This window comes from Gracilinanus agilis, chromosome 4 (genome assembly GCF_016433145.1).
Source record: "Gracilinanus agilis isolate LMUSP501 chromosome 4, AgileGrace, whole genome shotgun sequence".
In the NCBI taxonomy this organism is placed as follows: domain Eukaryota; kingdom Metazoa; phylum Chordata; class Mammalia; order Didelphimorphia; family Didelphidae; genus Gracilinanus; species Gracilinanus agilis.
The window spans coordinates 22906821-22978909 of record NC_058133.1 but is presented as its reverse complement, the minus strand read 5'-3'; the positions used below and the strand labels follow the sequence as shown (position 1 = coordinate 22978909).

General features: G+C 40.2%; 2 protein-coding genes across 2 annotated transcripts; both read left to right on the top strand.

Annotated features, from left to right (window-relative positions):
- The first annotated feature begins 17051 nt into the window (after window positions 1-17051).
- LOC123245786 (RNA helicase aquarius-like) lies at window positions 17052-31564 on the top strand. The gene is given in 6 exon segments (XM_044674786.1): window positions 17052-17348; window positions 17350-17439; window positions 17442-19181; window positions 19183-20299; window positions 20302-21233; window positions 31217-31564. Coding segments are annotated over 6 exon segments (4524 nt in total).
- Window positions 31565-34515: 2951 nt separating this feature from the next.
- On the top strand, window positions 34516-43761 carry LOC123245785 (spliceosome-associated protein CWC15 homolog). Its single transcript, XM_044674785.1, has 2 exons — window positions 34516-34975; window positions 43115-43761. Exons 1-2 carry the CDS (start codon window positions 34516-34518, stop codon window positions 43759-43761), a joined length of 1107 nt encoding a protein of 368 aa, XP_044530720.1.
- Window positions 43762-72089: the final 28328 nt, after the last annotated feature.

Genomic DNA, 72089 nt, shown 5'->3' with positions numbered 1-72089 from the left:
GGCCAAAGCTGTCACTGGCTCATGCCATTGCTGTGCCACTTGAGGATTAGTAGTTTAGATGGTCAGAAGAGGTCCAGTCCAGGTTGAGCCCTCGAATTGCCTCTGTAACCATCATAGAACATTCTCTGTATCACTCTTAGATCCCAGAAGCCTTCTCCTTCCTTAAAAGACAAGTCTTATCCATTACAGCTAAGAAAAATTCTGCTAAACAGCAGTCTAGAAACAATTTTCCATACCCTCAAACAAGCCTTTCACATCCCTACAAGGCTGATCAGTTATTCTTACATATTTTGGTAATAATTACTTTGCTTTAAGAGGAAGAAGCAGGGAAAGGATTAAACACTGTTTGACTTTAGGTAAGAGTCAAGGTTATTAATCAGTCATGTCTTTATACAGTTCAGCAGGTTCTCAGACAACTATACCTGAATTCAAAACTCAAAATTTATATTAGTTGCAATTCCAACGGCTTTTACCTTAAACAGTAATTTTTAAGATTTACATATCCAATTATACAGAAAAGGGTTAACAACTTTACTGGGAGTTAAGTTTCCATTAATGTTATCTTGATTGATGATGGCTGAGGCAGGGGTTGGTCAGTAACTTTAGCCAGTTGCCATAGCTAACTTTAAACTTTTACTTCACAATACAAATTATATAACATTGCAAGTAAACATGATCTATTTCTAACAAATAGCTTTTACACATATTTTCAGTTTTTGTAAAGTAAGGTATATGTTTTGGTAGCATTCAATATCTAACAATTTTGTCATAAATTCAATATTTACAGCTGTTTAGTTGCAGTATTATTTTCCATACCATATAAAAATTCAATGAGGCTCTTAATTAATCCTTAGGAAGGGGTTAATAACTTTGTAGAAAGTTTTACGTTATTCAAATTAAGGAAACGTCTTTTATTACCAGCAACCTTGTCTTTCTGGTCCTCTTTTGCTATTTAGATTATTGTACTTATAAAAATTGCATGTTTTGATCTTGATATCAAATTACTCTCTATGGATATAAATTTAAAATTTCAGAACTTTCAAATGGATATCTCAAAATATTGCTACACTTGCAATAAATAGTCTTATTCCAAGTCCTATATGATTCCTGAGATGGTCAATTCCTTTTTTCTAGTCAAATGCATAATTCATTTTCATACATAATTACTCATTAACAAGAAGTGTTTTAATGCATGCTAATTTTAGTGGCATTTCACAATAATAATGTAACGATATTTGAACTTTTTTTCCTTAATAGCTTTAATTTTTACATTTTGATCTCAATTCCAATAAAGGTTAATCCAATTAACCTTTAAGGGATAGTCAGACAGTCAATAAGCAGACATAGTTTGACTAAGATCTAGTGTCGTAAGGCTTAGTTTTAAGTTTTCACAATAGTCATTTGCTTTTTATAAATGTCCAAACCATATTTTCTTATTAACTGTTTTATTCACTCTCTCTATATATATTTTGTTTTATAACCTGCTTAATTTAAATCAATTTTTTTCATACACTCCAATAGTGGTGAGTTAGGGAAACCTGAATTTTTGCACAATCATTATAGATGTTTATAAAGTTGATACTAGCTTCCTGTTCAATTTTTTTCTTTACATTGCGTAGTTACACTTTGGTGTTCACTGTTTCTTCCCTGTCTGTTATACAGGAGCTGTTCTCATACATTGTTCTTACATGCTTTTAAAATAATTCTTGTATCCTAGGTAAATACAATGCTGTCCACATTTCTATATTCATCATATACTAGATTCTTAATGCATATATTATTTTTGAATTACAAAATTTTGAAACCCTAATGTTAACTATATTTTAACCTATTTAATATAATAGTACATGTTTTAGAGTAACAATTTTACACGCTCATGTGTTTGCCAAAAATTTTTGATCATATAAAATCTTTATATCATATCCTTTAATAAATTGATATTAAATTCTTATATGCTTTATACTTATAATTAGCAATCCTCAAATTCAGTTTGGTAATTATGTTTGGTAAGTCTGATCATTCAAATCTGTAGTTCACACACTGTAAGTCCTAATAGATAGCTTTTTTTTTCCAATACATGCTTTGTGCATTCTTAAATTTAATTGAAATTCCATTTTTTAACTGGTAGTCAATGAATTTACACTATACCATTAGAACCTATTCAAATCCTTAGCAAATATGCATTCTAATGGGTAGAGAAAGGGCCATGAGTTTTGGGGAAAGTGGGCAATGTTTGGCTTCTCAAAACTACTTCCTGCTGAACTGGGGCAGTGTGGATGGTTTGCTCTCAGCATATGATTTTCTCATGGACCAGTCTCTGTCTAAAGAGATCTAATTTTGAATCTTAAGCCAATTATATTGTTCTAATAATCTTTAAGTTAAATTTTTCCTAATATCAGTGTGATTAATGATAGGTTGAAGTCATGGTTGTTCAAGGAAGTTTTTTTTTTCTTTTTTTTTCCCCACTCTTGGTTAAGCACTGAGCAAGACTGATGGTTTTTGGTAGCTAGGAAAGTTAAGCTGTACTTCTGTATACGACTCAGAATCTTTGTCTTCTGTCTGAATAAGATTTTCTTAGATTGCAATTTAGAATCCTTTGTAATTTTTATTAGATATATATCTCAGCATTTAACTTTTTGATAGAATTTGGTGATGTGATCAAATTTGTCCCTTTTTCTGCCTTTTGAGTTCTATGTTCCCTTTCTCAATGCCAGTGAGAAATGAAAAGAGAAATATTTGACAGATTAGTTTGTTTGACTCACGCTGTAATAAGAGCAGAGAATAAGATTTCTTTTAACCAATTAAATTATCTGAGTTTAAGAGGTTCAGAAACTAGGATGTTATTTTCTGAATTTCTCAAACTTCAACAACCATGGAGAACCTCCTTGTCCCATCATAACCTGCAAGAGGAAGGGTAACAGAAGACACTGAACACTTAGAGCAATGAGATAAGCACAGACATAAACACACTTGGGGGAAGACAAAGAGGACAGACATAAATTGATCGTATGGCCACTCACTTGCACGCTCACACTCAAGGGAATAAATCCTGGACTCTGCCCAAAGGGCGTTCAAATTTTAGGTCCACTGCCAGCATGTCCACTGGGCGGGAGAGACCTCTAACCCCTCAAGTTCCTGCTGAGATTCCTTCAAAAGAAATGCTCGGTCTACTGCCAGTATGCTGCTTGGCCAGAGGGACTCTAATCCCTCAATTTTCCTGCTTAGACTCCTACGAAAGGAATGTTCAGTCTGCCAGCTTCTGGGTCCAGGAAAACCCACCCCGTGAGTCCTGATGGTGCACCCAACACCAGAACTGGGTCCCAGACCGTATGTAGTCTGGCACTGAATCCTGGTCTAGCAATAGGTTTCCTCATAAAAACCCTGAGGCCAGAGGGACAGAGCACAGCCAATGAGCTGTATACCAAGAATTCACAGACTTTTCCCCTCTGGTATGCCGATTCCCATAGCAGGACCATGCCACTCGCAATATGGATTTTTCCTGAGGGAATTCCCAACCTAAGTTCTCCAAGTCTGGGGAGATCCTGGATGAGTCCCCGTATGTTGTGCCCAGTTCAGATCCCTTTTGCAAGGATGAGTCTACATCAACAATGTAATGGCAAAAGGAACTTTTATTGCCAGCTCAAGCTAGGGTCCAGGCCACCAGAATCTGATGTTTTAACCTGGACCTGGTTGTGAGGGAATCATGGGCTTTTAAGCTAGATGCAGGGTGTATACAAATGTCCCAGAACCTAGTTACACTGAGCTACAATGAACGTCCTGTTGTTAGTAACCATGGGTTCTCTAAAGAGTCCTGGCTAGAAAGTCCCTAGCTTGTGGTTGCCTAGTTCCTGTGTCAACTTCGGGGTCCTTCAACATCTTTTAAAACACAGCATTTAAAATGCCCATTTGAACAGACTAAATCTGAAAGCTAGTGCTGAGGAACTAGAAATGACCTATGATGGTGATGAGTTCCAAGCACATCAAGAAGAAACTTGTTAGTCTTCTGAAACCACTATCCTCTCCCCAATCTCCAGATAAATGGAGTTAAAGTAAATTTGTCATACAAGTGTCATGGTTGCTAAGCCAGAGGTCCATCAAGATCAAAGAATACAACCAGCATCTAGGCAGGCATGTCTACTTTGACTGAGAAGAGCCTCCAGCCTTCTGGTGGTCCCTTTTGAGTAACCTGCTATAGTTACTAGGTCTAAGCACTATAGAAGAAATCAAAGAAGTCAACTACCATGTAGAAGATATATCTGATTTCTATCTGGAAAAGATACTCCCACCATATCAAATGATCACTTCTCACTCCTCTTCACATTAACACTGAATCCATTAGACCCCAGAAACCCGTCCATTAAGGGAGAAACCTCACTCACATTGGTTGAGACACTGTTGCACTCATTAGATAGAGTCTGCTTCTTTGGAGAATATTAAAGTTTGGGCATAGTTCAAGCTTAGATCATCAACTCCACTACTGGTTTACTTTACAAGAGCCCCATCTAAACTACACTCTAATCCCACTAATTCTGCTTTTATATCCTGAAAAATCTTATTGTTTTCTACAGCAACCCAACCTGAAGTACCCTACCTCCAAGGTAATTTCAAGATACCTGAAAGAATTTCAGGGCTTTTCTGGAGAAAAATTACGTTTATTTAAAAAAAATACCCTTTTGGTATAAGTGATGTAACTATCCTTAATTTCACTTTTTTAAAGATGACACTGATGCTCAAATTTTTATTCCCAAGGTCATAATGTGAAGAAGATAAAGTCCTATCTCCCCTTACACTTGATTGGATTTTAGTGATAGTGATAGGTTTCCAATAATCAATATTGTGATTCTTAAGTGATTAGTATAATCCCATCATAATCTTAATCACAATCAGTAGAATTCATGATTTTTATAAGGATTTCTAACTAAAGCCTAAAACTGCTTGCAAGGGGATTTTCAACCCCTCCCTTGTTAGCTACAAAGTTTGCACTTCTCTTTATCATAAAATGCTGACCATTTGAGTTTTATGTCCAGATATGGTGCAAACATCTACACCCTTCCATTTTTTTGGGAATTAATCGTAAGTAATATCTTTCCCCTCCAAAATCAGATGAGTCAGGTAATGATCATTATTTTCCTAAATAAAGGTATTGGGGGGGGGCAGCTGGGTAGCTCAGTGGTTTGAGAGCCAGGTCTAGAGACGGGAGGTCCTAGGTTCAAATCCGGTCTCAGACACTTCCCAGCTGTGTGGCCCTGGGCAAGTCACTTGACCCCCATTGCCTACCATTTCCACTCTTCTGCCTTGGAACCAATACACAGTATTGACTCCAAGACAGAAGGTAAGAGTTTTAAATATGTAAATAAACTAATAAACAAACAAATAAAGGTATTGCCTTGTGATTTAATCTTTAGACCAGTGATTCCCAAAGTGGGCGCCACCGCCCCCTGGTGGGTGCTGCAGCAATCCAGGGAGCATGATGGCCACAGGTGCATTTATCTTTCCTATTAATTGCTATTAAAATTAAAAAAAATAATTTACAGGGGTAATATTTTTTTCTGGAAAAGGGGGGTGGTAGGCCAAAAATGTTTGGGGACCACTGTTTTAGACTGACTAATAAGATTTTTCCTAAATGAACTAACCAATCAGCTTTGTTGTTGGGTAACTATTTCCTAAGACGGTCTATATGATGCTATGTCTTGTGATACAAGTCCTGTACCTTGTATGGAAATGTCAGGCACCTTGTAAGGAAATATTTAGTTCATCATTGTATCAGTATAGAAATTGGGTCTCTGCCGCATTGAAGCATCTCTTGCAGTCATTTAACTATGTAATACATGCGAGAGACTGGTTTTGTTGGGAGATTTGGCCCTCTTCCAATAAAATCTAACTTTCTCCTTTGACTTGGAGATTTTTTACTTTATTCATCTAAATTGTCTCTATTGGTAAGGTGGATTTATTTTTTCCCCTGACAATACAGAAAGTTAATGTGGAAAATTAATATTGAAGTGTAAGAATTTGTATATAAAACCTTTCTTAAACCTCTGACTGGAAAGATTAGCTAGCTTAAACTGACTTCCAGACCTCAAGAAATCTCCCTGGGCTACCTTTTTTTACAGGCAGGGTAATATAAACCTACTCTCTATAAATAAGAACTTTCTTGGGTGGGAAAGTCAGCAAGCTCTATCCACCATGCTCTAGGCAACTATGTGGTAGTGTGTTGGCATCCTTAAGATTGACTTCTTCCTGTGATGAAGTGATAAGAGAGGATTGGGGTTCTAAGTCTACCTTCTTGTAGGCTGTTTACCAATCAGGGAGGGACTGAGTGATGAGGTCACAAGGACTATATATTGTTCTTTTTGGCCAACTCTCTCTTCTGGATGCTTGGGCTCTTTCCCAGCTCTGTTATCTTGAACCCTGTTCCTTTGCCCTGCTTCCTCTTCCTCAGGTTTCTAATTGTGTACTGGCCAGTTGAGATTTTGAGTGGTCCATTAGTAAATTAGTTTAAAATGAAGAAATACAACCTCCAGAGAATTTCAATCATTACAGAATTATATAAGGGTTAAACTTAAAGAAATATTCCCTTCTTCCTCTACCTCAATTCAGGGAAAGTTACTCCCCAAACTCCCATTGTCTCCTATGATATGGCAACATTATTACAAATTGATTATGACTCTACCCACCCAGATGGGTTGAAATATTGGTAAAGGGAAGAAATATTAGACATAACGTAGTGTGCATTTCCCTAGTCTTATCTGATGGCAGAAACAAAAATGATGAAAAATGGCCCTGGCAAAAATGGCCCTAGAATAGAGAGATCTAAAGTAACTTCCAGATCAGCATTATATTCATGATTTACATCAGTCCTGCTTGCTCCTTTGCTGGTACTCCAAGACATCTAAACAAGATCTCTCATTTCACACAAAAGAACCCCTCCGAAACTTTGCAGATGCATAGAATTTATAAATTATGTCATATCAAAACACAAAAGGTCTCATCAGCTTCAGAACAGACCAAGGCCAAGGCTGAATTTTGACTGGGTTCTTATCAGAAAGCCAAGGCGAGGAATATTTTTCTCAGGGTTGAATTGCCCCTGCTAATGTTTTGGCCTTGGCTATACCAAGCAGCTGCATTCCTGGCCAAAGGTGGAGAGTGTTAACCTTTTAAATTCAGGTTAGCTAGGAACTTAAAGTTCTTCAGTAAGGCCACAATACTTTTCAACAAGAAATCACAAGGATCACAAAAGGGGTCAAAAGAGGAGTCTCAGATTTTTATTTATTCTCTTATTGGCTTATTTCCCCCTTTTCTTTAAATTAAAAATTATTTATTACACAGGAAAACTTTTAATAACGAAAGGAGTCATCAATTAGTTATAATCATCAGCTATAGCTGGATCTGATAGGATTTGCAGATTAAACTGTTTATTTCTCTCTCTACAAACAAGGTCTCCCTTGATCTTGTGTTTGTATTGGTTTCATGATACCCATAAAGATGACAAATAGTATAGGAACCTGCTCTACCTTGGAGGGAAAAGCATTTTCTGCAATAGATGAAGATTGTCCAGCAATATTAGAGAATTATCCAGAATTCCAAGAGATGTAATTGTCCCTCTCAAAATTTGGAAATTAATATAATGAAAATCCAGAATAGGTGACGGGAGGAAGCCGGAAATCCAATTCATCTTAGCTTGGAATCCCACAAGAAAATAAACTAAAAGAATTAAAAAAAATATATTTAGTAAGTATCCACTTGTCTTAAAAAGTCAGTTTCTTAAAGTCTAAGTCTAATTTTTTGTCAGTTATTTTTTCCAGTGAGCTTTTGAAACTTTTTTACCCAATTTATTGACCTGTCATAATTTTCTTCATTTTCTTGAATTGCTTTTATTTTTTCCCATTTTTTCCTCCCTCAATCTTTCTCATTGGGTTTTAAAAGTCATTTTATAGCTCTTTCAAGAACTGTTTTTGGGCCTATATCCAATTTATGTTTTCTTTGAAGTCTTGGAGATAGATGTTTTTATTTCATTGTCTTCTAAATTTCTGATCTTTCTAAAGTAGTTATCAATAGTTGGATTCTCTTCTGCATATTTAAGAAAAATTTAGTGGTCTATTTTTAAATGGTTAACTATTATGCTACTGTTGGGTTCTTCTCCCTCTCTGTGTGGGATAATGTCTCAGGTTTAGTTTGTTATTTCCTGGGCTCTCTAGGAGTCTTTGACCTCTTAGTTCTTATAATTTCTATATTTCAGTCTCCAGAAACATTATTTGAAAATCTACAAGAATGAGAAGTAACATAAGATAAACAAGAGTATAAAGGATTTAATAAGGTCAAACTGCTTATTTCTCACATGGGAAAAGGGTATATGTAAAACTTAAGAACAATATCATTAATTCAGTAGTTTGAAAGAGCATATGTAGGTAGAAGCCTGGTGATCAAATTGAAAGGAATATCAAAAAATAATAAGGAATTAGCATTATCAACCTCCATCACTGTAACATTTCTTTTATTCATGCCTATTTCATATAATAATTACTCTATTTTATCCTTTCCCATGCATTTTCTTTTCATCAGATCTGGGTAAAAAGAAGAAATAATGCATATGTAAGAGTAAACATTTTCTTTAATAAGACTTGCTTTTATGTTGACTTCTTGTGTCCTCCACTCTTCACAGGAGCCGATTACAGTTTCCAAATTGTCTAGCACTGGCAGTGTCTGTGAGATCAACTTCTCACCTTCTGAAGGTCAATTTTCCATCAAAAAGTTCATAGTTTCCTGATTGAACAGTTTCTGAGCCTGTGAACTTTTTTTTTTTAAAGAACCCTTACCTCCCATCTTGGAGTCAATACTGTGTATTGGCTCCAAGGCAGAAGAGTGGTAAGGGTAGGCAATGGGGGTCAAGTGACTTGCCCAGGGTCACACAACAGGGAAGTGTCTGACTTCAGATTTGAATTTAGGACCTCCCATCTCTGGGCCCCGAGAGTGTGTGAACTCTTAAAAGAATTCACAAGTTTCTGACTGATAGAGTTAAAAAAAGGGTGGAGCTCTCCAAGTATCTTGCTGACTTCTCACCTAGCACTAAGTAGGGTGTTTAATTTTTTTTTTTGATTCAATTTAAGTAGAACAAGGTAGACAAAGGAGAGTTAATCCTGTCTTCAGTCTAGTGAGGTATTAAGTAGGGGTACTTAAGTTAATGTTAACCAATATCAACTCCAACTAGGCAAAGAGAATAAAGGATTCCCTTTTCACAAGAACTCAGAATAGACAAAGAGAACAAACAATTCCCTTTCACACATTAATAAACTGTTGTTGGAACTGTGAACTAATCCAACCACATTATTGAGAGTAATCTGGAATTATGCCCAAAGAGTTTCAAACTGTGTATACTTTTTGACCCTACAACACCATTACTAGATTTATTTCCTAGGATGGTCAAGAAAATGGATAAAGAATTTACCCATACTAAAATATTATAGCAGCTCTCTTTGTGGTAGCAAAGAAATGGAAGTTGAAGGATGTCCAATTGGGGAAAGACTGAACACTTTGTGGCATTCAATTGTGATGGAACACTACTGCCACATAAGAAATAGTTACCAGATTAATTTAAAAACACACAGAAAGGGGGCAGCTGGGTAGCTCAGTGGATTGAGAGTCAGGCCTAGAGGTGGGAGGTCCTAGGTTCAAATCTGGCCTCAGTCACTTCCCAGCAGTGTGACCCTGGGCAAGTCACTTGACCCCCATTGCCCACCCTTACCACTCTTCCACCTAGGAGCCAATACACAGAAGTTAAGGGTTTAAAAATACACACACACACACAGAAAGATCTACAGGAAAGTGAAAAGAGCAGAACCAAGAGAATGTTATATACAACAGAAATATTGCTTGCAAAATAGCTTATGTAATCCACCTCCAGAGAAAGAATTGCTGTAATAAAACATAGCAAGCATATATGTACCAAATGGTTAAAGACATGTACCATTGTAATTATAAACATTACCAACTTCCATTAAGGATATCTCAAAGAGGAAGAGTCAATGAAATGGGTCATGCCCCGAGAATTCATCTCTTCATGATACATTGACACATGACATCACTACTAATGCACATTTCTGTGCCTGCCCCATTTCCACGTGAGGAACATGAACTGGGAGGATTGGACCCCATTATTTGCAGACATTACCATTCTTCCTGTGAAGAAAAGCCAAGGATTGTACATAATAGGAGTGGTTTTACTGGACATTTGAAACGGTTGCTTGGTACATAGTAATCTCTTAATGGAGATTTAATCTCTTAATTTTCCTAATGGAAGTTTTTAATAACATTTCTATTTACAACAAAATTGTTTTTGAAACTGAAAGTCTTTGGGGCAGTCTCATCCAGAAACACAGGTGAGCAGATTCAAGAAATTTCAGACACTAGATAGAATGGGTTTGAATGCCCAGGAAAATAAGATTTAATTCTGTAGTCTAACTATAGGTTGGTTTGTATTTGCCCTCCAAAAGGTATAAGGCCAACCCTACCTCCCACCAGTCATAGAAATTTATTCATGGAACATTTTTTTCTAATCTCACTCATGAATGCTATAACAACAGAGCATATACCATGAAGGAACTGTCAGAGAGGAGCAGAACCAACTACCAGGGAAGAAAACATGTATCCTTCTGAGACACTGGAATGGACGTTAACATAATGATATATTCTTAGAGAGATGAGGAATAGATCTGTGATTTTATTGTTGTTTTACTGACACCTGGAGGGGTCCATATTCAGAAGCTTCCCTATACCTGAAGATGTATTATTTTGGTTTCTACTTGGATTCCTCAATAATTGTCTAGAAAAATGAGGTAGGTGACCTCATTACATAACAACTATGTCCCAGAGAAATCTAGAACTTGCTGTCTTTCATGCTGGTTCTCTATTTATTCTCTAAGTCCTAAAAGGGTGAAGTAAACCTATCACTTTTCCTAATTCTGTGAACTGGGGTGTTTTCTCATAGCTTCCTAGGATGAAGATGCTATAAGATCATGGCTTTATTTTCCTGGCCCACTGAAGTTGATGAATTCTCCAAAAGTTCTAGAAAGAATAGGAAAAATGCTGAGAATATAGGGGAAAATATTAAAATCAGTCCTTTTTGGAGAGAAGGTCTTTCTTTTCCATCTCCTATGTTCATTTGTCATAAGATGCTGAATCCTTAGAAAAATATAGCAGGAAAGGATTATTCTTACCAACAGTAATAGAAGTGAGCCTCAGATTTCTGATTTTAGCAGTGTATCATTTTAATAAAGATTGTGAAACAAACCTCAGAGGCATTTACCTGGTTTCTAGATCTAAGCTACATTCAAGGGTCCCCTGAAGTAGACAGAGAAAAAGCAAGGCAGCCAATTTGAAAAAGGTCACAAATCCTATTGTAAAATATCACCTCCATCCCACTAATAGTGTCATTCTGAGGTGATCTGATTTGGGTTAGGGGTTAGCTTTCTGATCCTTAGACTGAATTGTAAATAGGGGCAACGGAAGATGCCAGCTTCACTCAACACTGGTGAAGATTTTGAGAACTCTTAAACAGGATCTGATACTCGTAGGCCAAAATATACAAATCACACATATGCTTGTCAGCTTCACTTAAAATATTTTTAGTTTAAGGATTACCAGAATTCAAGGATCTGTTTCTGTTTTGGACGTTAGCTTAAGAGACACCATGAAACTAGGGGCTGATCATTGGAAAGTTGATTAAATTGGGGATCACAGCATTTTCTTGAGACCCCTTAAGAAAAGAGTGAAGGCAAGTATTGAACTATCGTGGTCATTGTCAGAGATATAAACATCCTATCTTCTCCTTCCAGGGTTGGACATGTATTCTCTCTGATTGTTGTCAGCACACATTAGGGCTATCAATCAGGGTTATTTAGTTTCTAGAAATTGTATGATCCCTTTTAAGAATTTCATCTATCCTTCTTTGTGTCTAGATAAAGTGAAAGCCAGTGCTTCTTACAAAGAAGGTTGAGGGAAAGGAAAAAGAAAAGAAATAAAATTCAGGGTTCAAATAGTATCCCTATTATCCTGAAGGACTTCTGGAACATCACTGCTGTGGTCAAGACATAGGAAAAGTGCCAAGTGAGACACTGTAGCTGCAAGACATCAAATGGTGAAGGGATTGAACCACAAAAAGGCAAAGAAGAGGCTAGTGAGACAGAATAGATTTAAGATATATAATAAGGCTAAAAGCTTGAACCTTAATGTAGAAGAGCATGGCTGAACAGTGTGGATACAAGTTTAATAAGGATCTGAACCTTCTCAGATACGAAATTGGCCTAAAAAAAATCAAAGGCATCTGTGGTTAATGGTAACAAGGAAGACTTCCACATGAGGGTAGATCCAACTGAAAATTTGGTAGTATTCATTTCAGTCATGTCTGACTTAATCACTCCACTTGGGGATTTTCCTTGGCAAAGATCCTGAAGCAGTTTGCCTCAGTTTCCTCATATGTAAAATGAGCTGGAGAAAGAAATGGTGAACAGGGATGAAGTGACTTGTCCAAGGTCACACAGCTAGTGTCAGAGGTCATATTTGAGCACAGGAATATGTCTTTTGGACTCCAGGCCTGTTTCTCTATCTAAATGTCCATTGTCCAAATGGAAAAAAAATATATTGGAAAGGCTATTTCAACTTGTGATTCAAATTATTCCTCTATCAGTGAGATACTGATTGATATATGTCAGAGTATACCAAAATAGAGCTGGGTGAGGCAGGTTTATGCTAGATACACCAATAGAATTTGCCTTTCAAAGATTCTTTCTCCTTAGCTCACCAAAATTAGACAGATTAGTCCCTACCATAAGCAGAAAAAATGTATTTATTCCTCCACAAGAATGAATGATTATAGAAAAGGGACTTAGGAAATTGGAGGAATGATCTGCCATGATTTAGGTGGACTCGATTCCCTGAAGGACTCCTCACCAGCATGAAGGATCAGTTAGTGAGGGGATGGAGAAGGTTCTGCTTTCATAGAAGAGGAGCAGTATGAGCCATAGGCTTATGAAACATCTATAAAGAATCAGAATGATGCCTATTAAAAATCAATTATTTATTCAGGAGTTGCTTCCTAGGAAGAAGAAAGCTTAAGGCTGTTGTCTATGAGGTTATGCCAAACTTCCACTCAAGAAGTCTGGGGAGCAGCGATTATGAGAGGAAAGTGACTCATTGTGTCACATTTACTAATATTTTCCCTTATAACTTGAAGCTAGATGTAGGGAAGGGTAAAAGCAAACATGGGAAGAACTTGTGCTCCACCCAAGAACACTAAAGACAAGAGTGGACATCATGATACAGTTTTTAGAAGTATGCCCTTGAGCTATCCCTGCACCCTTAGTAAGGTGGAGGAAGGGGCTGTCACAGGCTGTGTGCAAGAACAATCCCCAAAAGTCTACAGAGAAGCCTCTGCAAGCAGAAATAGACCAGTTGAAAGAAATTGTCAGAAGATCAAATCTCCAGTACTCACAGTAATCTAGATAAAATACAGTAATGAATTACCTTATAAAGGAGCTAAAAAACTTTGAGAAACACAAAAGTGCTTCTTAGTATGAGGCTAGATTTAATAAGACTACAAAGAATTCCTCTGTCATTTGGAGGAATTGTTCAACAGCTTAAAACACAGTCTGGGATAGAGAGCATTGGACTTAGAAACTTGATTCAAGTCTGAAGAAAAGGAACACTCATGAAGGAAAGAGATGCCATGAAGGACATTTTAAAGAAGGCTCTCCAAGAAGAAATACATTGAAGTAAAGGTCTAAAGAGTGGAGCAGAGGAACATTATGAGCGGAAAGAGCTAGTAAACACTGAATCCAACAAGGGAGGACATCAAAAGATCTTCCTCTTGAAAGTCTTCAAGTGCTCAAAGACAGATGAACTGAAGAAATTCACTGCAATATCACTGTGGGCTCCTGAACAATCTGTCTTGACTTGAAAGAGGCATTTGAAAACTCAGTCAAAGTCTGAGCAAACCTTTCTTCTATTTCAGATAACTAAAGCTGTTCAAAAAGTCCTCGCTAGTAACCAGAGGTATAATAATGATCTCCCCTCAATCAGGAGATGCTTACTCAGGAAACTGATGTGTTACTAAGGAAACTGGCTGCTAAAGCATGATTAAGGCATAAGAGAAAAAACATCGCAATACCATCAACAAATTTGAGAGAACGCTTCAGATGAGGAGGCAGAAAAGTGGAAAGATTAGCTTGTTAAAATACAGCATTTTCATGACACTCTGAAACAGGATCCCAGGCATTAATTGGCCACAAAATCAAGGGGCCATTGGCTCTTTAACAGAAAGTATTTACCTCTGTACACAGGTCTGACTACAACTGTCTTGCATGAGGACAGCAATTCTATCATGAATGTAAAATAGACAAGTCAACTAATCCCACTGCCAAAGAAGAAGATAGGGGAGTCTTCCATGAACTGTTTGGTCATTTTGGAGATGCAAATGGTAGGTTAAAAAGAGCTACCTGATAACTAAAGCAATTCCTCCACACTAAAAGGACAGAGAAGGGAGAAGGGCTGCCCCCATGTCCTGTGGCTGTTTCAAAATGATCCTACAACATTTTTATAAAGTGATCCCATTACTCCAACATTCTCCTTTATCTGCTTTACACTCTTTTCTTATCCTGAGGCATAAATAAACAAGGTATGCTAACAAGATGTGACAATTGATCAGAGTTTAACTCAAAAACTCCATCTTCCACTGCTTCTATCTTGGTTTCAACACAAGAACTGAGAAAGGACTGAGGAAATCACTGTTTAAACCACATGACATCCTTGCCCTCTCTTGGCCTTCTCATTCTTCTAAAAGGCATCTCTGTGCAGCCATGTTTCGTTATAGGAACCTTAAAAGTGAAGCACTTCAGAAACAAGAGTTAAATGAATTGACAAACTGGGAATGATTCACAGGAAGATGAGGTTGGGAAGGCTGGCTAGTCCCAATCAAACACATCTGGGAGACCACCTTTTGAGAACCAAATTGATTTCTGAGAGCCACCAAGGCTACATTAAAAATCATATAAAGCAGACTGTGTCTGATTTAAGTAGGGCATTGCCATATCTAGGTCCTCACCCCTTGAACAAGTAATCCGGTTCCCATCATCATCTTTGTAATAAGCTGGGAAGCCCCCAGGCAGGGGAACACTGGGCAGTCATCAGAACAGCTGCTTGCAGTGTCCTGGCCAGTCAAGCAGGTCTGAGTGATCTCCTTTGCCTTCTTGAAACTGTCCTGTCTTCATTTATAATGCTATGACACTATGAGCTACCCAAGATGAAAGAGCTGTGGAGGAGTATTAGGTGGAAAATAGACTGGATATATAGTACAATATTGCCCAAAGCCCCCTGCTCTGGGTATGTTGTGGATGGTGATCCTTTCTAACAGGGACAAAGAGGCTTAAAAGGGCATCCCCGCTCCCCCCACCACCACCACCTCCAGAAGAGCCCTCTAGGAACAAGGGACGAATTATGATGTCCTTCCTTTTTCAGAATTCTATGCTGGAGCTAAGACCTCAGTAGAAATGCTCCCTTCCCAACATCACCAAGAGGCATAGTAGCTCAAACAGGGCATTTCTCCCCAGAATAGCCAGGTGCCAATGCGATGACCCTCTTCTTCTCTTCAGACAGTGTATTGGAATTAAATATTAGGTTGCCCAAAGAGAGAAACTCTCCAGCCTTGGAATGAAACGCTCAAGTCTTGACCTCTGCAGTGCATGAACACCTTTCCAGTGTCTTTCCAGCTCTGTAGTGTATTCATATCGAATTTCTGACCCTTAGCCAGCTTAGAGATCCTTTTCATTAGGAATGTCTTGGTGCATCTATGGATATTCCTCCTAATCTCTTTCAGCCTCCAACAGGGCTCCACGATAGACACTTGCTTTGATCAGCCTGAGATACCAGGTATAGGGAAAGACTGACATCCATGGAATTACCGGGAGGTTCTGCTGCTCCACAGAAGGTGGGGTTCCCTACAGTTTCAGAGAGAGAAAGAGGGGACAGTATGTGAGTTTACATCCACTGGAGAACTAAGGCTACCCCCAGGCACAGGGGCTGAAGGGTTCCTGCTTTCCATCAGACTGTCTGTCAGCCTGAGAATAAGAAGGATTCAGAGAATAAATAGGGTTCTGCTGGAAGCTCAATTCTCCTGGATCTGTGTGTGGGACAGCTCCAAACAGCCCAATGCTATCTAGGAGACCCGCCTTCTTCCTGGGATCCTGAGAAGCACCAGGGAGGAGGGGAAGGAGGCCCAGGTGCCCCAGCCAAGCAGAAATCTTGCCAAGGGGGAAGCCACAGCAGCCTCACGCTCTGAATTGCATCCCCAGCCCTGAGACTCTGCAGTTGCCCCGGGCTTTTTCCTTCTTTCCTTATCAGAGAGGCATCCTGGGTCTCGATTACCACTCCCAGGTGCCAACTCGACCTGATACCCTCATGAAGTCCTATTGCTTTCTACAGCGACCCAACCTGAAGTGCCACACTTCCAAAGTCATTTCAAGATATCTGTAAGGACTATTCTAAAAACTCTGAAAAAGGGCTATTCTGAACTAAAATGACATTCAGGGTCGATGGGGATATGACTGGGGATTTAGACTCTAAAGCAATCACCCTCGGGCAGACATCAATAATATGGAAAAAGCTCTTGATCAATGATGCATTCGAGGGCTTTTTCCTTCTTTCTTCTCAGAGTGGCATCCTGGGTCTAGATTACCACTCCAAGGTGTGAACTCGACCTTCCCAGCACCTGCTGACTCTCACCTTCGGTCAAATTCACACTTTCCTTCCATCCTTTGTCCTGGCCAAGCCCCTCCCTCCTCACCCAGCAAGTGGCAAGTTCATTATAAGAATGGGAGCCCCAGCCCTGGCTATCTCTCCTGGAGAAACCTCCTCTCACTCACCACCCCTGCAAGAGCATTCTGAAGCCCCAGGTGGTGCTGGGAAGAAGGGCCGGCTTTGGAATTCTCTCCTCCGTGTGTGAAGAGAAAGAAACCCTGGCTCTGGTTTGTACCTGTGGCCAGCCTCGGACTAAAGCCTGATGGACCATGGCGACCCCGGCACTGCCCAAGAAACTGCTGGCCCCTACTGCGTCACAGATGGACGCCGAGTTCGTGATTCAGTTAGCGGGTATATACTGGGCCCCCCACATCAAGAATAAAGCACCTTTTGATTCCACGGTCATTGAAGCCATATATGAAAAAGAGATCGTCACGTCAAGGTTTGCCATTCGGAAAATAAACCTTCTGGAATTTAGCCAGTACCTTGAAAATTACCTGTGGATAAATTATGCCCCAGAGGTGTCCAACAAGGCCTATTTCATGTCCATCTGCTGCCTGGTGAACCGAGAAGTTCGGAGAACACGTCCCTGCGTGGGAGATTTTCAAGAAGAAGCCAGAACACTTCCCTTTCTTTTTTAAGTGCATCTTGGAATCTTGGCACTTGTGGAAAATGATGATGAAGTTTCTCTACAGGAACAGACAATCCTATTAGTCTTCCTTGATCGTTGCTTCAACAGCTTGGAAGTGGATCTAATCCGCAGTCGAGTGCAACAGCTCATCTCGCTGCCAATGTGGTTGGGTTTGCAACCTGCACGTTTGGAGTTAGAATTGAAGAAGACGCCCAAGCTCAGAAGATTCTGCAACTTGATCAAAAAGAACGATGAAAAAATGGATCCAAAGGCACGAGAACAGGCCCATAAAGAGCGAAGATTCCTTTCAGAGCTCATCCAGAGGTTCATATCTGTGCTGAAATCGGTTCCCCTTTCTGAAACCCTCACTAGGGACAAAGTGCATTACTGTGAACGATTCCTTGAACTGGTGGTCGATCTAGAGGCTTTGCTCCCTATGAGGCGCTGGTTTAACACAGTGTTAGACGACTCCCACCTTGTGGTTCACTGTATCCTGTCCAGTCTTGTTCATAGAGAAGGAGATGGCCATCTTTTTTGTCAGCTTTTAGATGTACTTAAATTCTACACTGGCTTTGAAATTAATGACCAAACTGGGAATGCTTTGACAGAAAACGAGATGACAACAATTCACTATGAGAGGATTACTTCCTTACAGGGAACTGCTTTTGCTCATTTCCCTGAACTGTATAATTTTGCCCTTTCAAATGTGGAAGCTGTGGATACTCGTGAAACTTTGTTCAAGTTTTTCGGACCTCTTAGTTCAAACTGACTCCACCAAGTGGCATCGCATCTCTGTTTATTGCCAGCCCTCCCTGAAAAGGAAGACACAACCTTTGACAAAGAGTTTCTTCTGGAATTGCTGGTATCCCATCACGAACACCGAATTTCTCAAATTCAGCAGCTTAACCAGATGCCTTTGTATCCAACTGAGAAAATTATCTGGGATGAAAATATTGTCCCAACCGAGTATTATTCTGGGGAAGGTTGTCTGGCTCTTCCCAAGCTAAATTTGCAGTTTTTGACTCTTCATGACTACCTGCTAAGAAACTTCAATGTGTTCCGGTTAGAGTCAACCTATGAAATAAGACAGGATATTGAAGATGGAGTCAGCAGAATGAAGCCTTGGCAATCCGAGGACGGAGGCGTGGTGTTTGGTGGTTGGGCTCCAATGGCCCAACCCATTGTGGCTTTCACCGTAGTCGAAGTTGGCAAACCCAACATTGGTGAAAATTGGCCAACCCGAGTGCGTGCAGATGTTACTATCAATTTGAATGTCAGAGACCCAATCAAAGAAGAATGGCAAGGTTTGCGTAAGCATGATGTTTGCTTTTTAATTACGGTACAGATCACGAAGCCTTATGGCACTAAGTTTGACTGGAGGAGACCTTTTGTTGAGCAGACTGGTCTGGTGTATGTCAGAGGCTGCGAAATCCAGGGCATGCTGGATGATAGAGGACGTGTCATTGAAGATGGACCTGAACCTAAACCTACACTCAGAGGAGATTCAAGAACCTATAGAGTATTTCTTGATCCAAACCAATATCAGCAAGATATGACTAATAATATCCAAAATGGAGGGGAAGATGTCTATGAGGCGTTTAACATAATCATGAGGAGAAAACCAAAGGAAAACAATTTTAAGGCTGTATTAGAGACCATTTGGAACCTGATGAATACAGATTGTGTGGTACCCGACTGGCTACATGACATCATCCTAGGATATGGAGACCCAAGCAGTGCTCATTACTCAAAAATGCCTGATCAGATTCCCTTGTCTTGATTTCAATGATACTTTTCTCTCCATTGATCACTTAAAAGCCAGTTTTCCTGGTTATAATGTTAAAGTTACTGTGGATAACCCAACCCTACAGGTACCCCCTTTCAGGATAACTTTCCCAGTAAGAAATGGGAAAGGGAAGAAACGGAAAGCAGCAGACGGAGAAGACGAAAACATTGCAGAAGCAGAAACTTTGATTGTTGAGCCTCATGTTATTCCCAATAGAGGTCCCTATCCTTATAATAAACCCAAGCGCAACACTATTCAGTTTACACCTACTCAGATGGAAGCTATACGTGCTGGAATGCAGCCTGGATTGACTATGGTTGTGGGACCACCTGGCACAGGTAAAACCGATGTTGCTGTCCGGATCATATCCAATCTGTACCACAATTTCCCAGAGCAGAGGACTCTAATTGTTACCCATTTGAATCAGGCCTTGAACCAATTGTTTGAGAAAACCATGGCTTTAGACATTGATGAGCGCCACCTCCTTCGTCTTGGTCATGGAGAGGAAGAATTGGAAACAGAGAAAGATTTCAGTAGGCATGGAAGAGTGAATTATGTCCTAACTCGAAGGTTAGAACTTTTACGAGAAGTTGAAAGATTGCAAGAGAGCTTGGGAGTTCCAGGGGATGTCTCTTACACTTGTGAAACAGCGGGCCACTTCTTAGACCAAGTAACGTCTCGATGGGAAGAGTACATTAGTAAAGTAAAAAGCAAAAGCAATCAAGTGCCTGATGTTGCAGAAATCTCCAACTTCTTCCCCTTTCACAAATATTTTGCAAATGCTCCTCAGCCCATTTTCAGAGGCAAATCCTACGAAGAAGATATGGAAATTGCCGAAGGATGTTTTGGACACATTAAGAAAATCTTCACTCAACTAGAGGAATTTAGAGCATTTGAACTACTTCGCAGGGGACTAGACGGGTCCAAATATCTTTTGGTAAAGGAGGCTAAAATCATAGCCATGACCTGTACGCATGCTGCCCTGAAACGACATGACTTGGTCGAATTGGGTTTCAAGTATGATAACATCTTGATGGAAGAGTCTGCTCAGATTCTGGAGATAGAAACCTTCATCCCCCTTCTCTTACAGAATCCGCAGGACGTTTCAGCGGACTTAAAAGATGGATCATGATTGGTGACCATCATCAGTTGCCTCCAGTCATTAAGAATATGGCCTTTCAAAAATATTCTAACATGGAACAATCACTTTTTACTCATTTTGTTCGAGTGGGAGTTACCACTATAGACCTTGATGCCCAAGGACGAGCCCGAGCAACCTTGTGCAGTCTGTACAACTGGCGTTACAAGAATCTGGGAAACTTGCCTCATGTGCAGCTCATGCCAGAGTTCAGAACAGCAAATGCTGGGCTGCTCTATGATTTCCAGCTCCTTAACGTGGAAGATTTCCACGGAGTAGGAGAGTCTGAACCGAGTCCTTACTTCTACCAGAACCTCGGGGAGGCCGAATACGTAGTGGCACTTTTTATGTACATGCGCCTACTTGGTTACCCTGCAGATAAGATCAGCATTCTAACAACTTACAATGGACAGAAGCATCTCATTCGGGATATACTTAATCAACTTTGTGGGAGCAACCCATTGATTGGGAGGCCAAATAAGGTAACGACAGTTGACAGATTTCAAGGTCAGCAAAATGACTATATTCTGCTTTCTCTAGTACGAACTAGAGCAGTAGGCCATCTGAGAGATGTTCGTCGTTTGGTGGTGGCCATGTCAAGAGCCAAGCTTGGGCTTTATATTTTTGCAAGAGTGTCTCTCTTCCAGAACTGCTTTGAACTAACTCCAGCTTTTAACCAACTCACAGCTCGCCCACTTCATTTACAAATAATTCCAACAGAGCATTTCCCTACCACCAGAAAGAATGGAGAAAAGCCATCTCACTCTGTGCAGATGATAAAAAATATGCCTCAGATGGCAAACTTTGTGTACAACATGTACATGCTTATGATCCAGAGTACACATCATTATAACCAGGCTTTGTTACCTCCACCAGCTATGGTAGAAGAAAAGGAAGCAAACCAAAGAACAGAAACAAATGGAAACTGAATTTGAACCTATCCATCCACCACCAGAGGTTGCCCCTCCTTGGCTGAGGCTATTCCCACAGTGACAGAGGCTACTTCCACACCAGAGACCACTACAGCAACAGCAGAGGGCATCAAGACAGATTCCCAACCTAATCCAGAAGAGGCTCCATCCCTTTCGGCAGACGTCACATCCCCACAAGCAAAGAATAATCAGTAAACCTGATGTCCACATTTGACGGGAACACTTATTCTTTGCTGAGTAGTTATTTTCTGCTTCCATGTTTGCCCTCCTACTTTGAGAGGAATGATTTAGTATTGAGTTCCTCTTATTGCTACTTGCTGGTATATATAGTTTGCAAAATAATTTTTAATAGATCCTAATATTGGGAATAGTAAAAAACAAGCAAAGCATTTCCTTTCCTTTGGCCCTCTCTTTAAAAAGTTTGCCCATCACTGCTCTATTTTGTCAGAGTATGCATGAAATTCCCTGGGTATATTGTCTGTGTTATTAGTCTTTTCTATGGTATGTTGTCTGTCTGTGACCACAACGGGAGGGTTACATTTTGGGAAAAATAAACCTTTCATTTGTTCCAGAATTTCTTTGGTTTGTTTTATTTTCTTCTACCAGATCATAGATACACATCATCACATACACATATATCTCTTGGGTGTTCTCCTTTCTTTTAACACTACCTAGAAAGCAATGATTCTGAGTTTGCAAGCAGGAGTTGTATAGATGGACTATACGTCTGTACACAACTAAGTTTGCAGCTCAAACTTTCCTACAGCTAGGCAAAACCAACAATCTAAATCAGTGCTTACCCAAAAGTGAAAAAGCTTCTTTAAATAACTCAGTTCAAGCTACCATTAATCATACTGATGTTAGTGAATATTTAATTTAAAAATTATTAAAATACGATTGGCTTACATTTCAAAATTAGACCTTTTTAGATGGATACTGGTCCATGAGAAAATAAGCCAAGAGTGAATCATCCTAGCCTCCCCAGTTCAGCAGGAAGTAGTTTCGAGAAGCCAAAAAATATTGCCCACTTTTCCCAAAACTCACGACCCTTTCTCTATCCATTAGAATACATATTTGCTAAGGATATGAATAGATACTGATGGTACAGTGTAAGTTCAGATAATTGCTATCAGTTGAAAATAGAATTTCAGGGGACTTTCAGGTTAATATGGCTGCAGAGTAGAAGCAGAGCATTTAACTCTTCTCACTACCGACCACCAGCATACCTCCAAAAGCAAAAAAAAAAAAAAAAAAAAAAAAAAAATCTAGATGAAATAAGGGACCCCACAATAAGGCGCAGTATCGAAGGGATGTGGGATTTGGGCACTTCCACTCTAAGTGGGGAAATAGCTCCCTATCAAAATGTGAGCTGATCAACCCACCCACATCACCAGAGGCAGAGGCTGTGCATCAGAGTTAGAGCAAGCGGCACGCAAAATCTAGCTTCTTAGCAGCTAACTGGGACCACCAGGAGCTGCCCTTGAGAGCAGCAAGACTTGAGACCCCCCAGGAGGCTGGAGAGTGCAGACCTTGGGCATGGGAGTAAAGCTGAGAGAGGCCATGGACAGTGGAAGCAGCTCAGCATGCTGAGACTCAGGGGACAACCTCAGGTGGAGGAGCAAGTGTGGGTCATTTTCCGGGCTCTGAGCAGCTGACTAGGACCACCGGGGGCTTGACCCTGAGAACAGCTAGACCAGAGACCCCAGGAGGCTGGGGAGCGCAGACCTTGGATGCAGGAGTGAAGCTGAGAGGGGCCCTGGACAGCAGAGCCCTAGCAGACAGTGGAAGCCAACAGACTCACAAAGTAGCCTCAGGCAAAAACTGCTCCTTAGCTCCATTCACTGAGTCTGCCAGCCTCACTCAGACTTCTGGCTAAGAAAAAACCAGCATAATGATAACAAGCAAGGTCCAAGAAATAACCTCCAAAAAGACCAAGAAAAACGCTCTAACACTTAAAAATAGAATTTCAATTAAATTTGAGAATGTACAAAACACACTAAGTGTATATTTCGATTATGTGACTTTCTTATCTTTGAATATAAATTTCTTCTTAGATCAATAACATCACCCTCTGAGTGTTAGGATATAGCCTTCAGCAATGTAATAAACAGATTCAGAAAGAACTAATGATATTTTGACATTTTGGACAGAATCAGTTTTCTTTTGGGGGAAATGGAAGGCAAAATACTCCCATCCAAGGTAAAATTTTTAAGAAAATTTTTATTTTTTATATTTTCTTGTTATTGACACTGTATAATTGACATTTTTTCTAATCCCCAAACATCCACGAGATAATGTAAGGCTTTAGCCCAGTACCTGACACAAGATAGATACTTCATACCTATTTCCTTTCTGTAAGTTCCCCAGCAAAAATCCTGATGTTACAGTAGTTCTGGTTTCAGCACCTTTCCTCTAAGTTATTGAATTGGCCTTCTCAGTGATCTCCCTGTCTCTAGTTTCTACCCAAGCCTAGTTTATCTTTTGCATTGCTGCCAAAAATTCTCCTGAAGTGTAAATCTTATTGTGTCTACTCGAACTACAGAAACTCCTCATTACCCCCAAGATGGGGTATCCAAAGCCTCTTGTGGAACATTTGAACCTCTTCACACTCTGATTTTTTTCTACTTTGTTTTGAATATTACCCACTTCTAAGCACTCTACAGCTCAAACTATTATGATCTACTTATATTATACATCTATTCATAAAACTTAGATACTTTTATACTAACCTCCCCGCACTCCCTCATGTCTGATGTTTAGCCTCCCCACTTTTATCCCTCCAGAGTCCTTGGTTTCCTTAAAACCCAGGTCAAGGACCACTTCCTAAGGAAAGAGGTCTCTTCCATCCCCAGTTAGCATATTTTATCCAAAGGTTCACTCCTCTTAAGTATTCTGTAGCCATCTTGTTTGTCCCAATTTATATACACAGTGCCTCCTGCCTTAGAAATTAAACTATTTGTAGGCAGGGATTGTTTTTGCTTTTCTTCAGAATTCTCATTGCTTGGCAGTGTTCTATTTCTGAAACACTCATTTTTTTCCCCCAGAAATGTGCTTCTTCAGAAGACAGTGGGGGTCAGGCAAATCTTATCTATCAAACGGTGATAAACAATTGCATGAACAATCATTAGATTTCTAATACTTATGCTATCTACCTTCAACATGCCTTGGTACACTGATCCAGGTTTAGATCAGGAATAAAATGAGCTGGATTGTGCCTTCAAAAATTGTTAATTCCCACTAAGGGGACAATGAAATTGGTCATACCATGAAAATAATTCATCTGTTCATAATCTATTGATACATAGCATTACTATTTAGAATGCCTTGAGTAGACACTTCTGTGCCTGGTCCATTTCTAAGTAAGGAACATGAGCTGAAAGACCTGACCCTATTCCTTGCAGACATTGTCTTTCATCCTATAAAGAGAGGCCAAGGACCATAACAGAATCTTTGCTTTAATGTACTTTTATTTGAAACTATTGCTTAGCACATATTAATTTCTTAATACTTTTTAAATGGAGATTTTTTTCATAATACTTCTATTTAAATAATTTTTTTTTTGAGATTGACATTCCTAGAATCTATACACCAGTGTTTCTGAATAAGGCTACCCCCCCAAATCCTTCAAACACTGGTTAGAATGGGATTACATAACCAGGAAAATGAGATTTAATTCTGCAGTCTAACTAGAGATTAGTTTGTATTTGTCCTCCCATTGGCATAGTCCCACCAGTCATAGAAACTAAGTCATGAACTGCTGCCCAGTGGAATAGTTTTTCTCATCTCACTCATGAGTGTAATAATAATAGTAGGCACCATGAAGGAATTTTGGGGGAGGAACAGGACCAATTACCAAGAAAGAAAACATGTACTCTTCTGAGAGATTAGAATGAATGTTAACATAATGATATTTCCTTGGAGAGAATACTGAAAGATAAGGATTGTGATTTTATTAGCATTTTATTAACACCTGGAGGGCCCAGGTTCAGAAACTTCCCTATATCTGTAGATCTGTACTTTGCCTTTAAATTAATAGTCTTCACTAATTATCTAGAAAAATGTAAGTGACCTCCTTATCACATAACTCTATCCCAGAGGCAGGACATTGCTACCTTCAAGGCTGGCTCTCTAGTCATTATTCTCTGTTTAATCTTGAAGAGATGAAGGAAATCTATCACTTTTCATAATTCTTTGAACTGAAGTGTCTTCTCATAGTTTTCTAGAATGAAGATCTAAGACCATGGTTCTCTTTTCCTGGCCCATAGATGAGTTTTCCAAAGGATCTAGAAAGAGGAGAAATGTTGAGGATACAAGGAAGAATATTAAAATCAGTCCTTTTCGGAGAGAAGGTCTTTCTTTTTCATCTCTTATGTTCATTTGTTATAACACACTAAGCCTTTAGAATAACATAGCAGGAAAGGATTATTCTCACTAACAGTAATACAATTGCATCTCAAATTTCTGATTTTAGCAGTACATCATTTTTATAATATGAAACATATCACAGAGACATTTGCCTGGTTTTTGGGATTAAGCTGCACTCTTCAAAGTCCCATGGAAGAGACAGGGAGAAAGCAAGGCAGTCATCTTGGAAAGGGGGACATAAATCCTAAAGTGAATATCACCACCATCTCACTAATACCAGCATCATTCTGGGGAGATCTATTTTGGGCTAGCCCTCCTACACTAAGGCTGAAGCATAAATAGTGGCAATGGAGGATATGTAGCTCACTCAACATGGGTGAAAATTCTTAGAGCTCTTAAAAAGGGTCTAATAGGGACAGCTGGGTAGCTCAGTGGATTGAGAGCCAGGCCTAGAGACAGGAGGTCCTAGGTTTAAATCTGGCCTCAGACACTTCCCAGCCATGTGACCCTGGGCAAGTCACTTGACCCCCATTGCCTACTCTTACCACTCTTCTACCTTGGAGCCAATATGCAGTATTGGCTCCAAGATGGAAGGTAAGGGTTAAAAAAAAAAAAAGGTTCTAAGGTAAGTTGACAATCACATGTGATTTTTATACTTAGATCATTGAATTCAGGTAATCCTTGAAATAAAAATGTAGGATTGTTTTTGCTTTGGGACATGAATAGCTTAAGAGAAATCGTCAAACTAGGCACTGATCATTGGGAATTGAATTTAATCAAGGATCAAAGCAAGTTCTTCAGGCTATCTGAAGGAAAGGACCAAGGCAAATATTGAACTGTGGTCATTTTCAGGGACAAAAACATCTCACATCTTCCTCTTCCAGGGTTGGACATGTGCTCTATGTGATTAGAGTCAGCACACATTAGGGCTTCCAATGTAGCTTTTTATTTTGTTTCTAGAAATTAGGTTATCCATTTTAAGAATTTCATCTACAATCTTTATATCTATATAAAAGGAAAGTCAGTTGTGTTTACAAAGAAGGCTGAGTGAAAGAAAAGAAAAAAAACCTCAGATTTCAAATAGCATCTTTACTAACCTGAAGATCTCCTGGAACATCACTGCTGGAGTCAAGATGTAGGAAAAGTGAGACACTGTAGCTTCAAGATATCAAATGGTTCGAACCACAAAAATACAAAGAGGCTAGCTATCTAAAGTATTGTTAAAGAAATAATGTGTGTAGAGAGATATAGATGTATAGTGATGGTAATGATGTGTATCTGTCTATGATCTCCTTCAGCTGCAGTTGGTGGGAGGAACAACTACTCCTATCACCCTGACTGCTGCTGTTAGTTATCCCCTTCCAACAGATTTGTTTGATAATTTGTTAGAAATTCCTTTAACAGCAGCCCAAGTGAGGACCCTTGAGAGGTTAGATAGATGGGTAACCTTTCCAGGCCCAACCTGGGGTTGGATAAATTGGTAATGGGCTATTGATCAGCTTTGGATAATGTTCAGGATCTGACTGTGTTTTGACCCTCTTCCCAAGGGTCATGATAGAAAGACCACTCAGGAAGGTACTTGTTATTGAACAGTCTTTATTTATAAATAGGGAAAGGATAACAAGGTCAAAGATTGGGGATTGGAAACCCTACTGATCTATTGTCTATTAGACTAATTAATAATCAGGACTGGAGGCTACTGATCTGGTGGAGGCTTGAGATTTCACCTCTCCCTCTATCTCTGGCCAGACGTGAGCACAGTCAAGCCAGACAATAGGGAAGGCTATTGCTGCAGATATATTGATGGTAAGTGATATAGTAAAACTAAAGGCTTGAACCTTAGAGAGGCTGGCTGAGCAGTGTAGACACAAGATGTCAGATAACTAAGGATCTGAACCTTCTCAGACCCTAAATTGACCTAAAAAGAATCATTCTGTTAAAAGAATCCATAGATCCCTTAGGAAAGTTAATGGTAATGAAGAGTGAAATGAATGAACAATAAATTTTCATTTGGATTGTCCTTCCATGAAATTCTTTATCACCCCAGTTGGGGTTTCCTTGGCAAAGATCCTGGAGTGGTTTGCCATTTCTTTCTCCAGCTAATTTTACATGAGGAAACTGAGTCAAACAAGGTACAGTTACTTGCCTAAGATCATACATCTAATAAGTGACCAAGGTTAGATTTGAGCACAGGAATATGTCTTCCTGACTCCAGGTCTGCCACTCTATCTGCTGTACCACCCAGCCGCCCAACTGAAAAAAAAATATATCTTTCAGAGGTTCCTATCTTAGTTCATGATTGGACTATCCCTCCATCAGTGAGATGCTAAATTTGATATATGTCAGAGTAAGCCAACTAAGTGATAAATGAGGCAGGCTTACATTAGATACACCAACATAATTTGCCTTATCAAAGATCCCTTTTATCTCACCTAAACTAGACAGATTATTCCTGGCCACCAGCAGAAAAAGGCATTTATTCCTCCACAAGCATGAATGATTATAGAAAAAGGGACTCAGCCAGTTGGAGGAATGATCTGCCTTTATTTAGGTGGACTCGATTCCCTGAAGGACTCCTCACCAGCAAGGAGGATCAGTTAGTGAGGGAACGGAGAAGTTTGTGCTATCATAGAATAGGAGCAGTATAAGCCACAGGCTTATGAAACATCTACAGAGAATCAGAATGATGAGTATTAAAAATCAGTTATTTGTTCAGGAGTTGCTTCCTAGGAAGAAGAAAGCTTAAGTCTGTTGTCTATGAGGTTATGCCAAACTTTCACTCTGGGGAGTGATAAGAGAAATAACTCATTATGTAACATTTACTAATCCCCTCCCCTTCTAATTTGAAACTAGATGTAGGAAAGGTTAAAGGTGGAGATGGGGAGAACTTGTGCTCATCCCAAGAACACTAAAGACAAGAGTAGACATCATGATACAGTTTTTAGAAATATGTCCTTGAGCTATCCCCTGCACCCTTGGTATGGTGTAGGAAGGTGCTATCATGGTCTGTGTGCAAGAACAGTCCCCAAAGGCAGAGTCTAAGGAGGCTCAGGTGTCTAGTATTCACAGTGATTTAGAGAAAACTAATGAATTACAATAAAGGAGCTAAAATCTTAGAGAAACACCAAAGTGCTTCTTAGTCTAACTCTTGCCTCATACTAAGTTTCTTCAAAGCATTCCTCTATCAATTGGAGGAGCTGTTCAATAACATGCAATTACAGGCTATGGTACTCAGAAACTGGATTCAAATCTAAGGAAAATGAAATCATGAAGGAAAGAGATGCTTTAAAGAGTTAAAGGAGATAGAGAAAGTTCTCCAAAAAGAAATAAACCAACTGAAAGAAGATTTAAGGAAGAATGGAGCAGTGGGCCAATATAAGCTGAAAGAGCTGGTAAACACTAAAGCGAACATAAAAGGATATTGAAAACAAAGCAAACCACCACATTCTACTGAAACTCTTAAAGAAAAGTGCTCAAAGATAAACTTCTGAAGAACCTCACTGAAGGAAATCACTGTGGGTTCCTTAACAATATTCCTTGACTTGAAAGAGGCATTTGAAAAACAAAATGAGCTCCAGGTCAGTCTGAACAAACTTTATACTTCAACTAACTAAAGCTGTTCAATAAGTTCTCACTAGTAACCCTCAGAGGTGTAATAACCGTCTCTCCTCAATCAGTGCATGCTTACTCAAGAAACTGATGTATTATTAAGGAAATTGTCATGTGAAAGCATAATACTTAAGGGGAAAATATAACAACAAATTTGAAAAGGCCTTAAATTGAATAGGCAGAAAAGTGTAGTGAGTCGTTTATTAAACGACAGTCCCTTTAATGATACTCTAAGACAGGATCCTAGAAATCAAGTGGTGAGAAAAAGAGCCAATAAACATATCTACATAGTGAGTAATTTCTCAAGGAGCCATTGGCTCTTTCACAGAAGGCATTTACCTCTGTACAATTATGTTGCATGAATTCCATGAACATTAAGTAGACAAGTTAACTAATTCCACTTCCAAACTGGAACGAAAGGGAGGCTTCCATGAGCTTTGTTTGGTCATTTTGGAGATGCAAATAGTGAGTTAAATTGGCAGTCACCTGGATAACTGACAAATCCTCCACAGTGAAGGACAGAGAATGGAAGAAGGGCTGCCCATTTCTTGGGGCTATTTCTAAAACCCTTATATAAAGTAGTCCCGTTTCCCTGACATTCTCCTTTATCTGCTTTACAGTCTCTTACACTGAGGCATAAACAAAGAAGGTATGCTAACAAATTCTGATCAATCCTCTCATATCTTAACTCAAAAACTCCATCCTTCACTGCCTGTCATAGTTTCAAAACAAAAATTCAGAAAGGACTGGGGACATAACTGTTGATCACATGACATACTTGCCCTCACTTGTCTTTTAGAAGAAGGAGACCATCTCTGGGCAGACACATTTCATTATAGGAACCTAAAAGGTGAAACATTTCAGAAACAACTGAGTTATATGAAGTGATGAACTGAGTTATATGAAATGATGAACTGGGAATAGCTCACAAGAAGATGAGGCTGGGAAGACTGGCTAGTCCTAATCAGATATAACCAGGTGGTCATCTTTTGAACCAAACTGATTTGAGAGTCACAAAGGCTACATTAAAAATGATGTAAATTCAGACTATTTATCATTATCATGCCCAGATCCTCATTCCTTATTAAAAAGAAGAATTGTTCCTCTCCATTCCTTTTTCAAAAAAAAATGATGATGACAATGACTCAAAGTGATGGAGGCTGGCAATGGGGAGGGAGGGGAAGTAATAGGAATAGGACCCTCATATTTTGAAATCTTGCATTTCTTGCCAACTAGCATTTTACATCGACTGAAAATCTGTAGTTTTAGCATTAGTCCAACATGAATTGCGGAATCTTTATTATTGTGCATTCTGCCTTTCTAATGGGGACCAAGAGGCTTCAAAGTGTGCTGCATCCCTCTCCCCATGTTCTCAATGAAGAAAACATTCCAGAAGGGTAGGTACGATATAGTTTTACTTTTATATGTTTTTGTGAAATGGTGCCTTCTCTAATGTAGGATGGGGAAAAGAAGGAGACAGTTCAGAGCTTAAAATGTAACAAAAAATAAAATTAAAAAGAAAGAAAGAAACAATGGCAGCAACATCAGGGGGAAGACTGAGGAGGTGGCTTCCCACAGTGGCTCTGCCCACTGGACCCAGCCTGGGGGGGGCCTCTTCACCTCTCTTTCCCAGGGGCTCAAGGGTCCTGCCCTGCTGCCCCCACCATCCCAACTGCTATCCCAACTGCTGTCCCTTGCTGCAGCCCCCTCTGCCCTTCGGTCTTGATGGTTTTCCTCCTCCCCAAGGGCCTCAGTCTGGCCGAGGTTGCCCCTTGCCACAGGCCCCCTAGGGGACTCCCCAAGCCAAAGAAGAGGACAGAGCTGCTGAGGGTCACGGTGCCCGAGTTACACCAGTGGGATTCTGATTTAGAGGAAAGAAGAAAAGCAAAGAAGAAAATTGTTCTTCAGGAATATGGTGAAGGGACAGCTTTGTAGTGGTTTTTTCCCCCAACCCAAAAACCTGCCCTCGAAAGAGACTAAACCCATTGCTCCTGCCCTGTGCTTGCTCTCGGAAACCCACCGAAGGCTCTGCTGTCACCAAGCTCTCCAAAGCAGCTCCCAAGACCGAATCCGCTGCTTCTAGTTCCTCTTCTTCCCCTCTAGTGGGCGCCACCACCTTCTCCTCATCACCCTCAGCGGTCCAGACAGCAGTCAGGAGCACTGCTCTGCAGGTGACAAAGCAGATCACACGGGAGGAGGAAGACGATGCTAATGCCACTGGCAATTACTGCCAGGATGATTCCAGGAGTGGCTATGCCCCTGAATCAGACCCAGCCTTCCTTCCCTCCCAGGAGATGACCCCAGACACCATTCATGGATGATGAAGGGTTCAAGCAGCTTCAGGGCAAGAGGAAGTCTCAAGATCTATCATCTCTGATAATCTGATAAGGAAGTAATGCACACTGAGATCTTTTAGCTCATGCTTCCAGCTCTGTCTCCAGGAGCATGGAGTTTATTATATATATTTCAAGACTCATTTTTGTTTTAAAATGTCTGTTGAAATAAAATAGAAATAAGACAAAAGATGCTTACCTTGCACACATACAAAAAGGAGATACTGTTTACCATACCTGTTGTGAGGAAGCTCTAAGCTGGTTTGGGAAATTTCCCTCAGGAACTTTATTCTCTTAGTATTGTCACCCTTAAAAATAACCCAAACTACCAAAGTAGTATCTAAGAAGAGGTCCTCAATCAGGACTAGGGAAACCATGATCCAAAACACCATGCAGGGAGATCACCTTGGGACAACCAGCTCTCACAAAGACTCCCAGTTAATTAACTTTTGGTCATTTTCTGCTGATCTACAGAAGGAAGGGTGTCCCTAGAATTTCAGAGAGCCAACCAAGGAGTAAAACAGAAGGATTCTGCTATTCCATCAAGGCTAGAGGGTCTAAAAGAAAATGTCCAGTGACAGCAAGAAAGAGAAAAACTTCAACAAAGATACACAGATTTCCTAATGGAGAAAGATTTCAAAGTCAAACTACTGAAACTTTAGCATGAAGTTCTTATTTATGACAAAATGCAAATAGTTTCCATCCTTTGAAACTAGACAGTTACAAAAAGATTCTGGAAAAAATTTTCTTATACTTCGGGGAACTCCATGTTTTCTTCTGGCAGTCAATAGACAGGCACCTGGGGCAATGTCCTTGCTGATTAATTCCACCTCCCTGACTCCAATTAGCTTTTCTGAGGTTGTCTGTCCTTACTCAGGAATACTAGAGGGAGGGGAACAGGGCAAGGAGGACTTGACTCTGTGTTCTCTGTACTATCCAATAGGAGGAAGTCCCCTTTTGAAGATATTTTTAATCATAAAGAATAAAATGTACATCATTTAGCTAAATGTAAGTTAGTATCCTTAATAACAATTTTCCAAAGAACATACATCATGGTATAAGAGAAAAAACTTTCCAAGTTCAAATGGATAAGGATACACATACACATTTCATTTCAAAACCAAAGAAGTGGACTTTTAGCACAACAGGAAAAGCAAGAATTTTTGGTTTCTATCAGGTCAAGAAAACAGAAGTACCTAGAAAATTCATCTCTGCTTCAAATGCAGAAAGAGGACCTCTCTGAATGTGACCTCTCCAAGCATGAGTCATCACCACCAAATACAGCCAGACCCAATTCATGATCAGGACTGGGTGTACCTTGTTGGGCAGTTTGCCCAAAGAATAGCTGCTCCACAGAGAGGAACACAGCTTCAACAACTGAGGCTACTTCTTGAGGACATGGTATTCCCCAAAACCATCACTTTGGCTCCTCTTCAACCACAACATCAACTCAACTGCAGCCTTGTGCCCTCAGGCTAATTTTCCAGTAAACTTTCCAGTGCATCTTCTTGGGTCAAGGAAAGAAGCCAAGTGTTATATTGAAACTCTGGGAGCCAGGAGTCCACACTGTTGATTGACAGGTGGGTCTGTTGGATATCGGAATGTTCCCAGATGGCTGTGAGGACAGGGGAGAAAGCAGTTGGTCTAGGGTGGTATAAATACCCTGGCAGCCCTGACTTTTGGTTCCTTTCCTTCCCTTGGACTGGAGATCTGTGGATCCTGGTCTTTTGGGATTGAGATTTGCTGGGCTCAACCTTGCAAGATCCTCCTGTCTTGTTCCTGATAACATTATCAACCTGTACCCAGACCATCACTCTTCTGATTCTACTGCCCCTAGCCATTAGGAAATCAATCTTCGGTAGATATCTAGGTTTCACAGGGCCTGGGGAGGGATCTGGGAAGTGGGTAGGAGAAGAAGTGGGTGGCAAGGAGAGGATACCTGAAGACTGGATAGCATAACATCTAGCAGAAAGAAGGTGAATAGACATCAAGCAGCAGTTTGTCTACTCTGGTTTGGCTGTGGCCAGGTTGGACCAGAGAAGCTAACCAACCAGACTCAATTACCTGCCTATACCTCTGAGGGTTTATTATCAAAGTAGTTAGGGTTTCCCAATTCCTCTATCCAGTCCCAATACCCCATCTTTGTTAAATACAGTTAAAGCCTTTTAAGAACCTTCCTGAAGTGGTTATTTATAGCTTCTCTGGGAAGGGAGATACAGTCAGAGACAAATCATTACCAAGCTAATAAAGCCAATTATACACTATCAAACAACCCCAGGTGGGACCTGAAGGGATACCATCCATTGACTGAAGGATCCTGCCTGGGCACTGTTACAAAGGAGGGAGGTGTCACATCATCTAGCTAGGGCAAGCCTCAGTTGATCTTGCCCTAGCAACCTATCTGGGCTATCACTGTTGTCACACAATTACCAGTGGTAGTATCCAGTTTAGGTTTATCCTCCTCCCTCTCTATACATCTCTCTACATTTTATAACACAAGGGACAGAACTATGGCAAGTCCCCCTCCCATTATGAAGGAATGAAGTCACTACTATAGCTGGATTGTACAATGAAATAGTTGCACTCAGAGTACCATGGTTCCTTTTCAATTTTTTAGCAGCAATGTCCCCCAGAAACAGGATTGCCACAGCCAAGGGCTCAGAAGTCATGCCCCCAGAAACTACTCTCCCAGTAGAGCCCAAATTAGGTACTATACCTAGACCTTTTTCAGCTGATCTCAGCATGTTACCACAAGAGCATCACGATCAGATCCAGCTATCTCTATTGGAGAGGAGTGAAGAGCAGCCAAATGAAGCAATCTCTTCTCTTACCCAGTAAGAAAAACTGTAGCCCAGTCCCCATTTTGGTCTTCTTCTCCAAAGAGATCTGGATGAGTCACAGAGGATGTACTTAATGTTTTCAAGCTAGATCCTAATTTTATGGAAAATGAAGAGAAATACAAAACCATTAAGAAAGAAATTCTCCATGAAGGTGACAGTGATTCCAGCACAGACCAAGATGCTGCAAGTAGTGAAGATGAGGAGGAAGAAGAAGTAGGAGATGATGAAGGACAAAAAGTGACCCTCCTTGACAAAACAGAAACCCATCTGGTATCATTTCGGCGTACAATCTATCTCGCTATTCAGTCAAGTTTAGATTTTGAAGAATGTGCTCACAAATTGCTGAAAATGGAGTTCCCTGACAGCCAGATGAAAGAACTTTGCAACATGATACTCGATTGCTGTGCCCAAGAGAGGACATATGTGAAGTTTTTTGGGTTATTGGCAGGGCGTTTCTGCATGCTAAAAAAGGAATACCTGGAATCCTTTGAGGGCATGTTCAAGGAACAGTATGATACCATACATCGCCTAGAAACAAATTACGAAATGTTGCCAAGATGTTTGCCCATCTTTTATATACCGACTCACTTCCATGGAGTGTTCTTGAATGTATAACACTGAGTGAAGAAACTACTACATGTTCCAGTAGAATTTTCATCAAGATACTTTTTCAAGAACTCTGAATACATGGGACTTCCTAACCTTAATGTGAGACTAAAGGATGAAACATTGCAGCCATTCTTTGAAGGATTACTACCCCGGGATAACCCAAGAAATAGTAGGTTTGCCATCAACTTCTTTACTTCCATAGGTCTTGGGGGTTTAACGGATGAATTATGAGAACATCTGAAAAATGATTCCCTACTCCCACTATTAATTCTTCCTTCCATATACCTTTCCTTCCAGATACCTCAGCTGTCTAGTTTCTAGCTAAACCTGGACCAAATTCATTTTGCTATTTCAAGACTGCTTTAGACATAAACAAAGAGACATGAATATACAGCACCTGCATAGGAAGGCTTCAGGAGACTGGTCATAAACCTATTTATTTATGTGAAACAGACAAGGTATGGCTGTCATCTGACTGTTGCCATCTTTAATGACCCATTCTATACAAGTTCATCACCAGCAATAGGTATAATATCTAATCTTTCCATATGATTAAGAGTTCTGGCAAGTGTTCTAAGAGTATGGGGGAATTCCTTCCCTGTGCCTCAGGCATCGAGGGAGTTGATCATTCCTAGGCTGAAGGCTTATCCCAGCCTCAAAATAAGCAGTACTACCCAATTCATCACTAATGTGATCAAAATCCTCAAATAACCAGAGAGTAGGTCTTCTCACTTAGTCAACTATAGCCAAGGACCCAAGTAGCCTGCTACTCTATGAAAAGGACTTTTCTGTTTTCTCCTTTAGTTCAGGAGACTAGTCATTCCTAGTACTAGAAATAGAGATCGCTTGCTTATTTTAGAAACACACCTGAGAGCTGGCCCTGCTGCCATCAATCCAATTTGTTACTGGAAGTAGAATGCACAGTTTTGCCCTATCCCCAAATGATCTCCTTCCTCAATACTGACAATTCTGAGCTGTGTCCAAGAGATCTGAGAAATAGGACCTTAAGGCATACCTACAGAGAGACTTAGTCCAGATAGTGAGATAAAGGAGACTGAAATAGGAGGGAAGAGCAAGAGGATTTTGTTTCAAGATAATATTCCTTATCTTTTAACTCAAAAGCAAAGATGTTTTGCTTTTTTTTTCCTGCTGGGCAAAGCATAACCCAAAGACAAAGCTATCCCGAGACATATATTAGAGTAAACACTCACTTAAAAAAACAAAAAACAATAGTTTTTAAGCTTCTTTAGGGGGAGGCCACTCTTCTCCACATATGCTGCTAGAAAGACAAGAAAACTCTCATCACTTTCCTAAAATCCTAGTGAAAGCTCCATTTGTTTCTTGAACCCACACCAGATACATTTAGTTGCATTAGTTCCATGTAACCATCTAGTAATAGTAGGGAGATTGGACCAATATTTTCCTGTCATCTCCTTTACCATTCTAAGCAGCTAGGTAACAAGGTAAATAGATTGAGGAGCCTGGATCCAAGGATCTATATTTTGTTTTGAGCCTGATGACACTCCCTGTTTGAGCTTGGCTCTTTTCTTCTTGGGTTATGGCAACCTGGAGGGACTGGAAAAGATTCATTTCTTGAGCAGCTGAGTTCTTTGACTAAGCTTGATTCCATAATGCTACATAAGGGGAAGGGCAACAGGAAGGGGCAGGAGCTACCTCACCTGGACCCTGCAGCTTCTGCCACCAGTGCTCCACCCTGTCTTGGCTGGGCTCTTGGGATACAATCAATGCCCACACTTGCCCATATCCTCAACCATCTACCATGGATCCTTCACCTCAGGGTTTTGGTTCAAGACAGAAGAAGCAATGAAATCTGGGGGATCTCCAAAGCTGCTTCCTGCTCCAGAGGCTGGAAAAGAGCTGAATGACTGAATTAAAAGAGGATGATCAAATCTGAAGACTCAGATGTGCTCGTTAAGACAAAGATTGAATTTAACTATGGAAAGGGTTTGACTTCTTTCCCAAGGCCTTGTCAACCTTAAAAATAAAAAAAGCCTCACTGTGAAATTCATAGCAACTAGTTTATCCCAGTGAGAAGGAAATCAGAGACATGCTATTAGATACTGGAACTCTAGGGGTAAAGGTAAATTCCTCTAATGAAAATAATAGCTTGTTTTTAGAGGTTTTTTTTTCCCTCCCCAAAATTGGGGAAGGGCATATCTAAGGAAATTGGAATTGTTACAAGGCTAGCTCTGGTCTGATTCAGAGATCCCTAGACTTGGGGTTTGGGGAGGAACTCATCACAGGCTTCTTTCTCAGGATCTGAGAAATGAGGCAGTTCTGATAGCATCCAGCCATATGAAATGGTCACATATCCCATAGGAATTTGATCCATGATCAGAATCATACTCAAACTCCTTCTCAATTCAATAGACAATTTCAAGAAACCAATGAACCCTTTAGCACCTGTGTCTGAGGATAAATTTGTATATTTAAGTTCACATGCTATTTCTCTTCATCTCTCTGAAACTATGTGGTACCTTCTGTTGATTAGCAGAAATCCCCAGTAATTCCATTTTGGTCAGTCTTTCTGGACATGTGTTGTCCTAGGGTGATCTCCCAGCATGGTAGTTCTGATTATAGTTTTCCTTGACCTGATTAAAGATATGTTCTTAAATACTTCTCTGGTAGTTTTGATTATTAAGATTGACAATACTAAGAGTAAAGTTTCTTGAAGGTAACTTGCCAGACCACGTTAGAGCTTTTCCTCAGAGATTCAGGTTTCATTGAAGAATTAAAATTCTTTTCTTCCTGTAACAGTGTGAACTGAAATTTGCAAAGGGAAACAGGCAGTTGGAGTTGGAATGGACCCTGAAACAGCCCAGCAGAATGTTGCCCCTTTTGGAATGTGAAAGGAGGGGCCACAGAGGAGGAGGAGTTTTCCAACTGTCACTTCACTCCTGACCTAACTGGGACCCAGGGGGGGTTAAATGTTTGGTTGGGAGTTTTGATTTTAGGTGGATCCTGAGTGAATCTAGTTCCTCTGTACCTTTAGTGACTATTGGGAGATCACAACTACCAACATCAGTTTCTACTATCTTCATTTACCAACAAAGAAGACATTGAACATCAATTCTCCAATTTGGCTGGAGAGCCCTGACACTTGGGGAGCGAGATTAAATGGGGAGGGGTCCCTTCCGTGATCCTGCTTGAATTAATTTATGCTGTTACTTCCCTCTTATATTAGTTTAGAAATATTTGATAGGAGATTGTAGGGGGAAGAGAGTTAGCTACTGTGGCCAAGCCTCAGAAGAAGTCCAGAGTGCTCTCTTGGGGAGAAGACATAGTTGATGGTGAAAAGTTCATCCCTTCCCACCTGTACATATGATTCCCCTATACCATTTCCCCTGTACCCTGAATTAACTTATCCTTTAATAAACCCCTGAGAGTTTTGATACTTAGAGTCTGGGGCTCTTACTTTGAGGGGAAGAAAGTGACTGATCTTGTAGCTAAGGGGAAGACTAATTCAAAACACCATCTTGAAGGGCAAAACTACTTGAACTTAGGAGGGGGGAGCCTTGTCTCGATTGTGCTGGCTCTGAGGGTGGGATCCAACCCATTAGGGTCACAACTGAACCCCAACACCTTCCTTCAACATCTCCACTATAGCTTTGCCAGATTGTGAACCTCTGAGTTTATTTCCTCATTGGTCTTCCCAGGGGTGGGGGGGGTGAGAGATTAGCTGATCTGGCCCACTGAATACTATAGGGTGGGGGGTCCTGATAAACTCCTCCAATACCATCAATACTCACTGTCATACACTCCACAGTCTACCTATTTGTCATGATCTCTCTTCAAGGTTATGCTTTCTACATTGAGACTGATCCAAGGAAAGTTCATCTCCGAATTTTCATTGGAAAATTAACACAGCATAAGTATATATACAACTAAGAGTGATTCTCCAAGCTCTTACCAGAACTCATGCTTTGGAGGTATTCTCCAACTGGCTCATCAGCCATCCCACAGAAAAGGAAACTATGTGCATAAACATATTTCAACATTCAGTAATAAGGCATAAATATCAGTGTATTTTAGCTATCATTCATTCATAGGATCCAAGATTCTCCACCATCAGCAGTCTTTTCTGGAGGTCGGGAAGGCTGAGGTAAAGTTAACAGGATGAAAGTGAAGAATAAGGTAGCAAACAAGAAAGATCTAATATCACAAAGGCAGATTTTCATACACTAGCACTTAGAACATTAGAACTGGGAAAGCGATCTGACCAGAAAGTCCAGAGTCCTGTTACTTCTTAGTGCTTCTCAGAAATGGGTATAAATAATTGATGTTTCAAGTTTTCTCCCACATTAGCTGGGACAATATACAGTTCTATCAAAGATACCATTGAGGTTTCATGATTCTAAGGTATGTCTCTAGCAGATATCATGAGCTTTCTGAAGTAATATGTGCCAGATACTTCCTTACTCCTCAGGCCTTTAATCTGCTACCAAATGTTTACCAACTGAAGAGGTTGAATGCCATTAAATTCCCTTCATGTAGTAAAATGCCTGATGATTCCATTTCAGCAAAGATTTACAAGGCATTGGGTTGCTTTTTATATAAAAGTTGACTGAAATCCTCTGGGTTATATGGCAAGAAGACGTTATCTCCCAGGAGCTGATGGATACTTTCATCTCCCATCTCTACAAAGGAAATGGGTTGCCTATGACAATCACATCAGGTCTTAGTCATTACTAGCAAAATTCTTGCCAGAATCCTCCTTAAAAGGCTGATCCTGGGGGACTTCCAGGTTAAGATGGCGGCAGAGTAAAAACCAGCTGCTTAAGCTCTTTTAAGCCACACATATAGGACTCCTCAAGAAGACATAAAAACAAATCCAGATGAAGGGACCCCACAACAGGGCACAGCATTGAAGGTACGTGGGATCAGGGCATTTCCATGCTATAAGGGGGTGAAATACCTCTCACTAAAACGTGAGCTGAGCAACCCCCTCCTCCCCACACTCCCTACAGGGAGCAAAGCCAGGGCACAAGAGTTAGAGCAAGTTTGGGGCATCCATGAAGTCCTTGGCAGCTACGTGGGATCACCAGGGCCTGCTCCTGAGAGCAGCAAGACTTAAGACCCCAAGAGGCTAAAGAACACACAGACTTTGAACACAGACCTTGAGCTCAGGCACAGTCACAGCTGCAGATGCAGATCCTGAGCTCAGGTGCCGATGTTGGGTGGGGACCCAGTGCAGAGGGGTGCATGACTGTGGAAGCAGTGCCCTGAGACTGTTAAGGGAGCTTTGGGCAGAGGAACAAGCAAGGGGACCACCAGGAGGCTTGACCCTGAGAACAACTAGACCCGAGACCTCAGGAGCCTAAAGAGTGCAGACAGACCCTGGGCATGAGGATAAAACTGAGAGGGTGCATGGTGCAGTGACTCAGAGGAAAACTACTCCACAGCTCCATAGGCAGGAGCAGAACCAGGAGAACCCTATACACAGAAACCAATACACTGTGGTAAAATAGAATGCAATGGACTTCTGTACTAGCAGTAATGCAACAATCCCAATTCTGAGGGATTTACGGAAAAGAACACTACTCACATTCAGAGGAAGAACTGTAGGAGAGGAACACAGAAGGAAAGCAACTGCTTGAATACATAGGTTGATGTAGACATGATTGGGGATGTAGACTCGAATCTACCACACCAATGCAACTATCAACAATTTGGAAATAAGTCTTGGTCTTATGCACATGTTAAAACCAGTGGAAATGTGCATTGGCTGTGGCGGGGGGGGGGGGAGGAGGGAGGAGGATGAAGGGGCAAATAAGAACATGAATCATGTAACCATGATAACTTTTCTAAAAAATAAAAATTAAAAAAAAATGAAAAAAGAGGCTAATCCTTCACTGAAAGGTTATCTACCTGACAACCAGTGTAGCTTCAGAAAGGGCTGAGGAGTGGTCATGATGTTTGCTGCCTGACAACTCCAGGAGATGACAGGGGCAGAACATTCATCAATCTTGACCTTTGATACAATCAATGGAGAAGGTTGGTGGAAGATCATGCCCAAATTGAGTTTCTTAGCAAAGTTCACCAGTATTGAATGTCAGCATGTTTGCATGGGTTCCCATGATGGACACCAAAGGAGTGAGGTTAGAAATGGTCTCTCATGTGTTTTAGCATGATGTTTCCAAGTGATACTTTTCAATTGTGTTCAGTGAGGATGAAAATGGCATCAAGGTCAGCTACCTCACTGATGGTGAATTCACTTGAGAAGGATAGGTCAAGACTAAAGTGGAGGGAGAGTTGGGGAACAATTTAGTGCACTGATGATTGTGTACCCAATGCAACCTCTAAGACTGAAACACAACAGAATATTGGTCGATTCTTCTCCCATTGGGCTAATTTTGGCCTGACAGTCAACAGAAGTTCTTCACCATCTAGGACTACACTATCCGCATGTAGAACCATAATTTGCATGGAGAAGTGAACTTATCCAAAGCATGAAACATTTATCTTGGCAGTATGGTTCCTAGGAATGCACACAGATAATGAGGTTTACACATGAATTGTCAGAGCTAGCCAAGTGTTTGGGAAGCTGGGGAGGGAAGTGTCTGAGAGAAAAGGTATTAGGCTAGTACCAAACTAAAAGTCTACAGAGCACTGTTGTATGCCTGTGAAACCTTTCTTGTGTGCCCATGGTCACACAGCTAGTAATCGACACGAGTTCAAATTCTACTGAAGACAACTCCAAATTCTGGTAAAAACCAAAGACTACGTCCAGTAAAGCAGAAGCGAATGGTGTCATTGAACAAAAGGGTTTGGGGACAAGTATTCATCGATTCACACAACTGAAAAGAAATACCAACCTATCCAGCTACAGCTGTGGATTCTATAGCCCCAAGGGCAATAAGTCATATTTTCAAGAAAAGATTAGTATTACAAAAACTAGGGACCAAGTATCCTAGAGAACATTAAAGTGACCACAAAAGAGCAGACCAAAGTAGAAGCCCAGGTAAGGAGCCTCCCCCTCATGGATTCCAGCATACTGCTATATTAAGGACTAAACAGGTTAGCAAAGTATTTCATGCCCATTGGAGGACAAAATCCTGTGCAAATGCCATGATCCTTCCACTTCCACATCTCCAACTGGAGTGGGGTGGAGTGTTACATGTTTCACTCAAAGATTTTAGATAGTAGAATGAGGAAATCAGAAATTTAGAATAAAGAATTTTCACCCACAATGAAAAGGGTGAATCGATAAAGAGTATCAATCTAAGGACAATTAGAAGTGGATGAAATAGTCAGAAAAACTAGCAATGATACAGTTTTAAAGTATGAGAAATGTCTTCTAAATTTCTTTTTATTCTAATAGCCCTGGGATGCTTCTGTATCTCAAGATGACTTTGTCATCTGCCTTGTATCTGGAACCTCATGTTACCACCTAGTAGAGAGTTCCTTGAAAGCATGGAGCATTTTAATCTCAGAGCTTCAAAAAGAAAGGTAGGTCCAGAGTTGCACGTGCCAAGCGTGTAATGTGTACATATCCGACTCATCCATGAGGAAACTTAGGTGGGCTATAACTTCCCTAAGTGAAGGAAGTTCTCTAATCAAGAACTTAAGTGACATCTTGACAGGTGGCTCTCATAATTCTTGAATCCTCTAATAATTCTTTTGCTCTGATCCAATTGAGTAAACTTGTGGAGATGATCCTTTGCAAACCTGCTGAGCCTACAAAGGCTGGCTTCATTTACAAAGATCCTCAAAGAATCTGTCCAGGATACAGAATGTGGTTCAACTCACACACAATATGGAAGCAGTTTTTATCTGATGAAGCAACTTTGCAGACCACTTGTAGACTATTTCCCTATTGTATACTACATTTGGAAATTGGAAAGCAAAATAAAGACCTGCCAAAACCTATCTTTGGCTCAGTGTCTCTCTTTTCCTTCTACTTCTTTCTTTAAGGCTAGTGTGCTTGACAAATCAGGGGTGGGAACTCCTTCATTGTTTCTGAGTTGTGAGTTCTTTGATGCACTCACACAAGGTGTTAACTTACTGAGGGGTGGTGATTTGGTGAGAAAGCAGAAAGGGATTTTTTTAATGGATCTCACCTGAATAGGTTGGAGAGTTCACACCTTCTTTAAGTNGAGTCAGCTTTCCAAGCAATATTCAAGCAGAGATCTCCCTTCCCACACAAAGATTAAATACAGACAAACCACTCAAGATGCTCCTGAAGAGGTTTGCAACCATAACTTTAGGCGAGAACTAGAAGAAAGAGAGAGAGTTGCTTCAAGAGAAAAAATCAGAAATTGTCCAACTAGAGAGCACACAACCTCATCTTCTGTGTCTAAGAAACCTCGCTTAGATCAGATTCCTGCTGCCAACCTTGATGCAGACGAGCCACTTACAGATGAAGATGAAGATTTTGAGGAAGAAAGTGAAGATGATGACACTACAGCTCTATTGGCAGAACTAGAAAAAATAAAAAAAGAAAGAGCTGAAGAACAAGCCAGAAAGGAACAAGAACAAAAGGCTATAGAAGAAAGAGTTCGAATGGAAAATATCCTGAATGGAAACCTTCTCCTTAATCTCACTGGCCCCTCTCAGCCTCAGGCCAACTTCAAAGTAAAGAGGAGGTGGGATGATGATGTTGTCTTTAAGAACTGTGCCAAAGGAGTAGATGAACTGAAAAAGGACAAAAGATTTGTAAATGATACTCTTCGATCAAAAAATCATAAGAAGTTCATGGAGAAATACTTCAAGTAGTACAGTTTTATGTGTTAATTATTAAAAAGGGACATATTCAAACTTAAAGGGTCATCCTAACTTCAATTTAATCTAGATTTTCTTCCCACACTCTTACTGGCTTATAAATTTCCTCCATTATAAATTCTAAGATACCATCCATTTTTATAAGTAATATTTTATTTGATAATGCCATCCTAGATCTAGGATTTGGTTTAACCCCTTTTCCTACAGTGATGATTTTTTCATTTAATAAAACAGGTTGTGTTCTGTGAATGTTAAAATAAAGACCAACACAAGAGATGTGAAGATCAAATAGACAAGTCTTGGTAGCTGCTTATACAAAATTTCTCCATTCAGGAGGGAAAAACTGATTATCTAATCCCAATGGCTGCTCCTACCTCAAGAGGAGACTTAAAACAAGTAATCTCTGTAAAATCTTTTGCAAACTGCAAAGCAAAGTCAAAATGTTTACTCTTATTCTAATAGTCTTCCTACTTTTACAAAAAGCCATGCCAGTTCCTCACAGGGTAGAACTGAGAAAAACTGAGTAGAAAAGACAAAGGCAGATGTTGTATTGATAGGAGAAAACAACTTCCTAAGGAATAGAACTCATCCAAAATGGAATGGACTGTCTCAGTGGGGCTCCTCATCTCTGCTGCTCTTCAAGGGAAGATTGTATGACCACTTTTCAGGGATCTTGTAGAGAACAGATAGGGGTTTCCCTTGAGGAACCTTCCCACTCAGATTCTATGATATCCAAAACAGAATTTATGACCCTTCCTCTAGAACTCCTTTTTCTGGCTTCAATCTTTCTCAGGGTTCAAAAACTTCAGGCTGTTCTCTGCTGTGTACCATCCCCAATCCCTGAGAGTCTCCTATAAACCCTGTCCTCCCTCCAGAACAACCTTTTGCTCCCCTGTGAAGCTGGGATTCCTAGGTTGAAAGTGGGAACAGCTGTGCCCAGAAGGCTGTGTTTGGATACAGCTGCCCAGTACTTTGTGGGTGTACTTAAGAGGAATTGGCACTTGGATTAGGTATGAAAGAAACTGACTTGAGGGCAAGAAGGTTTTTTTTGTAGATTGTTGAGAGGGGAGTTAGCCCCAGGATTCATACAGGAATCAGAGTGTGTTTGTGAGAAACCACATATGGGAAGACTGTCCTGCACTTAGACCCCTTGTGGTTAAGAGTGCAAGAGAATCCTTATGTGTTCAGATAGCAAATTGGAACCCCTAAGAGTGTTTTGGGATTGAATGCAAGCTTGAGGGCATGTGACAAGTGGTTATACTGGGTTCCTCATCTTATCTTGTGGTGATGATCCAAGGGATGGAGTGCTGAGATGAAGCACAAGGCAGGTTTCCATATTCCATAGCAAATGACTTTGAATGACAAAGATGTGGTCTCAAGAGTCTCTCAAAAAGAGACAGCAGCATGGGCATGCAGGGGATATGGATCCCAGAGATTGTGAACATCTCACCCTCTTGATTCCTGCTGCCATTTCCCCCACCTGGTTTTTCTTTTCTCAGTGGAACTGCAAAACAGAACTTCCCAGCTTCTCCCTCCTTATGGTCTTGTCCTTTGGTCCCTGGACCTTTGGACAACTTCTCTAGCTCCTCCTCTGCTTGGAAGGTATCAATGGCAGGATCCCCCAGGCTTTGCCCCATCTTGTTAAAGGCAGCCTCTGAAACATTTGAAATCAAATATGGTGTATGACTAGATTATAGGAGGATAATCTTTACTAATAACAATAATTATCCCCATTAAAGGCATTTCCTTAAATATAAAGCATCAAAGCAGCAGTTTTCAATTAACTTTCCTAAGCTCCTGGAACCAACTCATCCATTCAGGGGTCTTTAATCTCTTCATAAGTCTTGTAGCTTGGGTATTTCTGATTGTGTTATTGCATGTGGCTTTCTGCAACTATACAGAAAAAGGAATATGTCAACATATATCTGTGAGCAAGTGTTTATCTCTGTACTTTGCTTATGTACACGGGATATATATTTGTATACCTCTGAGAATGTTGGTATAAGTGTGTGTTTTTGCATCTGTATTCTATCTCCCAAGGTGGTCCATTCCACTATAGGACAATTTTAGTTATTAGGAATTTTTTTTTTACTGATGTGACTAAGTTGGCAAAGACTATTTATAGGGATTTTTATAAGGTATTTAAAAGTTAGGGGAGACATTAAAAGTCACCTAATCTGGCCTACTTCACTTTACAGATGAGAAAACAGATACAGAAATATTAAATGATTTTTTGTTTGTTTTTTAAACCCTTAATTTCTGTGTATTGGTTCCTAGGTGGAAGAGTGGTGAGGGTGGGCAATGGGGGTCAAGTGAGAGAGCCAAGACTCAATGAGTGCCAGAAGATGAAAGAAGGGAAAAGGAAAGATTTGCAAGGAAAGTAAACTTTGCCTATTGAACAGGTATTGGAAGGAATGAGTATCTTTAAAATGGGACACCAAGGGGATTGGGCTGAGGGGGATAGGGATAAGGGAGGAGGTAAGAAAGGGTCATGAATAATAATGGTTGGAGATTCAGAATCACCAGATGAGAAGGGTAGGATCAAGTAGGAGTCTGTTCCTTATTAAAGAATGAGTTCAGGTAGATTGTCAACATCCTTGGGGTTTTGACCTCAAGTGTAATGCATCAGGTGAGAGGACCAATGTGGGAAGCTTGATTGAATGGTATTTTTATCCTATTCTTTCAGGCAGGCCAGGCCAAGAGAGCAGGAGGGAATGAAATTTCTCTCTGTCCCATGTAGGTAGAAAGAGTCCCCTACAAATAGGAAAAGACCAGTCAGGGAGACTGGCAAGAGATGGAGTCATGTTTCTTCCCTGCAAGCGGGAAGTGATCTACTCAATCTATCAAACATATTAATAAAGTGGAGTCAAGAGCCAGACCCAGCTCTTCTGACTTGAGAACCAGAGATCTATTCCAACACACCACTCTACTTCCTCTATGTATCCAGTTTTGCTTTAAAAAAAAAAGGAGCAGTATATTGGAACAAATCTGAAGAAACTAACTGATTTCTATTTCTTTCCTCTTCCAAATTTTGATCTCATGTCTTAATGATGGCCTCTTGGCAACAGGTTTTGGAATGAACTTCAAAGAATCACCAAGTGTTTTCCAAGAGTGAATTCAAAAAGACATTGAAAGGTGAGAAGGGCCTGGGAAACTAGGTGATGGCTGAACAACCACTTAACATTTTACTTAAACAAAATAGAAAGGGGTTCTAACAAACCACGTTAACCGACCCCCCCCAACATCAGAGGTCTTGATTTATGTGCAGAAGGGACTAGTTATAGCTCTATTCCATGGACCCTAAGAACGAAAAGGCAGGGCTGGGCAAATGGTATGATCTTGTGTTCAGGAGATAGGAGGAAGGAGGAAAATGCCAAAGGGGAGAAGAGCTCACCTAGCTCATCTGCACTTTCTTAGTTTCCTATTTGAGTTAATTAGACTCACTAACTAGATGTTGAATTCAACTGTTTCTCTGCTTCTGAAGGAGATCAAATTTCCTCATCCTCTAAATTTAAGCGTCCTGGTACAAGGCCCTGCTCACCCCACCCTAGCTAGGATACTTCTTTAGAGGACTTCTGGGGCTTTTTAGAAAGAACTTCTACTCTCTGGTTCATAGGAGTGGCTCTCACATTGTGGCTGGAAACTGCCTGTGCTGAGGTAGAAGAACATTGAATTTGGAATCAGAGGACCTGAGTTTGATCCTGCTTATGATATTTACTAACTATATGACCTTAAATATACTTTCTCTATTAATTTTGGTTTCCTCATCTTTAAAACATTCTCTGTTCTAAAAGCCCAGATCTGACGTTCTCTGTCCTAATATCCATCCACATCTGGCATTATGCCTTCAAGCTCTGGCATTCTATACTCTAAAGTCCTTTATAACCCATACTCAATGGAATGCAGAGTTAGACCTGAAATGAGGAAGCCCTGAGTTCAAATCCAAACTCAAGCACATTCACTAATTGTGTGATGCTGGGCAAGTCACTTAATATTTAATCTGCCTCAGTTTCTTCAACTGTAAATAATAATAAACACCTGTCTCCTCCAGTGGTTTTTTGTGAGGATAAAATGAGGCAATTAAAAAGCACATTGTAAACTTTAACCCTTAAAGTGCAATATAAATGCAAACTATTATTACTCTAGAATACTTTTTCAAGAACTTTGTGAATACATGGGACTTCCTAAGCTTAATGCAAGACTGAAGGTTGAAACGCTGCAGCCATTCTTTGAAGGATTACTACCCCGAGATAACCCAAGAAATACTAGGTTTGCTAACTTCTTTACTTTCATAGGTCTTGGAGGTTTAACTGACGAATTTTGAGAACATCTGAAAAATGCACCCAAGATTGTCATGGCAAAGAAACATGATGTTGAGTTATCAGATTCCTCCTTTTCCTCTTCTGAAGCTGACTCCTGAAACTTATTCTGACAGCAGTAACAGCAGCTCAAAACTTGTCCAGTGACAACTTCAGTGACAGATCATCTACTAGCTCTAGCCATAGTTCTGATTCAGGTAAAAAAGAGAAAAATGTGCAAAGAAAAAAAGAAAAAGAAACAGAGAATATTTAAGAAAACAAAGGAAAAGGGACAGCAAGAGACAAGAACTGAAGGAGTAAGATCAGGAAAAAGGAGATTATCATTTAAAAGATTCTACTACAGAATAAAACAATTGCAGGGCTTTAAAGGATAGATCCTGACATATAGATTCAGAAAAATCTAGTGATACCAAGCTGACAATGAAAAACACAGAATCAAGACTTTCTGAGATAAAGCCAAGATGGAGTAATCTAGAGTAGCTCTGTACCATCATGACAATCCTCTCTGACCAAGGTTAAAATATTGCCACAAAATGAATACAGGAATGAAAGAACCAATAAGACGACAGATTGAAAGAAAAATCCAAAATGTAGGCAAAGAACACCTGTGGCACTGGGGGTAGAGTAGAGCAGACTCAGCAAGAAGCTGTAACAAGGAAGGAAGAGCAATCCAAGAACAAGCCACATTTCTGCCCCCACCCCAGCACACATTTGCTGTCGAAGGTTTGGATCCTATGCCTAACCCTAGATCCAAACCCCAAGATCCTGCTTGGGCAAATAGTGGTACAAGCCAACCCATACTCCTTGAAATTTCAAACCTGTGGAGAATTCTGAAGCCCCAGCCCAGGAAATTCTAGTCTGGTTTTGGAATAGACTGAGACCAAAAACTGTGGATGACCTTAGGGTCTTTGATGTCTGACCAAACTCCAAGAGTTCCACAATACTGCTTCAGTTGTCTTTGTGGCCATGGTCATTGGAACAAATCATTGTCATCTGCTCATCCCACTGGGGGAGGTCTTCACATGCTTGAGGTAGACATCAACCCAAATCAGTTTGAAAGCATGTTTGTTACCCTCAGATCTGGTTTAACCCATCTGATCATATTTAGCAAAGGCCACATCTTTTTCAATAATCTTAAAATGACCCCTAGGACAAATAGAATTGTCACTGTGTTCCTGAAAGGCTTTTGGCATACTTGAGCAATGTCATTTTTAATGTGTTTGGTTTGGGGAAGCCAGATGCCTATAATCCCTAGAGAATTAAAAATGAATATCTGAGGACAACCAAGAAATACATGACAATTACATGCAGGTTGCAGCATTTTTTTAACCCTTAACTTCTGTGTATTGGCTCCTAGGTGGAAGAATGGTAAGGGTGGGCAATGGGGGTTAAGTGACTTGCCCAGGGTCACATAGCTGGGAAGTGTCTGAGGCCAGAGTGGAACCTAGGATCTCCCATCTCTAGGCCTGACTCTCAAGCCACTGAGCTACCCAGCTGCCCCCTGCAGCATGTTCTAAATTAAAATTTTAGAAATTTTTATAATGAAAGGTTTTCAAGAAATGTAAGATTAAAATATAGATGGCTTGGACATGGGCTAAGGATGAAAAAATAAGTGATAGATGAGGCAAGTCCAGTATATACTTAATAGTGATTTGGGGAAGACATGCATGAATTTGTGATCTGTCATTCTAAGGCGCTCCCACACTTATGAGAACTGAATTATTCAAGTGGTTTTCAAATATCTGAATAGCTGAAGAAAGTATCACCATGGAGTGTGTGTTGGTCTGTTATAATGGAAAGTCAAGTGACAATTTGCATAGACAGTAATAAGGTGATCCTATTCTTACCATGAATAGAGATTCAATTCCAAGGCAAGAGTGGTCTTAGTTTAATATTAGGGAGAGGCATCAAAAAGGAAATTCAAAAGAGCAGGAGCAAAAAAGGAGCCAACGTTAGGCAAAGCTGAGAACAGATTTAACTTAAAGTTTATTATTGGTAATGAAGAGCTGACCAAACCAATTTCTAGGACATAGCGCCATTTAATTACATTATCTCATCTTCAGCAAAGAGCCGAGATAACTAATGATTATTGATGTTAACATCAGTTATCCTTGATTTAAAGACTCATTTGCCCATTGTTCCACCTAGATGACATCCGTATCAATTTAAAAAGCTGGATCATTTGATGTTTATTTAGTACCAAAGGATATTCTGGGCACTTGAATAAGCTCTCAGCCCTATGCCCCTGGATGGGCATTCACCTTATCTAGTTAGGCACTTTTTCAATCTCATGATGCTAGTGGTCCAAATCTAGGAGCTTTATTTAACCCTCTGGCTAGGGAACCTTCACCCTAGTGTAGCACTGAGAAGGAAATGGTTACCCTCCAACATGAGAAAAAAAAGTTACAACATTCAGGACAAAATGATGACTTACCATAATAGGGAAGATGGACAAAAGGCTGCCCTCAAATTTCTAGTGAGGATGAATTAACTCAAAGTGAGAAGTAGCATCAGAGGGGGACAATCATGGACAATTACAGGTACTTTCAGGTTCTAGTTCTAGCCTAAGATCCCTTAAGTAGTAGTTCTGAATCTAAGACATGTTGTCAGGGGAACCAGATGCAAATGTTTAAACAATGGAAATTCCATTGGAAACTTCATTTGAAACTGTCTTGTCATAGTGTTAACTTGTTAAATTTCCCCTTATAGTCATCTTATCCCAAAAGATTTTGAGGCCCTTTCCAAGATGTTACCTTCATGTTGTGTGCATCAGTTTTTCACTCTAGATTGAGAATGTTACATGAACAGTCAAACTGGGCTCTAACTTGGGCAGAGGAATAAAAATTCAAGTCTTAGAAAGGCTTCTGAAGACAGTGAGAGAAGCGCGAAAACAATCAGCAAACATTTTCATACAACTATTTTAAGGGAAGAGCTGTAATAACAGGCTACTCAGGATTTAGAGTAATTCACATTTCAGTTCAGTAGTGAGTGCCAGTCTCAGGTTCCAACATGATTTTCCTTGCTACCAATCTCAAAGTCATCAAAGAGACCTTTGGGGAAGAGAGGCTCGCCTTTACTCTTTAGATTTATATGAAAAGGTCAGAAAAGTAATTTTTCTATTTCATGCTTTTTCTTGAAATATCCAGCTCTGAGAAGTTTAACTTTTCAAGAAAATTGCTATCCTGAGGGCCGAGTATTGCTACTCCTTGACCCATTGGGTAAAGGAGAATTCTAGGGACTGAAAGGGCACTATGGCTGCCTTCATCTCCAGAAGTTTTCTGACTTCTCACGTACTGAATCAACGTACAAAAGTTTGTCAGGAAGAACAGAATAGGAGTGATTTAGAGAAACCTGAGAAGATAATAGTTAACTGAGAGAAAATAGAAAGAATAATGTTTAGGTCACACCATGGCAAGTCAAAATCAACTCCTTTATAGTACCACAACTCTCATTGTCTCAGTTAATTCTTGTCTGACTCAAATATGCATTAAGACTTATATGCTCTGGGCAGCTCAGTGGATGGAGAGTCAGGTCCAGAGACGGGAGGTCCTGGGTTCAAAGCCAACCTCAGACACTTCCCAGCTGTGTGACCCTGGGCAAGTCACTTGACCACCATTGCCCACCCTTGCCACTCTTCCACCTAGGAGCCAATACACAGAAGTTAAGGGTTTTTAAAAAAAAGGCATATGCTCTCTCCAGTGGTGGCTGTTTGGATGCACTTTCACTGCAAGAGCAAGAATGCTATCCCACCTCCAGAGAAAGAACTGTTGTAATGCAGATGAACTTATACAATTTTTCATGTTTGTTTTTATTTTGGGGGTTTTGGTTTATGTGGACATTCTCTTACAATGATCCATGTGGAAGTATGTTTTGCATAATACATAAATAATCCAGATAAAATTGCCCCAGGAGGAGAGAAGAAGGAAGCCAATTTGGATTTTGAGTTCATAAAACACATGCTGAAAATTACTACATGTAATTGGAAAAATAAAATACGAAAAAATTGTGTCATTTCATCTTTGGCAATTAGTAGACCAGTGATTGGCCCCCTCTTTAAAAAGTCTGCCCAAGGAAAGGAAATGCTCATCTGTCAGTCTGTTTCTAAGGCATCTCTTTGGAAGTTTCATTGTATTGTATCCTACTTATTGTATTCATCAGATTAGGAATAATGTCCATGGCCAGATAGAACATTTCAGGGGGCTGCATCTGGCTTCACAGGCCGTAGTTTGCCCATCACTGCCCTATACTATGAAAACCCCTCATGTAAAGGGACCTGTGCACAAAATTGGCCATTTCCTTTCCTATACACTTAGAACTTATCCTCTTGTCATAGAGTCCCTTGTCCCATTCCACCTATTGCTTTCCAAGGGCTTCTGACTTCTCTTCCCTCTTGATTGTTCAAATGTGAGAATATGTCCAATTTTCTCCCTTTTCCCTCTCCCGCCACAACTCCTGAGGGATCTGAGACTCTAAGGGAAACTGAGGGGCAAGACAAATGACTAATTTTATTGTTCGGTGAACTACATGACAATGAAGTACATAGGAATATAACATGCATGGATAACGAACAGAAGAGATCGGAAACATCCAAAACCGTACCTAAAAACAAAAGCCATCTTTTTGAAACCCTCTCCTCTTGATTATGTTTTTAGCACCTATTTTTTAACTCTTGTACATGCAGATAAACTGCATGGTTAACTCAGGTAGAACAACCTTCACAAAGACAACGATCATTTTCAGTTTTATTTCTGTGTATTAGAAGCATAGTTCAGTTTGATATTATGGAGATTCCAAATGTTTGACTAAATTAAAATCAAAGAATCAAAACTGCTGAGAAGCCATTTAGAAAAGTCTTCTGAATAATTTTGCCTCTTCAAGAGGTTCCTCACCCCTTGACGCAATAGCTCAGGATGTTTTCTAGGACTTGGACTTTTAAGTTCCTTAACCAATTGGTTTCTCAATCAATAGGATCAAGAAGACCAGAATAAGCCAATTTTTGGTTCATATTTAACCAAAAAAGTGAGTCATCACAACAAGCAGTTTAGATTATCAGTTTGAAGTCTTTCCTAGACATATCTTTCTTAATGCTCTACCTCTTTATCGGGCATATAAGATAGTTTAATATTTTCTTCATTATGTTTCATGTTTTAGCTATATCATTAAGGTAGCCATCATTGCCGCTTTTCAAGTACCACGTGATACTAATTCTCTATCAAGGAGGAACTGTGATTCATTTTAACTGAACAGCATCAGGTTGAGATGTTCTTCCTTTGTGTAATTCAAGAAGTTTCTATTGTTACTCAACATCAAGAAGAACCTTTTAAGATTTCAAGATGGGGTAGTGAGGTGGTTCAGTCAATTGAAATAATTTATTACCCATCTCAAATACTATTGACTGAACTAGAACATTTCAGCTAACTCTTACATAAGGGGTTCATAACCATGGTCCATGAACTTGAATTGTGAGAAGTCTGTCTTTTTTATTTTTTAATTTTTAAAATTTCTTTTTAATTAGTTTTTTTATCTTTGTTTTATCTAGGGTTTGCTTCTCCTTGAAATTCTATGTATTTTAGTTAATGCATGCCTTTGAGAAGTCTATGTAGACATGACCAGAATAAATGCTGCTATGCATCTAAGACAAAAAGTGAGGGATCCTTGACCTACATGAATTTATACTAAGCTGACACTCACTGCTTAACTAGAACTTTTTATAATTAGATTGCATGTAAAAGACATGATTTCCCGTCTAGGAATGGCCACGGTACCACTTATCCTCAGAAGTCATCACAGGGGCAAGGTGGGGTATAAGGCTGGTAGAAAATAAGAAAAAAAGTCTATTGTGGAATCCGCATCTCCTCTAGCATGGGTGGAACTTTTTAAAACACTATCCAGGCTTCAAAGCTGAAGGCCAAAGACAAAGGGTCAATAATGGGCACAACATGGAAGCATTCCGGTTTGGACCACAGTTAACTTTTAAACATCAGTTTAGCAAAGAAAGAACTCTATTCTGATATGACAGTGACTAGATTAGCTGCTAGAGCAGCAAAGCAGATGCCTAAACTCAACCTCTTTCAAGAAGATTGTTTTCCACTAAGTTTTGGCATCAAAGAAAAACAACTGAAGGAAGACATCCTCCAAAGACTGACCTTAAAACTGACAAAGTAAAGGACCTTCCCTTCCAGTGCTGGTGGGAAGTAAGTTCTCCCAAGAACCTACTTACTAAAGGACCTGATCAAAGTTTATAAAATTGCCAAATGGAAGAAGCCCAAATTTCTTTGAAAAGAAAGCTTACCTCAGAAATGTTTCCCCAAATGAGATATAAATGGTAACAGGAATCTAAGAATAAAACTTTTACTTTCTTTCAAACTCACTAATGTTCCATCTCAGCAAGACTCAATTGATTTGCAAAGTCCTAAATGATCCCAGGAAATTCTGGATAAAAGATCATCTTTCAAATAAAAGTAAATACTAAATCAAATTCAGATGAATTCCACTAAACACACATCCCTTTTGCTTGAAATAAAGGAACCTCAAAGCAACACTATCACTGCTTATGTATCTTTTTTTCATTTACTTGTACCATTTTAAGTCCCAAACTTTCTTCCTTCCTCCCTCCATATCCCACATTAGAGAAGACCACCATTTGACAAAGGTTATGTAGTACTACACTTCAGAAATATCCATTTGAAAAATGAGATGGACAGGATTGTGCCATGAGTGGCAAAGAAACTTAGGCCATTCCTGATGACACTAAAGCAGTGATGGGCAAACTACTGCCTGCAGGCCAGATTGGGGGGCGGTGCCTGAAATTTAAAAAAAAATTTTTTTTTTTTTTTTAGAAAACTTCCATGGTAACGTGATTCATGTTCTTACTTTCCCCTTCACCTCCCCCAAACCTCCCATAGCCAAAGCACATTTCCACTGGTTTTAACATGTGTCATCAATCAAGACCTATTATCATATTATTGATAGTTGCATCAGTGTAGTCATTTCCAGTCTTCATCCCCAATCATGTCCACATCAACCCATGTGCTCAAGCCATTTTTTTCTTCTATGTTTCCACTCCTGCAGTTCTTCTGAATGTGGGTAGCATCTTTTCCATAAATCCCTGAGAATTGTCCTGGGTCATTGCACTGCTGCCATTACAGAAGTCTATTACAATCGATTTTACCACAGTGTATCCGTCTCTGTGTACAATGTTCTTCTGGCTCTGCTCCTTTCGCTCTGCATCAGTTCCTGGAGGTCTTTCCAGTTCACATGGAATTCCTCCAGTTTGTTATTCCTTTCAGCGCAATAATATTCTATCACCAGCATATACCACAATTTGTTCAGCCATTCCCCAATTGAAGGGCATCCCCTCATTTTCCAGTTTTTTGCTACCACAAAAAGTGCAGCTATAAATATTTTTGTGCAAGTCTTTTTCCTTATGATCTCTTTGGGGTACAAACCAAGCAGTGGTATGGCTGGATCAAAGGGCAGGCATTCTTTTATAGCCCTTTGAGCATGATTCCAAATTGCCAGCCAGAATGGTTGGATCAGTTCACAACTCCACCAGCAATGCATTAATGTCCCAATTTTGCCACCTCCCCTCCAGCATTCATTACTCCCCCTAATTTGAACCCAGGACCTCCCATCTCTGGGTCTGGCTCTCAATCCACTGAGCCACCTAGCTGCCACCTTGACCACATAATTTATAAAATTATTGTCCAACCATTAAGTTTAACCCTTATAGATGCTATAAAACTTCAATGAAACAAAAAAACCTATGACTCAGATAAGTAGTTCCTATAGTATTCCAAAGCAAAGGAAATTGAAAAGATAATTATCTACGCTATGTTTTTCAGACTCAAAAGCCTAGTTAACTCATTCTCAGGCCCTAAGTCATTCTGGTGCAGTGGAGAGAACTGATTTTGGAGTCCGAATGCCTTGGCTCAAATCCTAACTCTACCAATAAATACACGTATGACTGAGCAACCTTGTTTTACCTTGGGGTATGGACAATGGACCAAGGCATTTGGACTCCAAAATCAATTCTCTCCACTGCACCAGAATTTGTGTTTTTTTTTTAATCTTTTAAAACTCTTACCTTTTGACTTGCAATCAATACTGTGTATTGGTTCCAAGGCAGAAGAGCAGTAAGGGCTAAGCAATAAGGGTTAAGTGACATGCTCAGGGTCACATAGCTAGGAAGTATTTGAGGCCTAATTTGAACCCAGGACCTTCTATCTCTGGGACTGGCTCTCAATCCACTGAGCCACCCAGCTACCACCAGAATTGTGTTTTTTTTTTAAGATCCTGAACATTAAGTCCTTTGTTCTTGAATATACATATTCATCCATGAATCCTGATGACCATTCAAAAATAGTCTCAAGAATTGCAATTCCTTAGATACATTATGCTTTGAAGATTTGAAAATGACTTCAAAACATCTTTTATTCCAACCAATACTTAAAGAAAGGCTTTTCCATGAGGGTTTATCCAGCTATTTGTGTGACTTCCATTAATGAGGAAGCTCCTATGCTCCTGATCAAGCCCATTCCATTTTTGGACAGCTCCCACCCAACCTTGCTAAATTAGTTTCTCTACCCCCCCAAAAAAAATTCTACCAATTTCTCTTCATAAGAGGCCACCTGTTGCCAATCAGAAGACATATGTAACTTCTGTGTGAGTCAAATATTTGAAAGCAATCATCTCACCTCCCCCCAATCCCAAGTCTTTTCCCCAGGCTAAAAAGACATGCCGAAATCCTTTTCTAAAAAGGTTGAAGATGAGTACATGGATTTGTAAATTTATCCCAGTCTTACTCACATCTGACTGGCACTGGGTTACTGGCACAAGATGTCTTTGAAGAGATTCTTCGAGACTTCTCCTGCGACTCCAAAAGCAGATAGAGACTACAATATACACTCTCAACATTGTATTTTATATACATCCATCCATATAGTAAAAAGCTCACAAATCAGGCTCCTAGATGGCACTTCTCAGTATATGAGAGATCACTTGTATTGACCTTATTTAACTTTGGAAGAGTAGAATTCTGGGGCAATGCCTTGCTAATGAGTTTTGTGCAGGTGGAAAATTTGCCACACCTGAGCTACATTCCCAGCATCCTTTTAAGTAATCCTCATTTGACATACAGAGGCTGGGGAGATAAATTTGGCTAAGACCCACCCTGTGGGGCTCTTTTTGGGCTTTGCTTTGGGTTAAAGTGTGGCAGTTATGGGTCTCTGGCTCTGTGCTCTGCTCGCTTAGCTGAAGGAATCCCTTTTTCCCCCCTCTCATTTTTGTTATTATTAAATCCTTTAATTTAAAATTTTATTCTCACAGTTTACTTGCTTTGAGAGTCTGCCCTATCCTAGTAATCTTTTAGCCATAGCTATAGTCTAAAAGGCTATAAGAATGACCATTTTATTTGACAGGCCATTTAATGCCATTAAGTCTCTTATCTCTAAGATCAAATGTAAGTTCTTATTTAGATTGAAAGTCCTTCTCAGGGCAGCTGGATTGAGATCCAGGCCTAGAGAGGGGAGGTCCTAGGTTAAAATCTGGCCTCAGACACTTCCCAGCTGTGTGACCCTGGGTAAGTCACTTGACACCCCCCCCCCATTGCCTACTCTTACCACTCTTCCGCCTTGGAGCCAATACATAATATTGACTCTAAGACGGAAGGTAAGGGTTTTAGGGAAAAAATTTTTTTAAGAAGAAAGTCCTTCTCAACTTGTCCCCAACACATCTCAGCTTCATATATATTATTCCATCTTCACACATTGTCTTAAGTCCAATTGGACTTCTTGTTCCCTGTAATCTAACCTCTGTCATTGCACTGTGTGTTCTCAATGGCTAGAGGGCTCCTTCCTCTCCTATACCACCTCTTAGCATCAATCATTCCCTTCTATTCATCTCAAATTCTGTGTGTGGACATCCCATACCTGGCAACACTGTCGTGTTTAATGCATGTTGATGGAGTCTAGACTCCGTTTCTAGATCTCTCCATATCTGTTTCACAGTTAGCACACAGAATGTAGGATATGACAAAAGCCCACAAATATGTTCATACTCTTTCAGTACGAAGCACGGATGGGTAGGGCGGTTTTGTTTAGAGCTTCTTTGAGTCCAATCAACCTTCTCTACCTTTCTAGAGAAGATTTACAGTCATTTTTCCTAAAAAAGAATCAACTTGTTCCAAAACAGTGGATTAAACATATCTATACAGGTTAGCTTTAAAAAAAAAAGTTTTAAAAAGATAAGTAAGTTTTGCCTTGAATTTTTGCAAAGCCCCAAACAAAATGAGGTTATATTATTCTATAGGAAGGAAATGAAAAGGACATAATTCAATGTGTAACTGTCAAAGCCATCCCACTTTTCTCCTTTGTTCTGGCTTTTATTTCCCCTCCCTCACTCCTTTTTTCATTTTTAACCCTATTCCCATTTTTCCCTCCCATTGTCTCCCCCAGACAACTGGGGGAAAAAGCCAAGAAATCCCTGTAACAAGTCATGCAAGACAAGTTGTCTCGTCTGTAGGAAAACATGCTGGATTTTTTATTTTGAGTCTAAGGCCTTTTCAAAGAAATGAACAAACATGCTTCAAACATTGGCCCTCTAGAGCTCCAATTTTAGTCACAGAATTAGTCCATTTTTTTCCTTTTTTGATTCCAACAGCAGATGCCTTGCTCAAGGCCTTCAACCTTTTTTGGTCAGTAGAGTCTATGGACCAGCCATCAGCCAACTCTCATTTTTGTTATAAATGCTAAATTCTGAATATTTCTTTCCTGAACAGTTCTCTCCCTAATCACTGGGCATAAGTTGTGTCAGAATCTTAAGTACATTATTTAGTACAGTGTGCTACATTTTTATGCTCTTAAAATGTTGGGGAGATAACCCTTAGCTGGGTTTGCCTAGATCTACATTCCTTAGTGAATATCTAACAAACAAGAAGCAACTTTTAGGGCTTTCACCATTCTTTTGCATGAAGAATCCAAAGGGAAGAGGACTTCCCTATAACTATTCATTAATACATATACATTATATATTTTTCCTCATTTACCAACTTTTAATGTGGCAATAGGAAATGAGCCACAAGGTGGCAATATTTTTTCCAGAAAAGAAAGTCAGAAAAAGATAAAGGATGCAGCCCAAATAAGACAACAGAAATGAAAGACAGCTTCTAGTTGAGTGGGAGATGCAGGCTTAGGTTCATCTTCTATTTCAGCTTGATTATAGAGAATTAGAGGTAACCTGATTCAGAAAGGGGTCCATTGTGCCTTATTCTTTTATCCTGTTGCTATTGGGCCTTGATAATTGTAAGATAACACCCACTTCTTTTACTGAGAATACCCTAAAGGCCAATGGCTTTATCAGAGTTTCCAGCAAGAATAAAGTCACTTGGAAAGTTACCCTTTCACAGCCAATGAGTTTAACAAATGCCTTATGGGATAGAAACCAAGATTCATATATTGCTCTTCTTAATTACCAGATAGCCAGCCTTGCCATCAAGTTAGACTTCAGTCCAAGTGACAGCTTGGACTTACTGGGTGTATGACTGTAAAGCAAGTCACTCAGTGCCATCAGATGATCACCAAGAGGAGAAACTTCAGGGAATGTTCAGAGGTAAATAATTCAAGGATATCACTGAAATAATAGCTCTTTAAAAAGTTTTAATTTCATTTCTTCATATTGAATTCTTGAAGGGATATTAGTAGAATATCAACTTAGACAAGGATCCAAGACAGGAATCTTCTCAAGAATGGGCATGGAGATGACTAGTCTCCATCTGTATCCTCAGCACAGTCTAGAGAGGTTCAAACAGGGCCATTACCAAGTTGCACAAAGAGGATCAGATCAATTCTAAGCAACCTCAAGTTTTGCTCAGTCTAATCAAACTAGAGTTGGAACAGATTCTGACAGCGTTGCAGATCATTGATGTGTTCAAGTCAATGTTCTTTCCTCCTTCTTCCTTACTCTTCCTTGGCCCTGTTTGTCCTCATCGCAATGAGAGAACATACAAAACAGTCCTTCTATATTGATAAATATGAGCCAGTCATAGGTCCTTCTACATAACACTGGCAACACAGAACAACCCCAGATTCTGTAGCCTGCTTTGGGGATGACAAGAGGGAGTATTGCTATAAAGCTGTTCCTGATGGCTCTTGCCATAATAGGCTCAAGACCTTCCCTGACCCGATAGAAGAATGACTAATATCCATTGTTTAGATATGGGTACAGTCACTGATGGCAAGGTTAGGGTCACTGGAGGATCAAAGAAGGACTGCCAGGAGAGAAGCTGGAGAAGAAGCAGAGATCTCATGGGGGCGGGGGGGTAGGTTCCATTTCTGATTTCTTGTTTTAAGAGGACATGGGCCATAGGGACTAAGTTTTACACAAGTGTTAGCAAACATTGTTTAGAAAAAGGATGAGAAATGATAGAGGTCCATGCATCAAGGGGCATATTCTCCTGCTTCTCGTCACTGGAGAGCCAAATCATTTATGTGCTTCTGATGGCTTCCTCAACTACAGATATGAAAGTGAAAAATCGATAGCTTTAATAGCTCCTCTCTGCCTTGATAGGAACTGGGGGGCTAGGAAGTCTCAACAGGTAGCATACTTACTAGGAGAAATTCTAGCAGTTCAAAAGGAGTAAGTCAGTTGAATTGAAGACTAATTTTGATTTGTCTGCCCAGTCTAATGTTTGCAAAAGGGTGATACTTCTGCAAAGAAGGCTGCAATAAGCTCTTATGAGAGCTTTTGCTTAAAAAAAAAATACAATTTCAGTGCTCACATGTTTGAGTATCTCCATGAGACATCAAAGCAGAATTAACTAGTAAATCTAGACTAGCATACTAAGTCCCCCCAATTGGGCAACTTATCAAGGAAAATATCCAATACCAAATGGAGTCCATTAGAGATGAGAACAAGGCTTTCTCTCGTTCCTATCAGGGTTTTCAACCTACTACATACATGTCTCTGCTCTAGGCCATTGGGATGCCACAACCATCATATTTTCTTCTTCCCATGGAAATTCCACAAGAAATTTAAGAATGTGGCAGCTACTTGCTCTTCTGTCTACCACTTAAAGTGGCCATATAGTGTTGGACCTCATCTGAGGCTTTGGACCCAAGTTAAAAAGAGGGTTATAAACTTCAGGGAGCTGGTTCATTCTGTGGTCCATTCTATTGTTTCCAAAGCATGAAGATCAGTTAGTAACTGACTTCTGTCAGGGTTAACACTCTGGTCACAAAGTCTGTTTCAGAGACTACGTCCCAAGACAGAAGCAAAATGTGCACTCCATAATTATGAGCAGGCTAATTTTTAAGATCTTGGAAAAAACTACATAGAATGGAAGCAAAATGAGTAGGAGAGATTATACATAGCTATAGATTTAATATTTAAATAATTCTGACTGTTACCTCCAGAGAGTGAACTGAAAGGTAGAAACACGACAATTTGCATGACCATCTGTCTCCTGGATGACATCTTCCATGATGAGGGAAAGAGGGGGACACTCCTGGATAAACTATTAATTTAAAAAAGCCTGATATTGCAGGTTGATTATACCAGTGATGTGTGATATGCTCAAGATAAAAGTTTGAGGAAATTAAGTATTTTCACAAAGTGGGGCTGCACACAATCGAATAAGCACCTTTTGAAGCAGACTTCAACGATGCAATATTAGAAGGCAAACATTTGGATTTTCATTAATCTTCAAAAAAAGAAAATATAAGCACATGATTTCCCAAGGTTTCAAATTATTTCCTTCAGCTACCTTAACTAAGGACCAAAAGAGTCTAAAGAACTTGGCTGTCCAGTTCCTCCTCATTGTCCTACCTGTATTCAAATAGAGATATGGCAACCAAAGTCAGCTCATATTCCACACAGATTTGTTTTGTAAATTCTTAAAGTTTTCCACAGTAACTCTTCAAGAAGTCTCCCTTAATGAACTTTTAGTTTATTGCTAAGATAGATTATCCTAAGACATTTTAAGAAAGCATCTGGAAAGCTCAGAGGAAAATATAGACTAAATATTTAGATTTTGTATAGTCAGCAGTTATAAAGGATGGTGGAGCTATGACAGTTGGACTCCACTATTATAAGGTCATAACCTTAATGATACCAAGTATAATTCTAATTTTTTTTCACTTAATGATTTAAAAACTCCAATCATCATGCTTCCCCAACCCAGTGATTCTAAACACCCTTAATAAGACAAATCAAACCATAACATCCCCCTAGCATCTAATCCCTTACTCCCGATTCCCTTCAAATATATTATTCCCCACCTCCCAAGTCCTCTAGAATTCCTGTCCCACAAGGCACCAGTTTGGATTTCATCTCCTTCTTTCTTATTCTTATCCTCTATCCCTGAAATTTGCTTGGTTCCCTCTGATGACAGCCTCCATGGCGACATTTTTTTTTTAGCACTATACCCTTCACTCATTCTTCCTGAGTTATTAGTCAAGGTCAAAGGAACCAGAAGTCTTCCTGTTCTACTTTATGGCTTCCAAATTCTAGCCCTACCACCATCCAGTAATCTCACTTTTGATGTTCATGCAGTCCTGCATGTTTTGCCCACTCAGAATTCAGATTGTTTATACAACTCCAGGATACTCTCCTTTCCTTCCACTGGGAGTTCAATACTTGGCCCAAAATCTTTTTCTCCTTCCCCAATTCCAACTTCTCCTCCAACCCATTTAGACTTCTTCTTAGAGACCAAATTGCCTTCAATTTACAGGAAGACGGGATGAGAGAGCTGTGCCCTAGGGAGAGCCTAGTTTAAGCTGGTTTTGTATTCTCTATAGAGGATGAGGCCTCACTTAAAATGGTCATCAGTTTTCAAGGGCCCTGGGGACTAAGAATGATGACAATTCCAAGCCACCTTGTGAACTAGGCCAAGACAAAGTGGGGGAAAAGGACAAATCAAGTCATCCAACAATTTTCTTCAGCCACTTACATTCTTGGTTCTGTTCACTTCACTGAAAGCCATTATCAATGGCTAAGTTCCTATGTAGATATAAATGCAAAGATCTGCCCCCCCTCAGAGCATCCTTGAAGATATGAGAAAGTACCATGTAGGCTTTCACGAGCCCACTAACAAGAGAGTTTTGTTAACTGAAGAGTCAAGTATGCTGACTGCTTATATTTTATCCAAGAAATATGCTAAGACAACCAAACCTCTCGGTCATATTCCTGAGTAGTAATCATCTGAAATCCATCATAGGACAAAGATGGCCTAGTGACTTGTTTTGACTGACAATGGGATAACCAAGATCTATTGGTTTCTTTGTAGTGGGAGAAAGGTAGGAAGAGACAGTGATGCAGTTGAGGCTTCTGACTAGCTTGCTTCGTGGATCTTTGGGCATGGATTGGTAGAGATTTTCATCATAGGAAGAAATAATCATCGAGGTCAGATTAGAGTACTTCAGTGGGGATACCAAAATGCTTTGAGCCATGAAGCATCATAACTGTCAACAAATTAAAATCAAGTTTTGGTGGAATCGGCCAGTTGTTCAGAATCCCTGTTATATAATAATGTTCCTTGCCCTTATTTTCCCTCAACCTCAAAGCATGCAGAATGTTACTGAAGTCTAACACACTTTCAGCAGCGTATTGAAATTTTTTTTCTAGGGTTAGCTTTGGACTGCTCTCTTTTCCATGAAGAAATTCTTTCAATTCCATGTGTTCTCTTTCACGATATCACCCTGATCATCTTTCCTTTGACCCTCCAACTCCTTACTTTGTATGGGTTGTTTACCCATTGCTCCTTGAGTTGAGCAACAGTCACATTTACCCTTCAAACTTCAGCTCACCAAACAGTAAACTTGCTTAATAAATGTTTGCTGCGTCGAAAAAACTAAAGGAATTTCAGTTGAGTATTAACCAAACATCCATATAATGATTTATGATGGCCTTGAGCAGCTAACACCATAAGGTCAACCATTTATAGGCTCAGAAACTGGAAGAATCTCAGAAGGTAACTAGTCCAACCCCCACTTTTACAGAGGTCTAGGCCAATACCTAAAGAGGGGAGGTTAACTTGTTCACATTCACAAAAGTGGCAGGGCCATGTTTTGAAACTAGGTCTTTTGACTCCAAATCCAGTACTTTTTCAACTACAGAAGATATTCCAGAACAATTTGACTAGCTTTAAAAGAAAGGCATTTTCTGGCATCAGAGAGACAAATAACTTGGAGAAGGGTCAAAGTCAATTATGACATTGTCAAGAGAATGTTAGCAGTCTCATAGAACACCAGATGTACCTTCTTATGCAAGAGTTTGGAAGGGCTAAAACATTTACCAAGGACCAACCAAGGCACAGGATACTAGGATACTCTTTTCTCCAAGGGAAATTCTCACAATAAGATACCAGGGCCTTTGGATCATCCTGAAGATTTGGGGTCTATTAAGATTGAATACAGGGGAGCAGACAAAGTAGAGTACCAATCTTGGGACTCTCATATAGAGGGATTTTATGCTTTTATGAAAGACTTAATTGAATTGTTTTAACCAATTACATGTAATAAATATCCACACAAGTTTTCCTAAGTTATATGATCAAACTCATCTCCCTCCTTCTCTTCCCCCTTCCAGCAAATAGATTTTCTCTGGGTTATACATGTATCATGCAAATGTATTTCCATACTATTTTTTGTAAGTGAATAATCTCATAAAACTCAAACCCCAAACAAATGAAAAACTGTATGCTTTCACCTGCATTCTGACTCCCAGTTTTTTCTCTGGAGGTAGAGAGCATCCTTTGTCATGTCTCAGAATTGACCTCCGTCATTGCATTGTCAATAATAGCAGTGTCATCGTTGATCATTCCACAGTATTGCTGTTACTGTGCATAATGTTTTCCTGGTTCTGCATCTTTCACTCTGCATTGGTCCATGGAAGTCTTTCCAGCTCAGAGATCATCCTGTTCTTCATTCCTTACAGCACAACAGCATTCCATCACCATGATATACCACAATTTGTTCAGCTATTCCCCAATTGATGGATATCTTTAATATCCAATTCTTTACCACCACAAAAGAGTAGCTATAATTATTTTTGTACAAGTAGGTACTCCGCGAACTCCCCTCTTCCTCCCCCCTCTCAGAGAGGCACCATTGCCAGATATTCAGGATCTATTCCTGGATCCTACGCATTTCCCTGTAGCTGAAGCCTACTGTGAAGAAACCATGCCATATCTTGTCCCCATCTTTTTTCTTCCTTCCCATCAGAATACAGCTGCCCTATACCAGGAGCTCAACATGACCTCCATTCATTTGTTAGACTCATGATTCTTAAGTTGCCTTTGGACCCCCAAAAGCACGTCTCACTTCAAATTTCCAAGGAAAAATGATGAAGATATGCTGACTATAGCAAGAAATATTGACGTGCCATTAGTACTTGCTTTCTAAGGGTGGTATGACTTAGTGAGAAAAGCCCACCTTCAAGGTTTAGTTTCCCCAAGTTGAGGACCCAAGCCCAACAGTTTGTGAGCTTGATGTGCGAGACCAATAGCAAATCCTGTTGTAAAAATGACAACAAATAAGAACCAAAACTTAAGCTTAGCTCTATGGTCTAAAGACCATCATTGTGAACAGACTTGGGAACCATAGACTGAATATATATTAACATTTTCACTTAGACCCATTGGTGCTTTAGTTTCTCTATTCCATTGGCAGTCACTATTTTAATATTAAAAAGTCAACTCAGTGCAGCTTCCTAGGAGAAGGAAGCATAATCTTCTCTGGATCTTTAAAAAAAAGAAAAACAAGGGACAGCTGGGTAGAGCAGTGGATGGAGAGCCAGGCCTAGAGATGGGAGGTCCTAGGTTCAAATCTGGCCTCAGATACTTCCCAGCTGTGTGACCCTGGGCAAGTCACTTGACCCCCATTGCCTACCCTTACCACTCTTCTGCCTTGGAGCCAATACACAATATTGACTCCAAGATGGAAGTTAAGGGTTTTAAAAAAATAAAAATAAATAAAAAAAAACACAAACCTGCACTCATCCGTGCTAAGAACTCAGACTACCAGGGCTAAAGGGACAAGTAGACACCAAGGAAAAAACTGACCACTGCAAGGTAATGCTACCCTCACAGCAAATTCTTAAGCTAGATGGCAGAGGTTCTTACTTTTAGAAGAAAGTTCATGCTGAAAGGATTGGCAGACATTAAATAGGTCATTAGATAGGGCAATGAAGAGAATGAACAAAGCTGACTCAAAGTATACATAGATTCTAGGCAAAATCCTTGGATATCAGGAATTACTAGGCAGCCTCCACATCTAGTTTATTAACCTGTAACAGCCTGCATGGCTTGGCTATCAGTATTGGCCATCCAATCAGTGCAAACCTTGCCCTCAACAAACAGCTGTTCTTTCAATGCATGGTTTTCAATATCTAAATGTCCACTTGGGGAAAATATACCCACAATGATCACTTATTTTAGTGTTATTATAGACTAAGAAGAGGAGTAAGAGAGCTAGGTGATGAGGGGTCAGGATTTGAACCTAGAACCTGTCTCTGGGCCTGGATCCCAAACCACTGAGGCACCTAGCTTGCCCATCATCCGCCTGCCCCAGGGTTTCCTCTTAAACATTAGATTTGCTAGCTACTACATTTATAATCAAGTCATGACATTCATCTTGTAACAACAGCTACCACAACGTGCCAGTTCAGCTTATGACTGAAAACCCTTCTTCTGCAGTCTCAAGATACCAGTAATTCCTTCTGTAGTCTCAGTTTTAACATTTTTCCCTGGCAGGCTTCCAATAGGCAGAGGGCTACATACTCTCCAAATGAACCCAACTGTTTTAGAGCATTTCACATGGAGGCCAAAAGGCACTTGCTATTGAGTGTCATGTCATTTTACAAGGCATCGTGTTCTTTGCAGTGAGTCTCAAGAGTTTGACCTGTAGAGATTCTGTCCCACTTTCAAACTCAAGATCTCAAATGATGAGTCGTAATTCAATCTACTAGTTCAGTTAATGCCCGCCAACTCCTTATACCCAGCGCCAGGTCCCTATCCTGTTATTGGTCCCAATTATAGTTTGCTACCTGATTTGTTTAGTGACAAGGATTCTGAATACCCATATAAAAACACTACTCTCCCCCTCTCCTTCCACTGTGTTCTAGATACTGTGCTTCAGGAAAAATTCACCTTTACCTGAAGTCTTTTCCATTTCAGTTTCTTTTGCTTTATTTTTATCTAGGTCATACTTGGTGACTTTGAGGGTCCCTCAGGGCTTAGACCTGGCCATCTCTCTCCACAACACCCTCATTTTACCTGCTAATCTCACCCATTTCCATGAGTTTATCTTTAAGCTGATGATTCTCAAAATCCAGATCCTTTGAAGACCTCAAGCTTAGCATTTCTAACTATCTTTCAGACATCTAGAACTAAAGCTAACCTTGGGAAAAGGGTCCCAGGAGATGCTGGTCTTTCCACCTGTCCAGAGAGTTTCACCATGGCTAAAGCTCATCACCACCCCAATCCTAGATATATTACTGTCATCTGCTGTACAATCTTGACTAAGGTCATCTCTAGGCATTCTTTGACTCCCATGGTACCAGAGATTCTACTCTAGCCATCCAAGTATAGAGGGACGAACCTGTCTCTCTCCATGAGGAAGGCTCTCCCTCATGGTGTTTCCTGGGCCACATCAACATGAGACCAAGGGATCCTTGAAGGAGTTCTTAAGGAACAAAGATGAACGGCAATCGCTTCCACTCCTGCTGATGCCCTGTTGTCAAGTCTGAAAGGAGAGGCACACTTCCAGATGAAGCACAGTATCTAGCGTGGAACTTTCATAGGAGAGCACAAGCTGTGGGGCTGAAGGGCAAGTTTTTTCATGGCAGAATCATAGTAAAGCTGTATCGTGGAGATGAAGATGAGGAAAAGAGGGGCTCAGACTCCCAGAATCTCATTCAGAGCTATCACTTCTGAGACACTATTCATATTTCAGATACCTCCAATAGCCATTTAAGTCTCATTGCTGGGCTTGGCAGTTGACCATTCGTATAAACCAAGAAAAGATTCAACTTTGGTATGAAGATGCCTTTTCTGACATGCATATATTTATCTGTCCCAGATTATAAGGTGCTGGAAGAGAACCCATGGAGCCCCAAGTATCTGGTGATCCCCTTTCCCAATCACTATCTGGTCTCAGACCTTTCCCATTGATGGTACTGGGGGTGCCTATTGTTATTATAACACATTATTTGCCTCCATCCACACTTCAGCCAGGGATTTTGGAATCCATCCAAGCCTTTGTTCTTATTTGTACAGAACTAGCTAAGGGCAATGGGGAAAAGGTGCTTTTTGGAGAGAACAAAGCCCAACAGGGAACAGTTTCAATACTAGTGACTTTGTTTCCCTGGCTGGCCTGCTTCCAAGTTCACCTACCTAGTTTTGGGGAACTATTTATGTTGACAAAGTAACTCCCCTCCTCCCCCCAAGTAAGTTGTCCCAGCAGCTTCCCTAAACAATTAACAGATTTAAGGATATGTACAATTACTTTTCTAAGGTTGACTTTTTGCCTAGCAATCAAGCTGAGGTAAAAGGAGGCGAGAGCCTGGAAAACTCAGTTCACATTGTGGCCCTTATATTCGATTTCATTTCTATATGAAATATCTTATATTCTTAAGATGTGGATGAAAAAGATTAATCTGGTTATGTGATACGGAGTCTTGGGTTCAATTTTAGGTAAAATGGTTTAATAATTTTTTTTCTAATTTTTTTTTAAACCCTTGTACTTCGGTGTATTGTCTCATAGGTGGAAGATTGGTAAGGGTGGGCAATGGGGGTCAAATGACTTGCCCAGGGTCACACAGCTGGGAAGTGGCTGAGGCCGGGTTTGAACCTAGGACGTCCTGTCTCTAGGCCTGACTCTCACTCCACTGAGCTACCCAGCTGCCCCCAATAATTTTGACCATTTGTATGATGTTCAAGTCATTTGATTCCCCCACCAGGCTGGAATGGGTTGGTTCCAGGTTCCTTCCAGGTCTTGGTCCAGTGGTTCTCAATGGAGGAATTAAGATGGACCAAGAAAACTTGTTTGGCTCCATCTATAGACCAGAGTCAGGTATTTAGAGTGGGAAGAAACTGTAGGTCATGGAATCCAACACTTTTATTTAACGCCCAATGAGAAGACTCAGGTTTAGCTTGGCAAAGCAACTCGCCCAAGGTCATGGCCATTAGGTGTCTGAAGGGCAGGTGAGGATCTGAACTCGGGGCTTTTTGTCTCCAAGCGCAGCACTCGCTCCATCCCAGCCAACACTCCCCCATAGTTCCTTAGATCTCATAGGCCTAGGAAACCTTCTCCTGTTGGAGGCAGCCAGCTGTTGAGTCCTTTGTTTGAGGTTAGAAGCTCAGTTACCACTCAAATCAAAAGGGGAAAAAAAGAAAGAAAGAAGAAGAAAGGCCCTTCTTTGTTTTTGTGGGCCAGCCTAGGTATTTACAGTTGTTTAGTACTATTTAAAGTAAGTACAGCTTTGATCAAAACTCACATTTTGATTTCCAAGGTACCACATCTGCTTTCCATTACTTTCTGACTTGCAACATTTGACTGGTTATTTCTATTGTGGTGAAGTGTTGGAGGAAAAGGGGGGAAGGGGGAAGAGACCCAGGCCTTGGACCACACTTCCCAGAACCCAAGGCAGATGGCTGATTGCTGCCAGTCCTCAGGGGACTAATCTGCATGTGAGGGACTCATTAGTCAGTCAGCAGTATTTGGTTTTATGTGACTTGCACAGACAATGGATGGCTTACAGCTGATTAGAACCTTTCTTTCCCCCTTTCTAGTGGGGGATTCTGAGAACCTGGGATTGTTATGGGCATCCTGGAATAGTCATCTGCTCTAGGGAGTGGGCTTGTTCCTTAGTCACTGAAGTGACTAGAGGTATGTGGTGTCAACAGCAGTAGCCAGCTCAAAGGGAGGGCTTGGGGGCTTTTAGGATTTATCAGGACTTCATTTTACCCACAGAGCAGAGAACCAAGAGCTCATCTCTCCTCTGCCCTCCCCTTCTCCTAGGATCTGTTGATCACAGGGGGCTTTTCCATTTCACTCACATGCAAGCGTGATCAGCTGTAAAGACTAAGGTTTATTGAGGGACCTCCTGGGCCTGAATCCATCCCTACGGTCAGGGTTACATATCAGATTTTTCTTTTTTTTTTTAACCCTCACCTTCAGTCTTGGAGCCAATTGGCTCCAAGGCAGAAGAGTGGTAAGGGCAGGCAATGGGGATCAAGTGACTTGCCCAGGGTCACACTGCTAGGAAATATTTGAGGCCAGATCTGATCCTAAGACTTCCTGTCTCTAGGCCTGGCTCTCAATCCACTGAGCTGCCCCCTACATATCAGATTAAGACAAAACACCCACCTAGCCAAGCTTGCCAACTTCCTTCAATAAAGGTTTCTTTCTGCCTCATCCCCTTCTCCCCCAATCTATTGCAGATCAAGTTTACAACCAGGAATCCAATGGAATTCCACCACCACCACCACACACAAAGGTGGCTCAAAAATTGATGGAGAAACAGCTTCCACCTGTTCTAGATTTCTGGGATACTCTGTATTCAGGGCCAAGAGTTTGCAATGACCCTCCCTGATTGGCCCAACTAGTCTTGGATTTAATAAAGTAGCAATCCTTCAAGATCATCATCCGTGTTATTGTTTCTAAAGGCAGCCTGATGTCAACCTAGTCAAGATGGCTTTCCATTTCCTTTCCGGACACTTTTAGGGTGATAATGGACAAGACATCAATTTTCTGGTCTGTTCCTTTACCCTCCTTCCCGCCCCCCCCCCCCCCCATAGCTTCTTTGCTAGAGTTCCCGCTTTAGAGGGCTCATCAAGTTTCCATTGAAGTTATAGGCAAGAGGTGTTTTTGAAGGCCAGGAGCAGTGAGAAAGGTAGAAATTAGAGAAAATCTCAATTTTAATTTGTCATCTTCAATGACTACAACATCTACTGCTATACTGAAGGTTCCAAATGAGTTCTCACAGGCAAAGGCTAACCAAAACACATCTCTTTTGAAAGCTTAGATTCTAATTCTGCCTATGAACACTTATCAGATTAGCTCTGCTCACTTATTTTGACGTTTTTCCTCCATGTTCTCAGCTTTTCTCTCTTGAGAAAAAGCATGAGAGATTTAGAGCCTGGAGAGGTAACATTGATCAGCCAATAGTGGGGTGGTCTTGGGAGTCCAGATGATTTGGGTATAAATCCTAACAGAAGAGTCAGCATTAGTAATTTGTTACCACTAAGTGATAGAACCAATTTTGAAGACTCAACAAGGAGTTGTCAGTTTGTGTAGAGATTTTTCCTAATAAGTTGCCCCAAACCAGTGATGGGCAAACCCGAGGCTGCAGGCCAGATGCGGCCCCCTGAAAGGTTCTATCCAGTGGAACGTTATTCCTAATCTGGTGAATACAGTGAGTAGGATACAATACAATGAAACTTCCAAAGATTTGCCTTAGAAACAGACTGATGGATGATCATTTCCTTTCCTTTGGCTCCTCTTTAAAAAGTTTGCCCATCACTGCCCTATGCCAATGCAATTATAAGCCCCAACAGTCAGAAGCCCCGGCACCCAAGCAGCAGTGTAAGTGGGTCCTCTTATAAGGAAACCCTTGCATAGCCAGCATTTAGACAGAATGATGACCAGGGGGCCAGATTTTCTGTTTAGGTAAGCTCTCAACCATGGATGTCAGATTGTTCTTAATTCAAGTAGCCAAAAAAAATCATGAACAAGTTAGAAATACTATTTTACCCATGGCTGAACTATAAAAAGGGGAAAAAATTCTTAATAATTAGCTGACCTCAAACATGTTAACACTGATGGGGAGAGCAGTGGTGTGGAGAGAAGGGAGAGCACTTTTTTTGGGGGGAGGCAGATTTCCATATCCGTTATCTGCATCCAACTACTACACTAGGGTACAGCAGAATGAAGGCCTTGTTTGGAATTCAACTCTGGGTTCAAGTTCTAGGTCGGTAACTATCTGGTTTTGTTACTTCAAAAGCTTCTG